Below are 50,931 nucleotides of genomic sequence, written 5' to 3'. Positions count from 1 at the left end.
CCTCTGAAGCTGTAATGGGCAGGAGGCTGCACTTATAGAAGTGGGAAATGAGGCTGTGCCCCATGCATGGCTTGCTCGTCTCCTTCACTTGACTGCAGCACTCACAGGTAGTGTGAGCACAACTGTATAATAACTTCTCATGTTTTTATTAACTATGTGAGCTTTCCCACACACTTTTCCTTTGGCTTTTCTTCATCTGTATGCTCTACCTTTTAACAACCAGCAGCCATGGCCTCACCAATTCAGGAGCTCTCCTTCCCGTCAGCACAGACTTCCTGCATGCAGGAACAGCAAGCAAAGACCCTTGGACAGGTTTGCTCTCAATCCAGCAACAATATAGCAAATGCTGGTGTGACATTCACCTCCCCTAAATAGTCCCACTGAGGTGAGTTCTTCATAATTACGTCTTCATAATTATTTCTTTCTCTGATGTAGCAGGAGGGAGGGAGGCATGTGCTGCCCCACACGCCACTGGAGGAGATGTGTACTACCTCCCACCATCATGTGCCTCAGGGAGAGGGAGGGCATGAAAAGGACCCAAAGGTGTGTTCCTTCAACACCTACTGCTTGACACTTGAGCCCTGGTTTTATGATGGTCAAGTGTCACAGGGGACCAAGTTACAGGGTGAATCAAATGCTATATTTAGGAAGAACAACTGGAAGCTATGACAGGAATTCTCTTTTACACTTTGCTTCTCAGCCGAGTTCCACTCCAGCCTGGAGCAGCTCTCGGTGCCGTCCAGGCTGAAAGCATCAGAGCTGTTTCAGACACATTTGGCGGATCACAGTCAATAATTCAGCCGGAAGAAGAAGGTACCTCTTTCACCATCGGAAGGTGTATGTACTCATTTGACGGTTTGGAACTTTTCTTATATAACTAGATAAGTAGGCTAATGTTGAAGGGGTCAATTAAAAAAAGACTTATGAAAACTATTTAATGGCTGGCTGCGAGTAGTACTGTTTTTATGCCTGTTTTAATGTCTTGTGCACAGTATTTAGAACAGATCATTATAGTTATTGCTCCATCTACTGCGAGGATCTTAAAAGATTTAAAACTGTCATTTAAATGCCTGCTGACTCATAAGAAGCACAACCGTATTAGCTTAAATGCTGTAGTCCATAGGTACATGCTTATTGTTTTCTATATGCTACATATAGTGAAATGTTATGGGAGGGGTTGATAATAAGAGAAGTAGTCTTTCACTGTTAGTTTAACAGGTAATAGTGATGGTGGGAACTGCATTACAGGAAATGCACCATTTTCTTACAGCATGTACTAACACTCAGGAAGCTGCAAAGTGGGGGTTTCTTTTCTTTCTTTGTGCTAGCTGGGTTCCATAATGATGTGGTTCCTGTCTAAGCCTTTTAATAAGATAATGCACTGTGGTTCTGTGTCCAAAATAGCCTTTGTGCTTGATGCTGTAAGTACAGCAGGGGGGAAAAGGACAGCATTCAGCTGGGGGGAGTCCCTCCTGGTGTGTGTAAGCTACTGTGCATCTCTTGTGCAGATTACAAAAGATGGCATTATGATACCTCATTGCATTTAAAGCAAATTGAATCAGTCAGCTCATTATCTTTCTGCAGCCCTGTCAGAAATTATTTTTAGCAGAGGGACAGTAGATAGGTCCTTTGTTTTTTAAAGGATCTTTTCACAACACAGATTTTTGTCAGCCTACAAAATGTAGTGGTTACTTTCACTGGGAAGTGAAGAAAGCACAGGAATTTGCAGGGGCTGCCTGGCATTAAACAGCTCCAAATTGAAATCTGTTGCTGCTGCTTCCTAAGTTTGGCTCAGCATGCAGACCATAAAAGGTAAGAGGTAAGGTATGGAGGGGCCCAAAAGGCACCAGGGCATAAAGGCTGTGTGCCTTTACTGCTTCTCTGAGCCTGCACATGGGAAATTTGGCTGTGGAAGTGACTGTGGAGAGTGACTTGTTTGAGTTTGCAGATTGGAGTGGAATGACAGAAAAAATCAGTCAATCAGTCAGTGCAGCACTCTTAACTTTCTGAGACACCTGGAAAAAAATATAGACATGTATACGAATACAATTATTACTTCAGTAGTAAATGCATCTGTAATGTGGGGTTTATTTTCCTATGGTTGATGGTCAGTACTGCTTGGGAGGAAATATCAGGTGAGGGAAAGGGCTGGGGAAGATTGTCTATTTTTACTCAGTGGTGTGCTGTTGTCCTGATTTCTCTAGCAGTAATGAGGACAGCATAAACTGGTAGGAAAATCACCTCCTCCGAAAGCAGTCCTACACAACTGTATCATACGTCTGTCTTTAGGAACAGGAGTCTGATTGCAATCATTGCAAGCTCAGAGGATCTAACTGAAGAACATGATTGCTTTTCTTTTAAAGTAGAAATTCCCTGTAAGTCCCTACCCATTTGTTTAAGGTAGCCACAGAAATGTGGGGCACTGTTTCTGCAATGCAGACACACAAGATGGAAGAGTTTACCTTAGCTTGAATTTTTTTGTGACTGTGTTTAGAAAGTAGACCCGCAGTGTTTTAAAATGTTCCTATTAATTTCCTGCCCTTTTGTTTCCATCTTTCCATTCTAATTTGAAAGTGGAAAAGATAAGAAAAAATAATTAAACTTTTCTGTATTATGAACCCTGTTTTCCAATAGCCTGGTGGGTTGTTCTGTATTTATTTTTGGAATAAAACTCCTGATTAACAGTACAATGCATCAGTGTAAGCTGTGTGGCAGTCATAAAAAAAAATGTTTATTTCTATGCATAGCAAGGACTTTTAAAAAGGAAAGAGAGTGCAATAAATCTATCAGTTGAAATTTTGGCTTCCTGAAATCTTTGCAAATGTTGCTATGAGCTTCAGTGACTAAGATCTCATCCCTCAAACTGAATTCTGAGCTTTTCTAAACTATCTCTGATTTCAATATAGTGCCACAATATATGGTTCACTTGAAGCATGCTGTTTGTATTTGTATGGATGGATTATTTTTTTACTGATTTACAAATGTCAGTTCATCTGTTTAAATCTGAAGCCTACATCCTCTGAGTTCAGGGTGAGCTACGACCCATACAGCTGAGTGTGCAATCAGAGAGAGACCTCTAATGGCAGATCACCTGCATTTTAAGTTCTCAGAATTAGGAACAGATTTAAAGCTGATAAGAGAGTATGCAAGAACAATCTTCCATGCAGCTTAAGGAATATGACTTCGGACTGATACTCTGGTCTGAAGGCAACCTACAACGATCGGTATTTAATTTGTTACTTGCCTCCATGGGAGAGTTATGGTCTTTGGAGTCACAAAGTCTTTGGCTCACTTGTGATTTCTTACTGTATTTCTACTATTCTCTCCTATACCATTTATTACTATTCTCAATATTTCATTTTCAATGTTAGGTAAAATACTGTAGTCAAAATATGTTACAGTTTGGTTGTTACCACTGAGTTCTCTGATGGATTTTCAAGTATTTACTGATCAACTTTTAGTATTACTATTCTTATTTTTCATTATAGTGAGATAGTGATGAAGGACTAGTCCAATTGAAGTAATAAACCTCAGTGAAATAGTAAAATGCTGAGACTGTTATTCAATTAAAGGGATAATAAATTTCTTTTTCATTCTTTTCTTCCCCTTTGCTTCCTTCACCTTCCCCTTTCCCTCTTCCCTCTCTCCCCTTCCCCCCTTCCCCTTTTCTTCCCTTCCCCCCTTCCCTCCTTCCCCCCTTCCCCCCTTCCACCCTCTCCCTTTGCCCTTCCCTTCCCTTCCCTTCCCTTCCCTTCCCTTCTTTCTTTCTTTTTCTTTTCATCTTTACAAATTCATTAGATCTTTGTTTTTGTTATTGAGTATTCTGTACCAGTCTGTATTTCTGTTTGCATGAAATTATATGAAAAATGTTTTTTAAATTTTTTTAAATTTTCTGATTGCTAAATAAAATTAATAAATCTAAATGATCTAAAACTTTGAAGAGATGCTGCTTAGTGCCCTAGCAATATTTAGAGAGAAAGTTGTAGTTTAACCATCTTGATTTTCAAGATGGTTTCATCATTTTCAGTCTGCACGTATGAAGAAATTACAACAATGTGTGAATTAAATGATTATATCTGCATTTATCAATGCTTTGTGACAAGTTATGCTTTATTTGAAAGAAGGTTTAAACTTAGAGTTCTAATAATTCCTACACACATACTGTGTCAGTGATAATCATGCATTGTTTATTCTCAAACACTTCCTTTAGCTCATGCTCATTTTACGATGCCATTAAGGTTTGAGAGATTGTTTATCTGTACTCACTATTGTTTTTAATGTGAAAGAGAGAACTCCATTTGTGGCTATAAAAGATTAATTGGAGAAGCTCAGGTGTTCTGTCTCCTTTTGATATTCAGAAGGAATACCTAAGCAACTCTGAAACTGAAACGGAAATAGGAGATGGGCAGGTGAAATGGATGCCTCTCAAAAGGCAGCATGGGTTAAGTTCTAGTTTATCTCCCCTAGGTATCAGAATGTCACAGCCTGTAACACTTTCCCATTTTGCTTGCAGGGATAAGACACTGTCTTAAAAATGTCAAAACAGCCAGCGTCACATGTCAAAGCCATTCAGGTAAGAGACAGTATTTATGTTTCTAATATAATAAATAATAAATCTCAACCTCTGTTGTCTGACAGATTGCACTGCTTTGCTCCTACAAAACCCTGCAGAAGTGCTAAATGGGGATTATTCTTTCAGAGTTAAAAGTTTGGTACTGAAAAATTTTGACCTGAACAAGATCTTACAATGTGAGCCGAAAAAAAAAGTGAATCAGATAGGCTGTTTGCTCACTTTCTTGCTGATGTGTCCTTTTCAACACTAGCTTATGTCTGTTGGACCAGCAAAGTAAAACATGGTGATATATCTACAAAAGTGATCAGCATTATGAGTAAAACTAATTATTGCAACTATTGTCTTTTCCATAAAGTTAATGTAATTTTGGGAAAACTTTAGTCTAAAAGGATAGCAGAACTATTAAGGTTTTTAAATGCCTGAATGTCCTCAATAAAAAAAAAAAAAAAAAAGGTAATATTTGATTAAGAAAACATTTTGTTTAAAGCATAAATAGATTGTGAGAAAAGTTTACATTTTCATTAGAAAAGCCCTATGTGTCATATACTTCCTCAAATGGGTTATTGTCATAAGAATGAAGTTGGTTGTTATACTGTTGTAAAAGAAACACTTGGAGAATTTGCCCATTGTCATCATGAAATAGTTAAGCTGTACTTAATTCACGCTATCATTGATTCTTGTAAAAACAATTCCTGAGCTGCAGAATTTTACAGTGTTCTTGTATTTTGTAAAATGCACTTGCAACCAAATTTTTGCCACAAGTTCAGGTTCCCTTTAAAATATGTAAGAGTCATAAAATGGATTTTCTAAAGTCTGACCTACCCTCTGTTTTGCCAAGGTAATACTAACTTAGTGGACTAAATTATCAAGAGGATTAGTTATCTGGTGGCTAGACAGCATACTAAAGTGGAAAGAGACTAAAATGCTAATTTTGGTCATCATCACATGTACTGGAAAAGAGATGCAAGTTAATTCAGTTGAAATCATCAGAAGCCACTGATTTCATGTAATTCAGATTTTTATCCCTCAGATACAGATAATGGAAATATTTATGTGATTAATGAAAAAATGTAGATAATTCATAGATTAAAATGTTTTACATTTTACTTTTAAACTTCATGAGCATGTACAAGTGTTTTTAAGGAATGAATTTAGTTTGTCCATTAAAAATGGATTAAGTTTAAGCAATGAGTTTCATATATTATGAAACTTTAATTTTTACAATGGTAATTTGCACTAGGAAAATTACTGTACAAACTTTAAAATAAATCTATTAAATATTGTATCAAAGGTTACTCCAGCAGGGAGACTTGCTCTTGAGTTGATGCTTGTTGCCCTTGGAGCACTCTGAGAACCACAACTCAAAACGTCACATTACTTTCATACATTGTGATTCATATATGATGTATGATCCTTTGCTGTTAGATGTTATTGCAGTAGGACTGACATCCTGTAGAAAATATACGTAGTGCTGTAACAACAGAAATGTAATGTCACCTCACTGACTGAATTATCTGGTGATGCTGCATGTCAGGAGTAGCTTCTTTCTGACTGTACAAGATGTACACTGAAGTCATCACATGCCAAGGGCCACTAAATACAGACATGTTAAGAGTAACATCTTGTTCCTAAGAGTAGTTTGGGATCACAGGGGACCAAAGATGTATTAACTTCTGGTAACTTTCGTTGCTTGTTTCCCTTTACTCTCCCCCTCAGTGCATAAAAGGATGTTTATAGATCTCGCTGACAATTATTCTCCCCACAAACACTACTCTTTTTTTTTTTCTAGTTCTTTCTTTTCTTTTTTTTTAGTTATATTCAGTTTTTTTCCCTCCCCTCTTTTTGTTTTGTTTTGTTTTTTGACTTGAACATGTTTATGTTCAAGGAGCTTTCCAGCTTATTTAGTAATGCTTCTGGACAAGTAGGAATTGGTATGATACTGTGAAGAATTTATCTAAGGTCATGTGCCAACATAATAATACAGGAAGCATTACTTTCGGAGAAGCCCTCATTCTCACAGAATCATTTAAGTTGAAAGGGGCCTTTAAAGGCCATCTAGTCCAACTCCCCTGCAATGAACAGGGACATCTACAGCTATATCAAGGTGCTCAGAGCCCCATCCAGCCACACTTTGGATGTGTACAGTGACAGGGCAGCCACCACCACTCTGGGCAACCTGTGCCAGTGCTTCACTGGTTCCAGTTTGCTTCACTAACTGTTTCAAAGCCCTTTGTTCCTGAATACCTGAACATGATCCCAGCCAATTTTGGTTAAAATACAAGCAAGGCTTTGGCTTTTGATTACTACTGAATGAGCAACAACCATTACCAACAAATACAAGGGACACACAATGTTTACCAAACTAATTTACACATACTCCACATTCATTCATAGCTCATAAACTTGTTATTAGTTGCAGCAGAACTTAGAAGGTGGCCTTGAGAAAGACAAAGATTGGATGTAGCTTCTCAGAAAGAAGCCACATACTTTTAGATGTGTTCCCTTCAGAGTGTTCAGGAAGACCTCAGTAGAGTGCATTAAGACAAATTTCTACTCATTATGAGAACTGCAATGACATCCAAACTGTGATAAGCACTTTCCAGAAACAAAGAAAGATGTAAGCCCAATAAGAATCAGTATTATTAAAAATAAGTAATGCACATACAGAGGTCTGTCTACAGCAATTATAATTTACAGCTTCAAGAGTTTGGAATGAAAAATGTTCCATTTAGCATTCCACTGGATGGGGTCAGAGAAGAAAGAAGTCACCAAGACTTGTGTCTCCATCCCAGCAGCCAGGTAGCAAAAGCCCTGAGGAGGATTTTTAAAAGTGCAGTTATACACTTGTGTTGATTGCAATACAAACAGTCCTTCCAGAGTCCTTCCATTTCGTGTCTGCATACATCTTGTCTAAACTCTGAAGTGAATGCATTTATTGCAGGAAAAATGGTTCAAACCACAGCAGTGTGACACAGATCAGTCTGAAAATGCTGAAGTGGACCAAAGAATCGCTTCTTTAATTTGATTAGCAGTCTGGCACTTACCGATTTGCTTTTGTTTCCTGAACCATTTTTAGTCACCGTTGTCATCTGTCCCCCACAGGAAGAAATACAAAGATTTACAGTTTTGTGGTCAGCCTTGTAGGAGGCTGTTTTATGCTTTTATTGTCCAAGAAGAATAGATGCCCCAAAAAAATGAGGAGGACAGATCCATCCTGGGAATAGTTCTGGTGATTCAGTTCTGCAAACCTGTGTGGCCACACTCTCTGTAAAGTGCTGTTTCCTATTCCAAAAAAAGCATCTGGCTGGAGGTACCAGAGACTGTCTGGGGAGATGCATAAAATTATAAATAGCAAAGCTGTTTTTTTCCACTGCTAAATGAAATAATGGGTTAAGTACTGTGAGGCTGAAAATGCCCTGTCTCCTGGGAACTTAATGAGTGCAGACGAAAGGTTTCACAATATCTAAACTAATGCTCAGCAAAAAAGCATGTGAAATGAATCCCTATTTGTCTCTAAAATACATGGCTCTACAGATCTTTGCAAGCCCCACTGAAATGGAATCAGCAACTTGCATAAATAGAAGTGTAAAAAAATGGAAAAAGAGAAAGCTGCTTATTTCATATCAATTGGATTCTTAATTCATCAGGTGCTGAATTATGGCTAGAACATTTGTGGGCTGTGTTCCTGTGGTTATCCAACCTGGGCGCAATCTGCAGTACCATGATTTGAGCAGAAGGATGGTATTGTTCATCCTCATTTTGTGCAAATCAGTCAGATGGTAAATGACAATAAAGCAGCTCACTGTGTGAAGGTTCTCTGCTTCAGCTCAGTGGCATTACCAATTCACCCGCTGGTTTTCGAAGTGGGAGTCATGATATTTTGATGACATTTCCTATGAGCAGCTTCTTTTCAGAGATCGTGAGATAAGAATAGGCTTAATTTGTGCACTTAGTTGATCACGCCATTCGACTTTTAAAATGATCCTGTCTGGGTCACACAAGGACAGATACATTTTAGCCATTCTTTCCTAAGCTGTCCTTCCAGGAGGCTTTATTTTTAAAAATGTATTGCAAACCGCATTATTATTATGGCTACTAGCTTATCTCACAGATGAAAAAACAGATTTCTTTAGTCATACAGGTAATATTTGGAGGAAGGCTGTTGAAGCCAGGGGCTAAAGCTCTGTCATGTGTTTGACCAGGATTGGGCTGATTTGAGAAGTGGGCCACTTTGGGGCTCCTCCTACCCCGGTCTGGGTAGCTTTGTTTTTTCCATCTTCAAAATAGAATCATGGAATCGTAGAGATGGAAGTGTTTCTCTTTCCCACGAAAGTGTTGTTACAAATGTCTGTACAATAATGTCTATGCTCCTGTTGCACCCTTTTAGAGTTCTGCCATTAACCATGTCTATATATCAGTCATTATTATAAGTGTTATGATTTCGTCCTGACAGGCTAATATTAACATCCCCATGGGAGCTTTTAGACCTGGTGCAGGACACCCTCATAAAAGAAAAGAAGTAACACCTGAAGAAGTGGAGGAGGTAAGAAGAAGTGAGCTTTTTGGTATCTTCTTTTTTTCAAGGGAGTCCCTGACACTGATGTAAGAAAGCATTTAAATCAATCTTACAGCACTACCTACCAATCATAGGTACCACAGCTGATGTATGAAAATGACTCATGCTAGTAACTGATCACCTATGAAACACCTTGTAAAAATGTAGCTTTTGCTGCCAAGGTATCTGTAGGAACTCAAAGTATTTTGAGGGTCTGTAGCACTACTTCAACAACAGGATGAAATCTGCTATCAGGACCTCGTTAAAAGTATTTATCTAGGCTGAAGCTGGTGGAATACAGCAAGTAAAGTTATAGCAAGGCTTTGGAAGAGTCCATTGGTACCTGCTGCCCTGCGGTGAACTTTATTGTTACACCTTAACAATATTGGACAGGAGTTCAAACCTGACATTTGGAAAGCTTTTTGGATTATTTATCAACAAATAAAAATGGAGTGTAAAGACTAAATGTTTGCAAATTAAAACCAGAAACTGTAAACCCATTTACCTGCAGATGGAAGAAAGTACTCCTTGCCAGACTGAATTCTGTGTTTTGACACCTGTAATTTACAGGGAGCATTTAACACTGGATTTATAACAGGAAGTGTAATTTATACCTTAGCCAACAAGGGTCACAGATGCCATATTTCTGGGTGATATTAGAGCATTTTATTTACCATGAACTTTTAAGCATCTAAAACCAACTGTGGAGAGATAGAGATGCTCCAAATATGAAAAATACATTAGTTAGGATGGCTGCCTATTGCTCCTTGGCCAGTTGGCATAGTCTGGCTGTGTAATCCCCATCTCAGAACTGGTCCTTCTGTGCCAGAACTAATGATGTTCTGTGGAGCCATGGACAGCAGGGCTCAGATTGACCCATGCAGCCAGGCCAGCTTGGGCAGGACTTAGTGCTCACACTGGCTGAAGCAGAGCTGCTGTTGTTGGAAAGAGCGTTCCCCATTCAACAGCCTGGTTCACTTTGGACAAATCCTCAGCTGCTTATGACTCGGTACAAGCACACACAGTGGGAAATTTTGGTTAAGAAATGCTTAATTCCTTTTCAGCCTAAATGAGACAAGTTTTCTTTTCTGAATTTCAACATACTCGATATAAATATTGCTCTGTTTATACAAAATTATTCTTACCAAATTGAGCCTGATTTAACTCTTTTTAAGAAGATTTAAAACAAAAGAATACAAAACAGAGAAAGTGACCTTAAGCACATACTGATCCTGTAAGGAAATAAAAACACATTGCTCTACAGTAATTAAATTGGTGAGGAATTAATATTTTTAAGCAGAAACTGATGTAGTATGAGTGAATTATGGTAGTATGTGAGAAATAAAATAAATGACAGGTACTGAAAATTAATTTTTGTTGGATAATTCTGTATTGCTTTACTTTACAGAATTACATAAATACTGTACACCAGACAGACATTACAAAATGAAAGTTCTTGGACCTGATTTTATATTCATCCAAACTAATGGAAGTAGAGACTACAGAAACAGCTTTTGTCATGGGAATAAAATAAAAATGCTACCAGTTAACTTGTCTTTTTGCATTCTCCCCTGGTTAATCTTCGCAGTCAATATAGCTCATGAGTCTTTAGAGCAGCCTTAGACAAATATATCTTTTGCTAATAGTCTTTTGCTAATAGCATTTTTCACTGCATTTTAAAACCTTGGCAAAGGACATGAGAGAAGTCTGGCTCTTACTCAAAGGGTTGTTATAGTCCAAAGGAAATGCATATTTGTGAAGGTCAAAGGAAAGACCTTAGTGACATGCAAAAAAACAACAACAACAACAAAAAAAAAGGTGGGGATTTCAAGAAACAACTTTTCTTCACTCAGAACAATCCCATGCATGTATCTGTTAACTCTTGTCATACATCTAAATCATTTTACAGTGTGCACCATTTTTACTAATGGAAAGAAGAATTTTGCAGAGATGACTTGAAATGGTCTCTATAGTATATCTGCTATGAACTAGTAAGAACTGTGGTTTTCAGGACAGTAGCTAGTAGCTAGTAGCTACTGTCTTATGAGTTTTTTCAAATTAGCAAGCTGTGCAGTATAGCTGTGAAAGGAAGCAAAACAAGCTCATGGCACCTTTAACTGATACAATTTTGTGCATCTCTCCCAACAATTTCTGTGTCAATTTAATTATTCTCCTGCTGAGTTTTTTTCCCAGATGTTAGATCATAAGCAAGATACTAAACAGTTCATGTAGTATCTGGGGCTGGACTACTGACTGGGATCTTAAATGACCAAAACAAAAAATGGTAGCTTGCAATAACTAATACCACATTAACTAAAAAAATGGGAAAAGATAGTAAAAATCTACTAAGCCAAGCAATATAATTGCTCCAGTTTTCTTTTATATGGTGATCTCTAAGAGGCTCAGATAAAAAAAAAATGAACAAAAAAACAAAACCAAACAAAAAAAAAAAAAAACAAAAAAAAACACAACCACAACAGAATAGAGGATACCACATAAAAAGAAACCTGGTTTTCTAAAATTCCTTTTATTTGCTTATTTGCTTTTAATTTGTTTATTTGCTACTTAACATTGTAGAATTGTGCTTCCTAATTGGTATGTAGTCCCTTAATCATAAATGGATTTTACTGGCCAATAATAATTAACAAATAACTCTGAAATTTTAAAAATGAAATTACATGTTAGGAATTGACTGATCACGGGCTAATAAATATAAATACTGAATTAATTTCAAAGTCCAAAAAGCCCATCCAAGAGTAATTTAAAAAGAAAAAATGATTTGTGAAATTATTTGCAGTAAAGTATTCATTCACCTCTGATTCTACCTGATTCCCTCTATGTGTTCAGTCTATAAAATATAGAACAGGCTGGATAAACCTTAAACTCCCTACTGGAAAGCTACACCTTCAAAAAATTGCTCAGTATAGAATAGAAATTGTCTGAAATACATGCTCTACCTCACTGAGGAACAATAGTACAGTGGAAGAACCACTGAGGGGTGAAATGCTATCAGGTCCATCAGGAATATTTGCTCTATTTGCTATTGCGTTAATGCTGCTATTTAGCCTGTATTTTTGCAGTGTCAGCAAAATAGCCGTTAGGCGCGACTCCATTTCAAACATAAAGTGGCAAAAAACCCTTCAGAAAAATTAAACATCAACTCAAGCTGAGACTGGACAGAGCTTTTGGGGATAGCTTACTGTTGATATAGTTGATTTCCAAATCTGAGGAAACGTATGATGTTTTTCCTATCCAGGAGGCCAGCAACTATGAGACTGTAAGAAAATGGATAATAAAAATGATTCCTTATCCTTTTTTTCCCCCCAAAATCAAAGATCTGCAGTTGCTTTTAATATTCTTTTGCTTTTATGCTAACAAGCTGACAGTGTAAATTCCTGTCCATTTACAGAAAGATCCACATTCCTCTGCACTGACCATTTTTTCCAAAATGCATTTGGAAATTCAAAACAACAACCAACAAAATAATCCATCTCTTCCCACCCTCCTCCCCTTCTAGTATTTTCATTGTGATTGCAGTTAGTATAATATCATCCTTTACTGTTTCCCAAATAACTGACCTGTGCTTAAGCTCAAGAGCTTTCTATTGCAGCAGCAAGGTGACTGATATCCTTTTGTGCAGAGTGTACCTGCTACAGAAGAGGAGAAAGACAAGAAGCATCTCCCAGGAGCTGTAAAACTTCCAGGTCCTGCTGTCAACTTGTCAGAGATTCAGAACATAAAGAGTGAGCTGAAATTTGTCCCCAAAGCTGAGCAGTAATTGGAAGAAGCAGGTGAGTAAGAGAGGTTCTTTCCATGGCTCTAGGAAAAGCAGGGTGATCTAGACACATTTTTATGCCAAAAGATGGCTTTCCAATTATTTCAAAAATCCTGGAATCACACCCTATATTTCAAAGATAAAATACAGTTTGTAGAAGAAGAGGTCAAATAATCCTTGGAATTCTGCTTTATTTCAAACATGCAGCATGCAGGAGACTGTATCTGATAATACATGATGTACTTCAACCTGCCTTACAAAGAGTGTGTTTTGCTATTAGGAATATTTTGAAGCCAGCTAAAGAATACCATCTTGTTCCACAAGCACAAGTTCCAATTTTATGGAGTACAAGATCTGTACACTCTAACTACAAATAAATGTATTATAATGCAAATAAATATGTTAAAATGATGGAGAAGTAGGTCAGTATTTTTAAAAAGCTCCTTCAGAACACTAGAGATTGGATATAATTTTATTTACGTAATTCAAAACTAATGTACTAGTGCCTCCAATCATTTTGTCACACAAATGCACCCAGTGCCATTTATGGCATCCAAGATCATGCAACATAGCTATCTGGTGCTCAGAAATATGATGTGGGACCTCAAGAAGATCTTTGCTCCTCTGGAGTGACAGCTGGAGACCAAAGAGGGACTCTCAGTTACTACAGACAGCACCAGATACTACGGATTGAGGTGCTAATCTGATCAGCATCACAACTCATAATTCATCTTGGTTATATTCATCACTTTAGAATCATAGAATAGAATTGCAGTAGAATGGTTTGGTTTGGAAAATACCTGAAAATCATCCTGTTCCAACCCCTCTGCCATGAACAGGGACACACACTTTCACTACACCAGATTGCCCAAAGCTCTATCTAACCTGGTCTTGAATAGGGAATCCACGGCTTCTCTGGGCAACTTGTTCTGATGCATCACAATCCTCTGAGTTAGTAATTTCTTCTTAGCATTTAATCTAAATCAACATTCTTTTAGTTAAAAGCCATCACTCCTTATCCTATCACAATACTCCTCAATGAAGAGTCCCTCCCCGTCTTTTCCCGTAGGCCTTCTTTAGGTACTGGAAACTACCTGAAGGTGTACCTTGGCCTTCTCTACTATAGGTCGAATAACCCAAATCCTCTCAGCATGTCTTCATAGAAGAGATGTTCCAGTCCTCTGATCATATCTGTGGATGCACTCACTCCCCAGGGCTGAACATAGTACTGCAGGTGGAGTCTCATGGAAGTGGAGCAGAGGGGGAGAATCACCTTCTTTGCCCTGCTAGCTATACTTCTATTGGTAAGGTTTGCTCTCTGGTCTTCAGGCATACATTGCCAGTTCGTGTTGAACATTTTGTCCATCTGTAACTCCATGTACAGCTCTGCAGTGTTACTCTTTCACTTATTGCCCAGCCTGTATTCATATTTGGGGTTACCCTAACCTTGCGCATTAACACAGATTTCTGAATTATTTGCACCTGATTTCAAATAAAGCCAATAAATCTCTGTTCTACGTTCTGAGCCACAGGAAGAAAAAAAAAAAAAAGAAAAGAAAAGGTCATTTCCATCCCTGAAGTCATCATCTGATTTTCTTTGACAAGCCTTAGTCAATAAAGATATATCAGGCAGTTATGATGAATGTTCCGCTTTACAGAGGAGTTTCAATCAAAAATAACTGAAGACGGTAAGATACTTGTGTCAGATTGTAGTCATCTGAATTGCCAGCTGTGGCTATTGACACAAGTCCTTTTTATCATGAAGAGAAACAAAAGAGCTAAGCTGAGTAAAAGAACATCATCTGGAATTTACTGCACATAAACATTAAAACAAAACAAAACAAAAAGCAATGCAGAAAGATTTTGTGAACGCAGAAGTGCTACGGTCCAGTGATCTTAAAGGAAATGGCTTATAATCTGAGTGAATTGTCTCAACATGCTCTGCAGCATTAATATACTTTTTTAATGTACACTATAAATATGCCATTTAAAAGGAAAATGTGTTTAGTTTTTTTCTTGCTTTTACCCTGCTGTGTCACAACGTGCCTGTTATTTTAAAAGAAATAACAGCCTTTCTCTTTGGGAAACCTGGGAAAAGGAAAACTAACATTTTGTAAAATGTAACATTGTAGTCATCACACTAAAGGAGTGCCCAGAGAAATATGAATTTTTAATGCCAGGCTTTAAAGATTTTTTCTCTCTATAAGAGGTATTTATATAGAAATGTGACTCCATGTTTTGTCTAAGACAATTGTTGTTTTCAGTATTTAAAATTGTAATTTTATTACTAGCTTACGGAGCATCTGAAAGTAACAATTAGAGCATGCATAGACATTTCCTATACAGAAAAGATTTTGACAGGAAGGTCAGTAAAGTAGAATAATAGAATCATAGAATTACCAAAGTTGGAAAAGACCTACAAGATCACCCACAGTTCAACCGTTCACTTAAAAGTAAAACAAGTAAAAGGCATCCAGAAAGCTGTGAGGTCATTATGAAGTCATTTCCTTCTCCATGCTTCTTTTGATGTTGCATTGCTTACCACGTTCTGATGGTAACACAAATGGGAAGGCAGATCACATTGCTTGTGGGGAGGGCAGAAAGGAGTAAAGGGTAAAGGGGGCCCTGAAGTACAGAAGGATTTCAAGAGGGAATGGCTGTGTGAAATGACATAGTCCTGTTGGTAGCAGGAGGTGATCAGAAGTTACACATGTCCAGCCATTAACTATTTACCTTTGCAAGGGGAAGCAGTTGATTAAAGGTATCTCTCCCAAGAGAGAAACTGCTGGTTGTTTTTGATTCCAGATACTACTGCAGTGATGCTAAATATGATCGCCATTTACGTATTTATCTGACTACTGTGAAAAATACCACTTTCTAGAGTATGGATAGTAAAGTCACAGATCATTTCTAAAATGATAACTTCTAGAAGACTTTCAGGCACAGCACTCACTGAAGATTAGGAGTTTGGTTTTGATTGCAGTGCTGAACTAAGTGTATGCATGAATTCTACATGATATTGAAATGCAAATCAACTGTATGCCACATCCAGTGGCCTGGAAAGGTACTAAATCTAAGGATAATGCCCCATATAAGATATTCATATGTTCAGTTGTTTTAGTCATGTCCTGCAATCTCATATAAAATATGAGGCAATCACTGAATTGTTTTATGGCTGACTATTTCAAGCTAGTGAAGATTATCTGTATTTGTGAGAAGTTCACATTCACATCTGCCTCATACTTTGCTTCATGGCCAAGAAGAGGTTACTGACCATCATTTGGATGTGGTGCTCTCTACAGAATGGTACACTGATTGGTCAAAAGAATATGTCTGTTCAGAGTGCATAGTGATAAATGGGTACACTGCTTGGCTTTCATAGTTTGGAAATGAATTATCTCTCACATTAGTACAATAAACTCTTCAGATATTCACAGTTGAGGGATTTTCCTTAATTAGTATTTTTATGTTTCTCATGGTACTCTGTAGATAACCACTGAAGCTAGTATAATAATTCCAAATTCTCTAGATAGTTTCCATTACATTGTAATTATATAATGCAATATCATAAAAGTATCAAAAACATACAGAAATGTATCAAAAATACCAGAAGTTTCATAACTACAACAATTATTTCTAACACTTCCTTCTAATACTGTCATTTCCCAAGGCATAGTTTCAGTAAATGGTGAGTCAGTATAATTGATTTTGTTTAAATTTTGATCCATGTTGTGCTCAGTTTTATACTGCAAACTCATCAACAAAAATAAAGAACTAAAGAACAGTAGGTTGGTCCATTATTTACAAATTTAATCCTGCAAAATTTGTACTTTAAAGTAACTTCAGTTAAATATCTTTGGTTTTACTCTTTCACCAAACTTGGAAATATGGAGAAATTGCAATCATAGCTGTGAGTCTTAACAGTTTGTGGGATGGATATAATTAGTAAGGTGTCATAAAGCTGGATCCAGTGAAGGTCACAGAGTGCTTATTAGTTAAGATATTCCTGTAGTCATCTCTTACTGCTGATCTATCACCTATAAATAGCCCATTAGAATACTCTGCTTTGTTATAATATTTTTTTTTCCACAGAACTGTAAATGTTGTTTGATGCGACTAGTTTTATTATACAAATATGATTCACTTTCCTTTTCTCACCTGCAATTTTTTTTGCTGTTCCCCTTCCACATACCCATTTTTACATGCACAAGAATGAAACATACACAGAATAGAATCACAGCATAATAACACACACTAATCAGCTAAGTATATGTCTTGCTGAGTTAAGCCATGCTACGAAGCATTTAATTTCTAATAAATGGAGCCTGCTATGGCTGTGATTCGTTACTGATTGTGGTTATACCTCATAAGGTAACTAGCATAGTGATTGCAAATGGAAATATGACAGCACAAATTGTCATTTCTCCTAAATAGAGTGTATATTACTTGAAGGCATAGAATATAGAATATTTGGGTTCTTTCTACATTCTATTCTGCTTTGTGTTTTGTGTCCTAAAAAGTGGATGTTTATGTAACAAGCACTTGTATGAGTACCTTGAAGAACCATGGAGTCTGAATGCTGGGCTGTAGTTTCAAAGGGCCCAAGCCATCAGCTAATGTGGTCCAGTCTTTTCTCTTGAAGTAGATTTTTATACAGCTACTGAATCAATTTCTCAAAAGGGAAAAAAGGGAAATTTACTGCCTTGAAGTTACAAAACAAAATAATAAATAAAATAAAAAATTCCTTGTCATGGACATACAGGCAGCACTGCTGGCATTCCTTTCTGGACATGTTTGGGGAAAGCTCTCACTGCAATCCCAATCACATCCCTACTCAGAGTCTGGTCAGACACGGTTGCTAAGCCATGTCAGGGCTGTTTCTAACAGGGTGCCTGTCTTATTTGAGGTGTGAGAAGCACACAGCTGGTACTCGTAGATTATCCCTTGTCTGGAATTCTGGGAGAGTGGCTTAACTGCCAAATGAGCACTAGTTCTATTGTCAGGTACAGAAGCAAGTGAGTTCTCAAGGAACAAACAGCAAGCAAGAACTTCCCAGGGTAGCTTAGACTTTGCAATCCTTGCAACATATCAGAATAATTTGCCTCACAAAAAAATGAGGACTCTTGTCAGCAGAGCAGCTATGCAGATTGGCATCACTTAAAGAAGAAAGAGAGAGGAAGGGAAAAAAAAACAGAAGTCCCTTAGAGGATAGAGCTCTTATATCCATACTTAAAAGACTTTCCTTGGTGTTGCTATTAATTATTTACAAAAAAAGTCAATTACTCTGAGCTAAAATTACACATTATAATTTTTCCCACTGAGTACTATGGATGTTAATTACAGCTTCATGCTACATACTACATTTAGGATGCATCTCAGCTGAAAGCTGTTATGTACTTCTCTTTATGTCACTGTTTTGATACACTTTTCAGTGATTGTGTCTTACTTCTGTGCTCAGGTAGACCAAAAGAACATGGTTAAACTACTACAAGTCTATTTATTTCATTCTTTCAAACTTTAAAATAGAAGACCTATAGATTTCTTTTAAGAGAGAAAACTGGGATCCCAGGAAACAATTCCATTTTAGAGGAGCTGTATTAAAAAAAAAAAAGAAAAAAAGTTACTCACGTTTTGTTTCCCAGTGTTTCTGGGTTTTAAAGTAAAAATTGAGTTAATCCCTTCAGCTGTCCATTGGAAACCAAGTCTGTTCGCTACCACTGCTGAAATGCTGCAAGCCTCAGCATGATATTCTTCAGGCCTTTGCAAATCAACTAGAGGTTGCCTTCATGTTCACTTATTAAATGGTGGAAGTGAGCAGGAAAACTGGCTGGAGAGACTCTGCTTTCTAAATGCCTTGGATAGCTTAAAGGTCTGTATTTGTAGAGCAAAGAACAAGACACGCTCTAAAGAACAACAAATACTTCCATATGAAGTTGTTACACAGAAAATTATTGTGTTTTGTAGTTTTGAAAACTAACAGCTTCAAAGCAAACACTGTTAAATCAAAAAGCATTTTGCTCCAAAGGAAACTACAAGAATGGATACTTGAATTTTTTTTCAGAGCATAAAATATGCAAAACATTTCTGTGCCAAGTTGTGTCTTCAAGCAGAGTGTTTTATTACTGGAAGAGACAAGCACAAAGTAGTAACCCAAAGAGCTCTCATTTTTCCCATGGGTCTGAGTGTGGCAGGAAGTCTCTATTAATTTTTAGAATGTGACCATATTATTTACTACTCTGCCATTGCTGTGTTCAGGGCTCCCTCTGAGAGTCTGCAGACATGTGGAGGTCAACAGACCTCAACTAATATACAGAAGAAATTTCTTTGTTGAATCTCTTGCATCGACCCATTAATGACTTTGAAGTAAGAAAGTACCTCTCACATTAGCAAGGTGGTCCTGAAAATCTCTGCTCCTTTCACAGATGAGAGCCATTAGTCTTCAAAATGAGAGAAAGGCACCAGAGGGCTGCTCTAAAAGTAACGCCTTCTATTTTGTTATGTTGCTCCACTATGCCAGAGGTGAGTGTTCATGGTATGGCAGCAGAGGCTGAACCTTCCCACCAATATCCCATTGCATTTTGTTGCCATGCAACAGATGGCAGTAGAGGGACAGTTTGACAAAATGGAGTCTGATGTGGAAGTGCATATGAAGCAAAGGTGTGTCACTGAATTCCTCTATGCAGAAAAAATGGCACCCACTGACATTCATCAGCACTTGCTGAATGTTTCTGGAGACCAACCAGTGGACATGAGCACAGTGAGACAATGGGTGGTGTGTTTCACCAGTGGCAACAGCAATGCAAAAGAAAGGCAAGCCATGCTCCAGATGGCCACACACAGCTGACACACTACAAAATGAAGAGCATCTCAAACAGCTGATCTATATGAATTGGATCCGGGTGGTGACTATGTTGAAAATTTGTGTTTTGTAGCTGAAAATTTGATCTTTCAAACAGTGTTATTATGCTCTTTGGATGTGTTTTAGTTCCCATGGAAATAAATAGGAGGCATTACTTTCAGAGAGACCTATGTATTTGCTTAGCAATCTGAACCTATTTCGTATAACCTATGTTATTACTAGATGCCTTCCTATAATCACTCTGTTGATTAGTTAGCCCTGTACTTTCATCGTCAGACTCTTTAACAGAGAACCCCCTGCACTTCCACCAGTGCTGCTCTTGACAGATTTTGTAAGAACTAAACTTCTCAGTGAATTTCTCAGTTGGACACTGTCGTTGGGTCCACACTTCTTAAATTAAGCTTCTAAAGGCAAGAAGCTTCCTAAAGATGTTGAATGTGAAGGAATCAGTGAAGCCTGAAGATGGGATACAGTTAGCAGGCTTTTTCTTGTTTATCATGGCTATATGTAGTAAAAGGTATTATGAATGAATTGCAGAATTTAAAAGTACAACTGGAATGCATTCCTCCCAGAAATCCCAGATAGGAAGTCAGAAATCCCTAAAACTCCCTATGACTCAAATGGCATCTTCTTTGAGGCATGCATGCAGGAGGCAGTACAGGGCTAGTTGGGATCTATGTGCGTTAGAAACCATTTGGACAGCAGGAAAGAGATGGTACCAAGCACTATGAAAGATTTACAAATGAGATGAAGGAAATACAAGTGGAAACTCTCCTGTCAGCTTTCGGTATGTGTTGAGTCCTCAGACATTGTGATGACAGGCATCATCAGGAACCCAAAATAACAAATAATTCCAGTTACTAATCTTACACAGTTCACAATGTGTTCAGCACAAGGGTTTTCAAGTTTCTCTGTCAGAGCAAAAAGGCTAACTGCTTTCGAATACATGAAGCACAACTTCCTACATTATTAACAGCTCAGCTGGTTTTATCAAACCTACATAAATTGTAGCCAATTAAGCTGACAGTATGATCTGAAATATCGTGGCTCTGATGTGATAATCAAATGAATTTTCTTCTAAATTTAGTGCCTCATCATTTTGTTTTATAGTTTTTATTCATTTCATTTGATAAGAGACTACCTAATTACATTTTCATAGCCTTGTGCTCAAGAACTGCATAAATTACTATATCAACGTGCTTTGGAGTTTCTGTCATCTTACACAGGATTTTGGCTCGATATTGTGTGAGCCTTGTCATCCATATCTGGGAGCAGACCAACCACAAGTGTCATGGGCCATTTTTTATACTTAAGATTGGGCTTGCTTCAGTCACTAAATTGCTCTTCATGTGCCTTGTTTTGAAAAGGGAGCTTTTTAGTACCAAATCTACATCTTTTCTACATTTGGTTGAAAATTCCTTCTTGGAAAAAAAAAAAAAGCATCATGTGATGGCAGCTATAGGTAGAGATCACCATGACAGTGATTCCAACATCTGTTGGCCATTGGGCAGCACTACTGAGGAAATATTATTCTGTAAATGTCTGTTGTGATTTTGGTGGGGCTTTTTTTGACACTATATGTCTCAATTTTGAACTCCTAATTCCCATTTGATCAGCAACAACAGTCTCAATACAATGTATTTCCACGCACTAGAAAAACAAACTACACAGCATAAATAAGGATTTCCTATGAGTCATATGTATTTCTCACATTTGATTTGCAGCAGCTTGGAGCTACTTGAAAGGAAACTCAGCTGAACTAACCTTTACTTAAACGTGAAAATGAGTATAAACTTTGGTTTTCTTGTTATTCTATTTTGTGGTTTAATTATTGAGCCTGTGTTTTGTTTCTTACCACAAATGGTTGAGCTCCATATACAGACATGTATTCAATAGAAGCAGAATAAAACCCTCTGACATGGTGCTCAGACCTCACACCCCCACTTTGGCAAAATTGCCATAGCACTGCTTTTAATTTAATAACACAGTTATTCAATTGATTAAAAAATAAATTGAGTCCTTCAGCTTTTCATTCTCCCAGGTCTCTGTTCCTGTTTGCTGCCTTGGAGTGAACCTTGTCTAGAAATTGCTGTTACCCCTATGTGGCCTTCCAGAGCCTTTCACAGCACAGCAATGTAATAACAGTGTGAACAATAGCCACAATTGGGAATGCACTTACAGAAGAAGTGGGTAATAACCACACTTGCCCAGTTTGCTTGCAAATGAGCCCAGGGAGCGATGGGCTAATTGACCTGTGTCAGCAGTTGCATGAGCACATTTTGACAGCAGAGACAGCAGTGGTGTACACAGGCAGAGAGCAGGTAGGCAACATTGCTTTTGCTGAGGAAACATCACAGCATCATAGCCAAAACATACCTGTTCTAAAGGAAAAATATGATGATAGTAGCTAGATGGTGTTATTTCAAGGCTTTGAAAGATGCAGCTTTTATAGAGATACAATTTGCATACTGAAATGGAATAAAATACAAGTATGAAGAGTTCAAACAAAATTTTTGAGCTTAAATAGGCAGAATGGAAGAAAAAGCAAGACTCCAGTTGTTTCTGTATTTACAAATCACACCGTTCTTAAGTGCAACAGCCTTCTAATTGTTGTCAAAGACCAGGATAGAGAATAACCTCTGCTTACAGAGCATTTAACTAAGGATTTTTAATCTTATACATTTGAATTTCTAAGTCTTGTATAATCAATGGATATCAAGATGTTACAACCATGATATAATCAAGAGAGCTAGGCAAAGTGGACCATGACAACAAAAGAGAATAAAATGGAAGGCTTACCCTTCAGCTGGGCTCACCACAAAACACCAACTGAGGCAATCTCCAAAAGAGATCCTTCCCCATGGGTAGCCAGCTCTTAAATAGGTCTTGGAGGGGTGCAGCCAGGCTCCACCCCTTCCGGCAGCACAGGTGAATTGCCTTCACCTGTGCTCCTCTGGCTGACTCATGGCTCGCCTCAGGTGATCAGTCAGAGGTTCAGGCTGTGACTCAGTAGTTCCCATACACTTGTTTTGTCTGAAAATAGTTAAATTGATCTCTTCAGGGTTTGAATGGAAGCTTTTATGTTTGAAAAAAAACAAAACCAAAAACTTTTTCTGCTTTTCTTAAGAAATGCTCTCTCTGTGAAGACAAGAGGCATGTTCACTTTTTTCAGGCCCATTTGCTGACAATAAAGTTAATTCAGATGAACGTATGTGACACTCTTAAAAAAAAAAAAAAAAAAAAAAAAAAAAAAAAAAGTTTAAGCCCATAATGCAAAAAGTATCAAATTAGACATAGAATTTCAGTGTCTTCCACTCTGCATATGCTTTTCTCATTTTTCTTCTATGCTTAACTGCATGTCTTGGATTTGCTATTAGTTGTTTGAAAAATTACTTCTGGAGCAAATCACTTGTCTGTCAACTTAGTTAAACACACCAGTAGTCAACACCTGAGTGTCATTGATGAGCATGTGCATGTTTCTCAGTCTTTGACAAATCAGTAGAAACCTCTGTGAAGATGTACATGCTTTGCTTTTCTTTTGAAGTGAATAAGAGGCTGATCCTGGCAAAAAAACACAACTCAGCTGCTTGTCAGCTTGCTGAGCCACAGGATAACATGAACAAGTATCCAGATGTGAAGTTACTTGGTTGAAATTAAAGAAATGTATTTCCCTCCTGCAGGATGGGAAATAGACCAACTAGCTCTCCAACTTCTTAAATGCCTTAACTTAATACGTACTGTGAAGGTGGCTGGAGAATGGGTCTCAGTGAAGCTCGATCTGAGCCTGAAAGTCTCATCCTTGAGCTGAAGCTTCATTGTCCTTCAGCAATGGAAAGTTCTCAGCAGTGAAAGTTTTGGCACCTAAACTATTCTATGAAAGCAAGCCTCTGGTATGGAAATCATGTGCAGTGGCATTAGTGTGTCATGAACCCGTGCAGCTTTCCTTGATGTCCCTCACCAGCATTTAGAATTTTCCTAACAGCACAGAGATTGGAGACACGTTGGGCAGGATGGTGTAGGCGGCTGTTTCTGGAAGCCATGGAGAATGGCATAGCTATATACCATATAGCTCATTTGCCATTGTGGTGTCCTAAATTCCTTTGTCATGGACAAGTAGATGGCCCAGAGCTGTTTAGATACAGATATTAGAAAAATAATTGAAAATAATCATATTGCCTTCTTCTGTAGGGCTTCAGCAATGTCTTCAGTACAGCCAGAAGCCATTTCTCCTCACATTGGATGTACAGTGTGAGCCATCAACTCCAGGTTTGCAATTGACTACCTTCTTTATAATAAACAGAAAAGCCATTTGAAAGCACACCAAGAGAAGGAACATTGTGGTGGCCCCTCCTGCATTGGCTCGGTGATTATCACACACATCCAGGATGTATGAATAAAGTATTTCAATCTCTTCTTTTCTTCAAAAGGATTAAAGCCCGCATTTCTTGTCTCCTTGGACACTGAAGACTACTTTGGCAGGGGAACCTTCTCTAGACTTTGAGTTAAAGCAAGGCTGATTGCAAAAATGAATTAATCTGTAGACTGTGCTTGACTGCAGCTTAACAATGCAGTGCTCAGCTGGCAATAGAGAAACCTACTTGGCTGTGCCTTAGCCTGAAGATCTCTGTGTGCTTTGTCTCAAGGTTACTTCGTGTAGCAACAGTTTCCTTAAACTCTACTTTGAAAGAAACCAGGATGACTGTCCCTGCATTTTGTGCAAATCCTGATGCAATTAGATAGCTGCTGAAGAGGAAAGTCTCTGTGGAAACCCAGCAAGTTTCTGGGTGCTGCTCAGTGTTACATGTCTCCAAGGTACTCAGCAGGTTTATCCAAACTCAGGTATTTGTAGATGGGTGTGATCACAACTTGAGGCTATGGTGTAGTTAGATTACAGTTTTGAGAATCAAAATTTCAGAGGTAAACACCTAAGCCCTTTTTGTATCCTGGACATTCAAATCATTGGGGTTCTAACCCTCATAAGTGGGAGCAAAATCCCATTGCCACTCAGCAGGAACTGTACTCATAATTCACAGAATCATAGAATCATTTAGGTTGGAAAAGACATCTAAGATCAAGTCCTACCATTAACCTAGCACTTGAATGTTTACCACTAAATGATATTCCTAAACACCAGTGCTTCTCAAAACGCCACTCCAGATTTGCATGTGCAAATTGCATATTGTTCATTGTTAAGAATGAATGAGCCTCTGTGTCTTTCTGCAATCAGAGCCAGGATACTAACTGATACAGCTGTGTGAGCACTCTGAAAGGAACTGTTTTACTTAAATCCAAGAAAAGCCTGTAGAGCTAAATGAGCAGAATAAGTCTTTTCCATAAAAACTGTAGATCATGTATGTAGAAATTCAAAACAAACATACAAAAGTGATCCTGGAGGCATGTCTTTCTATTTATCAGTAGAAAGCTTTTTTATTTGTTATTTTATTTTATTTTTTTTAGTAAAAAATCAATTTCATATTGTGAAACACAAACATAGAAAAGTTTGGTTTTCCTATGTAATTTCCAATAAATCCTTATATCACATTTCCTAATGTTTTTAAGAAATCTGCAAAATCAATTAAATGTATTGACAGTATATAGACAACATGAAATTATAGAATCATTTGAGCTAGAAGGGACCCTTAAAGTTCCTCTAGTTCAACTCCCCTGCACAGAACAGGGACACCTACAGCTAGATAATGGTTCTCAGAGCCCTGTCCAGCCAGACCTTGAATGTCTCCAGAGGCAGAGTATCCACCACCTCTCTAGGCAACCTGTTTCAGCACTTCACTTATTATAAATTACTTCTTCCTTACATTCAATCTGAATTTCCCCTCTTTTAGTTTGAAACCATTTTCCTTGTCCTGTCACCAAAGACCCTGCTAAAGAGTCTGTCCCTTTCTTTCTTACAGTCCTCTTTTAGATACTGAAAGGCTGCTCTCAGGTCTCACTGGAGCCTTCCAGGCTGAACAGCCCCAGCTCTCTCAGTCTGTCCTTGTAGGAGAGGTGTTCCATTTCTCGGATCACTTTTATGGCCCTCTTCTGGATTCACTTCAACAGGTCCACATCTCTCCTGTACTGAGAACTACATATCTGGATGCAGTACTCCAGGTCTGGCCTCACCAGTGCAGAATAGAGAGGCAAGATCACCTCTCTCACCCTGCTGGCCATGCTTCTTTTGATGCAGCCCATGATACAGTTGGCTTTATGGGCTGCAAAGGCACATCACTAACTCATGTCCAACTTCCCATGCACCAGTATCCCCAGGTCCCAGGGCTGTGCTCCATGCTTATATCCCTCACCCTTTACTGATAGTGTGGGTTGCCACGACCCAGATGCAAGACCCTGCATTTGATTTTGTTGAAATTTGTGAAATTCACCTGACCCACTGTTTGAGCCTGTCTGGGAATCTCTGGATGACATCCCATCCCTCAGGTATGTCGACCGTATCTCACAGCTTGGTGTCATCTGCAAACTTGGTGAGGTTACTCTTCATCCTTCTGTCAATGTCACTGACAAAAATATTAAGGAGCTTCCATCCCAGCACTGACCCCTGAGGGACACCATTTGTCACCAATTTCCAACTGGAAATTGAGCCACACCACCACATTCTGAGTATGGTCTTGTAACCAGTCCCTTATCCATTGAACAGTCCACCCATCAAATCCATATCTTTCCAATTGGGAGAGATGTTGTGAGGGACTGTGTCAAAGGCCCTACTGATGTCCAGACAGATGATATCAGTGGTTCTTCCCTTGTCCATTGATGTAGTGGCAATATCAGAAAAAGTGACGAAGTGGTCAGGCAAGACCTGTCTTTGGTGAAATCATGCTGGTTATCCCCTATCACCTTCCTTTCTTCCATGTGCCTTAGCATAGCTTTCAGGAGGATCTGTTCCATGATCTTCCCCGGCACTGAGGTGAGGTGATAGGTCAGTAGTTCCTGGGTCAATAGGAACTGACCCTTCTACCCTTCTAAAAATGAGTTTGACATTGCCTTTTTTCCAGTCATCGAAGACTTCACCTGATTGCCTTGACTTTTCAACTATCGTCAAGAGTGTCTTGGTGACTACATTAGCCGATTCCCTCAGGACTCTGAAATACATATCCTTGGGACCCATAGACTTACGGTTGTTCAGGTGCTTCAGGTGGTTGTGAACCTGATCTTTCCTTACGGTGGGGCATTGTTCCCCCAGTTCCCACCTTCTTCTGAACCACCCACTTGAGGGCTGTGTATAGAGCAGTTGCTAGTGAAGACTGTGGCAAAAGTATTCAGCCTTCTCCTTGTTCATTGTTACTTGCCTGCCTGTATTCCCCACTGAGGAAGGTGGAGGGGGGTACGCCCTCCTGGACTTTCCATTTCTGGTTGATGTACCTATAGAAGACTTTCTTATTCTTCTTTGCACACATTGCCAAGCCCAATTCCAGTTGGGCCTCATTCCACCAGTTTTTGGTAATGGCAGCTACATCATGGTTTTACAGTAACACGATGGTTTCCAGCTTCTGTTTATTTCTCAAGCTGCATGCATTGGTGTAAAGGTACTTCAGCTGGGCTGCGAGTCTTTTCAACTTACTGGAGGATAATTCCTTAATTCTTTTGAAATATTTATCTTTAGTCTCCCTGCTGCCTTCATTAGCATGAAACGAAGCAGGTCTATAGCCCCCACTAGAACCTTATCTCTCTAATTTAGCTATACTATCCTCCACCTTGTCTTGGGCAGGCTTGTCACCGCTTTCCTCCTTCAAACCTAGTTTAAAGCTCTGTCAATGAGCACTCCACGGACAGAATTATTTTGCCACTTTGACCTAGGTGGAACCCATCAGCAGCCATAAGGCCAGGTGTCAACTAAACAGTCCTATGGTTGAAGAAGCAGACTCCTATAGTGGCACCCGTCTCTTAGCCATAGTGCAATGTTTTCATTTACATTTTGAAGAAGTGGATTAGAAAACAAGACTTAGACAAGAAAAAATAGACTTCTACTGGAAGCTGTAATATATATGATAAAAATATGATAAAAATCTATAAACACAGCATATGTATATAGACAATGTACTGTTGTGAAAGAGCTTAATGTGTAGTAAGCTATACATATAGAATATTACCTTAACAATATTTCCAGAGAAGAGACAATTATCACGTGACCTTCAGTAGCTTTAAAGAAATGGGATAATGCAAGGAATTAAACATATCCTGCATAGACCAGATGTCAGAATACACAGTTTTGTAATTCAATCAATTATATGTCAAGTTAAATCAATACTGTGAATATCATATCTTGTCTTCGTGCTCATTCATCTCTAAAGAGACCCAAGGTAGCTGTCAAAGTTAAGACCTGTTAAGATCTCTTTGTTCTTCATGACAAGGAGGCCATGAAATCCAGAACAAGAGTTTAATGTATTCAGAAGAAGATGCAGAGAATGTGGGTTAAAGAAAGACTGAGCTGGTTTTGACAGCTAGTAGTCACTTTCTTACCACACATTCTTATCCTTCTGTTTGTCCTACTTCTGAATTGTGTTTTTCTTCCTATTAATTGCTGAGCATTTCAGAAAATAAAGTATTTTCTGTGTACAGAGTGTACAGAGACTTCCCAATCCAGATTTTAGTATTTTGAAAATATTATAGCCAACTTCCACCTCTTCTGTAACTACATTTGCAAGAATATGACTGTTTTCTCAGGCCCCCATTTTTATTGCACATATTGAAATAAAACAAGTGGATGAATAGTACCAAGATTACTCACAGTTCAGTCGTGCTGTGTTATTATCTGTAGGCATATCAGATGTGCACAACACTCACTCACACATAATGAATCCTGTTGAGCAGAAGCCATATGAACAGGAGAAAGCAGCATTTTTAGAAACTGTAAGTAGATGTCAAATGTGGGCTATTTGCATTTGGATAAAGTGGCAGAAGAGGCAGAATTCATTATGAATAAATTAGATGTTGCTGCCCAGAGATAGAGAAGGCTGAGCTTTATATTTCCTTTCTTGGAAAGGAGACACTGAGAAGGGGCATGAACTTGTTCTTCGTGCATTAATAGCAACAAAACCAAGCTGAGAGAGCTTCAAGATGGATATTGCTTCAGGAGTGGCAGTGTTTGCCCTTGCCCAGTTCCATCACCCCTCATTCCCCATCCTCATTCCCCAGCACAGATGTATGATGTGACCAAATATATGGTCCAGCAACAGCATCCCAGTTGAGGAGAAATGCCCTGCCCTGACACTTCAAGGAGAACCCCTGGAAGAACTTTAGCTGACCCTGTGCATGCAGGACACATGTTCTCCTTTAGCTGATGAGCAGCGTGGTGCACTCAGTTGTGTCTTGTGGGGTTTTAAACTGTCCAAGAGCTAGCTAAATCCCTAAAAATCCACAAACAGCCAAAACTACAGCAGAGCCGTGTACTATAAACAAGCCTTTAAAATAAAACTGGATTTTGGCAGAGTCTGCTCACCTGGTCTGTGTCTGACACAAAGCAACTCAGCAGCAAAGGCTGCCCCTCTGTACCTGTCAAAGAATCACAGAATAATTAAGGCTGGAAAAGACCACTAAGATCACCTAGTCCAACCACCAACTCATCACACCATGCCCACTAACCATGTTCCTCAGAGCCTTAAACACCTCCAGGGGCAGTGACTCCACCGCCCCCCTGGGCAGCCTGTGCCACTGCCTCATCACTCTTTTGGAGAAGAAAGTTTTTCTAATATCCAACCTGTCCTTATGGCCTGGCTGGCAGGATGACCACGCTGCCTGAAGGGAGGCAGGGCCTGTAGGCCCATGGGCTTTCTATGGGCACTATGTTGGTTCCATACAGAATTATAGTAATAACTGTTATTACTATTTTGCCTATCATTTTTTGTTCTCACTGACAAAGGCACCTGGGTATGTCTTGCCATGACTCTTTCTCTTTCTAGAAAATCTGCAGGAGCTAAAATGTTATTTCTGTCCCCTCTTCAATAGTAATGCACATGAGCAGTGTGTCCTGCTGCTTCTTCAGCAATGAGAAGTGCTATAATTCCCTTCCCTTCCCTTCCCTTCCCTTCCCTTCCCTTCCCTTCCCTTCCCTTCCCTTCCTTCTTCCCTTTTTGGTAAAGAAAGGGAAAGTATTGTTGCTGAGAGACTGATTGCAGTCAAAATAGTTACGTAAATAACTCGTTGTGACCATTAACTCCTACCGGCAACTAGAGGGCAGACTTCTAAAACAGTTCAAGCTCTGTGAGATGCAGATAGGTACCTCATGAGCTTCCCAAAAATATTAATTGCGTGACTCATACAGATTTTGCATCTTGAACTGGCTAAATACTTTCAAAATACTGTACTGATATGGCTCAGCCTATTACATAAAAATAATATTCCTTGCTATTTGTCAGCAGCCAAGCTGTTGGTATTCTAAAACTGCTAATTATTAAACCCAGTATAACTAAGTTCCCATTTCCTTATCCTTCCTTTTGTCTCAGAGCGGTTGTGTTCATTAATTGTGTCTTATTGTATGCAATGAATCACCCCAGACTGAAGAGGGCATTTTTATTACCGGGCCAGTATAGTTTAGCACCTGAATAGGGCTTTGCTTCTGACCCATTCACTGTAGGATGTTTAAAGGGACCTTTGCAATGGCAGAGAAAAACGAAGAAAAGCAAACCCTCACAGCCAAATCACCAAGAAGCAAATGAAATGCTGAGGAAACCTCTCTCTCTCTCTCGCTCTCTCTATTTTTATCTGGTCTCACAGTCTGACAGAAGTGGGACATACCATATGATTATTAGAGTTTGAAACTGTCAGAATGTACCTTGAAGGACAGACAGTATTTATATGTTTGGCATGAGATGCCTGAATGGCAGCTGGAGATCAATAGAGCAAGAGACTGAGATGAGGTGGGGACTGTGGGGCCGGTATGGAAATGCCAGTTTTATGTTATACTGCAAAGCTGGGCCCTGTCCTCAGCTGTACAAGAGTACAAGAACAGCTGTGGTTAAACCATACAATAGAGTTTAAAAGGAAAGTACTTCTCCCTTGACTAGCAAGACTGTCTCCTGCAAGTTCTCAATGATGGGAATGCTGAGCAGGAATTAAGGTTGGGAGTTTCACAGGCCTGAAAATGTTGGCCCTTAGAAGCCCATTACAAGGAGCAGCACCATCATCCAGGCAGGCTGCCAGGCAGCCAGTGTGGGGGATGATAAGAAACTGCCCAGATCAGTCATGCTCAATGTTCCATACTGCACCAAGAGAATTGCTGGAAGCAAGATGTTTCCATAAAACGTTACACTTCCAAAGCATAAACCTTTCGCAGCAGAGAAATGGTCCACCAGAAAATACTGGACCAGTTTGATGCTTGGCATAATCTAAGGTATAAATGCTCATTGCTTTTAAATAAACTTTTGCAGCTTCAGCCCATGTCAGTGCTCAAATAACAAATCAAGCAAACTCCAGTTTTTCTCCCATAATTATCCAACATAATAATTCTCTTGTCATCTTCCCCTTTCTCTTCACTGAAAGAAGAAAGTCTATGTTTGCAGTACACAAAGATGCTGTTCGTGTCTAGTTTCATTGCTTGGAATTTGAAATTCACAAACAGTCATGATACAAATACATATAGCTTTAATCCCAAATTACATATGTACAAATGGCATTAAAATTCAATTACCTTCAGGATACACATGATCAGACTTCACTTTACAAAAACATTTTTTTAAAGCATTCCTTTCTAGAATCTATCTTTCCATCTAATGCGTACTTTCTTCAGTGACAAATGAAAGACAAAATCTGTCTTGCCAAGGTCTTTGAAAATCTAATGAGTTAACTTCTAATTCTTAGACCTTTTCCCTCAAACACTAAAGTTCCATGGGAGGTGGAAAGTGTTTGTGATCAAATATGAATGGCAGGATACATGGATTCTGGAGAATAGTGAAATAAAAACTTTCAGAGAAGGTGCAAGTGTGGTAGGAACTGAAAAGTCAGGAAGTATGGAAGCTGTGGGTGACTGTTTATGGGTTCACTGGTGTAGATGAATTAATCCTGACTGTACACTTGAAGTACACCTGAAAGAGAATTTGATACCTATGTCTACAAATAAGCGCGATTAGGCTTCGTGTTCAGTCTTACCTAATTAACTGATACTTACAAGAGTCATTTATTGCCTTAATATTGTTTTAGTATGCAGGCTTTATCATATAGTTCCTCATATAGTTTTTGAAAAATCAGCTCCACAGATGTAATCAGGCATCAGTGGCATTCAGATGTGTCATTAATGAAGACATCTGCTTGTGGGCTTGACAAGCATCTCCCCTGCAACTCTACTACTCCCACAGTACAAAAATTTACAATCTCTTGCTTACAAATTTTTATTTTAAAAATACAAGCGAGTTGTTGCTTCTGGAGTAATGAGAAAGATTTGTACATAATTTAAAGCAAGAGTGTAAAGGAAGTCTGAGGCAAGTTCCTCCCTCTAGAAATTCTGTAGCATATTAATACAACTTATTCAAAAGTCATTTTTCATCATTTAATTACATAGCACAATTATGCATCTTAGTGTGTTTAGAGTTTAGACAGTTCATGTAACAGCATGATCTTGAAGCTAATAGCTCATCCCAACAAATACTTATATTGCAGTGCTTGACTATGTTAAGACTGCTGAAAAGATTTAACTGTAAGAATCATTACTATAGCATAAAAGTGTCTGTAAAACTAAAGTCACATTTCTTCAAATTTCACTCTCCCCCAGATCAACCATTTTTCTAAAAAACAAACCAAAATGGAGTGGCTTGAATTTTCAAAGCACAGAACATCTGAGGATTTTCAATTTCCTGAGAAAGAATCAAAGTTTTTAAGCTATATCAAGCACTTTCCATGAGAAGCTTTGTTTAACTCACTGGACTTCTAGTTTCCTGCCCACTCTGAAATAGCAGAATAATTACATTTGGAATAAGTATTTCTACAACTTTCCATGCCAGTAAGTGAGCAGCATGGTCTTCATGTTGTTCTGAAAATGGCACTGGACATGCAGTGACTTCAAGCCAATGATGCTGCAGGCTTGGTGCAAACAAGGGCTGTTAAGATTTTTGCAAAATTTTACAGACCGAGCTAACAACTGAGGATTTCCAAGGCTGCAAGATGTCCTCCTTCAGTGGCTGGCCTGCGTAACTGTTCATGGCTCACTCTGAGATGTGAGCCTGGCCCTGTCACCTATTTTCATCCACTGGCTATGACTGAAGTAAATGGGGCTGCCATGAAAGCAGGCAGCAAGGTTTTACAAAATGCTCTTGGACCCACAGCTTATTCTGCCTTTTGTGACATGAGAGGGTTTTTTCCCTAGGTACTGTAGTGCTTGTAGTGGGATATCTCATGACCTTCCTGGAATCCTAGGAATTCTGTATTTTAGCTTTATATTTTCCCATGTTAAACCAAGGTTACAGAGAGCAATACCAGTCACCATGTCCTTGCCTCTTGTACTTCAGCCTCAGACACCTGTGAGACATTTACCCCCTCTTATCTCTGTAGTTGGTGACCAAGAGCTGACTGTAGGGAGTCTTTGCAGTGAGAGCACTCACCACTATATACATTTTTTTCTAGCTGGAAAGTTTGATTTCAGAGACACATGCTAGTTGTCAAACTCCAGTAATGCAATTAACTCTCAGTAGGTGCATTTCATATTACAACAGTGAGTGCCTCTTTACAGAGCCTTCATCATTTTCAGTGCATACACACACATACACAAAAAGTCCTACTGTTTCAGATAGCACTGCTTTTCTTTTAACATTTTCTTATGAAATTTGTCTCTTATTACTGCTTTTTATATCTTACCAATCATTATTTTATTTCTTATCATGCTTAGCCTGTCCCCTGCTGTACATATGTTCATCCCGTAAACATCATGATTACCAGCCTAATTATTTTTTTTTCCTCATTGGGACGTAGCAACATCTTTTTTATTTTCACAGTGCACCTCCACCCAGGTACATTTCTACTGTCTAATTTTCACCCTATGCCTGAAAGCTGATAAGTGGTTTTGGCTATCATGGGGGAAATCAATAGGATTTGTAGCATCTCAGAGGAGGTAATAAGTACTTTGCAGGATTGGCTCTTAGGCCTTCACTTCCTTACTGATGAATTTTCTGTACAACAGTTGCTGAACTTTCATTCTCTTTGTAAGGCTTTATCTTGAGAATCTAAGTTACTATTATGTGGAATGAAACTAAATTAAAACTGGACTGTCCTGGAAATCCCTTTCTAATCTCAGTGCCATATTTTTACTGTTGAAGACATGTAAGTCATGTGGTTTATTAACAGACTATTCGGGCATACTTGCTAATACAGTCAGGTTGATACCTTAAAAAGGAAACCAAGTCCTTGAGCAATCCCACAAGGAGAATTCAAATGATTTTTAAAGAGAAGGTGGTTTAGGCGGATGAGAGCAGCTTTATATAAACTCAGAAAAGAATTTCCTCCCTATATTGATTAGTAATTACAAAGGATAATAATTATAGACACACACCTGCATAAGCATAACAGGACTTAGTAAAGTACCCCAGAGGAGAAGCTGTATTTTCCCTTCAGAAGGTAATAATTACATAGGTAGTAAGTACCACAACATAGTTCTCATTAACAGATAGAAAGAACTATTGTAGTTTCTCATCAGTAGTTTTAAACAGTATTTATTATATACTGTTTGATCTTTGCTTCCCATTAAAAATCATAATGACCTCAATAGACTCCCAAAGCAATTGAAGATGAGTCTGCAAAATCTTTTCATAGGGATGACACTTTGAGAGTAAGCATTAATGAAAAGCAGAAAATTAAAATGGAAACCTGAATTTAATGTGAGATAAACTTACATATGCCACAACCAGTGTGCTTCCAGACGTGTAAACTATGAAGAGAAAGTGTGAATGGTAACATGAATGGTAACTTTGGAGAAAGTCACAGAATCAGTAGTAAAATAACAGAAAGTGTTTCAGAATTTGTATGTTCTCTTTGTACTATCTTTTTGGAAACAATCTGTAAGGACTCCATTTCTATGAGCTTTTTGGATATGAGACACTGCAAGATATGCTTTCCCAGTTTTAAGAAACTTGTTTTTCATCCCTAAAACCAGCACATTTGTAGCAATAAATACAGCGTAATGAATCAATAAGCTAAAAAAAAATCTGCTTCTTCATCTAAATAATAATAACTAGCGGGCCATAATGTACTGTTATAGATGAGTTTCTGACCTGAGCCAAGAGATTAAACAGAAGAAAAAAAAAGAGAGACTGATAAGACTGAGTAGAAGGGAGAAAATTTCCAAATACATTTCCATTGTCCATGGAGTATAATGTTTGTCACAGATGACAAATCCAAAACTTTCTGAAGTAGTATTAATCAGGAAGAAGGGGCATTTGTTATTAGGAAGTTGTCCTTTCTTTTTCACTGGAAATGCTGAAATCTTATTTGTTTGTTTGTTTTCTTCACTTTTGAAAGTGATACTAGTTGCAACACATTGGTCTGTTAGGAACAATATGTAATATCATTTGTGCCATCTGCATCTCGTTTTTGATTATCAAGAAAAACAGAAAAACAATATAACTCATGTCAAGAATCATGGCTTTATGGGCATCAGGTCTTTTCAGAGATCCAAAATTTTGAATTATTATATTTTCAGGAAAAAAACAGAAATATTTCAGTTTCCCTTTTTTTTTTTTTTTCCCAAGGAAACAATCAGCATTTGTTCTTGGGATCTCCCCTAGGAATATCCTGAGAGGTGAGGGCAACCTGGTGATTTCCAGGTGTGGGGGTGGGTTGACTACCCCAAAGATTCTCAGCCTGGACATGGAATCAAGGAGTGCTGAGGGCTCTACTTACAGATTGCGGAGCTGCTTGACTCTGTACTGCAAACCTGTAGTAGGGAGCTTGGACATACCAGATGCCTGTATGAGCCCAGGATTTCTAGGTGCTTGTAAGAGCACTGAAGTCCTTAGACAGAGTTCCTAAATGTGGGACCCTGCCCTGCAAAACTTGGCTTGGATCCGCTGAGAGCTGCCACCTCTGTTTGTCTCTCCAGTTCCTTGCAGGGAGGAAGGCTTAAGGAAAACATAACATGAGAAAAACTTCAAGATATTATATTCTAAGCAGCAACTAGACTTCTTTACATTCTATACAACAGATATTTTTTTAACTTTCCAAAACAAATGATCAGGTATTTAGTAAGCACAGAAATCTATGAAGTCTACTGGTCTCTGGAAGACCAATTTGCCATTAGTTGTCAGTGAATTAATTTGTGATTGGAAGTAATGATCAATGCTGGAAGTAGATGATCTTTAAGGTCCCTTCTAATGCAAGCCATTCCATGCCTCTATAATCATGTAACAATAGCAAAATCTGTAATTTTTGTTGAAACCTACAATCTCTCACGTTATGTTATTCATACACATGGAAAGATTGGCTCATCTCTAAGAACAGATGTTATTCAAGAGGAAAAAAATCATAATACGTTTTTCAGGTGTGAGATCTGTTCCTCACTTATCCAGCTGCAGGCATTTTCTCATCTTGAGAAGGCAAGAGTGCAGCTGGTTACCTCGAAGCTGCTTCAACTGGCTTCAACCAGGAGTCCATGCACAAACCTCACCATGAATAATACATCTATGAGTGTTCACATGTACTCTTTTTCATGCATATTAACTCACCGTGAACCACTTGCTTAATTCAAGTGCTGCTGTGCCCAAGTAGTTACAGTTTCCAAATAACTAAGAGGACAGCCTAGCAACCATGCACAGTTTCATGCAACTATGCAGAGCCAAAAATCTTCCAAAGAGCTTCCAACATATGCTGGTATCTAATCTTTTTTACCACTCAAACTATTACAGCAGTCATTATTTCAGTGCAATGCCATTCTTCTTAATTATGTAACATCAGCTGAGTGTCCAATTCATACATTTCAAAATTGTCACAGTTATGTTCTATATTTGGCAGGAGGTAAACTTGCTGCCATAACGTATTGATCTGAAAGACCTCCATTTGGTAGCTGTCATTTCAGAGCCACCACGTTGAATTGCCTCTCCTTTGCAAGCTTCTTTGCTGACTAAGCTTTGTGTTAGTGTAGGGAGCAAGATGTTATACGCTATAGCAGCATATAGGGAGTAAATTGGGTCAGAACCCTCCTTAGTTCCCCATGTCATACTGCCTAAAGATAGATGTAAGCTAGTTTGAAGAACAACATATGCATGAGAAAACCACACATGTCTTTCAGCAAATGCCATGATAAAGATAAGAAAAAGTTGTCATAAAAATGACGATTTTTGTATTTCAGCACTTGTTTCTGACATTATTTGTCAGATAAACCTCAAAAAAAAAAAAAAAAAAAAAAAATTGACCTTTTTTTTGTACTGAAACTCTGTGTGTATTTGTGTGAATCTGTTTTTCATGCAGATTCCTATGCATTTCAATTTAGTATAGGTAAGAAGCCAAAACATAAGAGAAGGAACCAAAAAACTACTTAATCTTTTCAATATTTCATAGAATAATAGGCTCACAGGATGACTGGTGTTAGAAGAGACCTCTTAGTCCATCTAGTCCAACACCAGCTCAAGCAGGGACACCCAGAGCAGGCTTTCCAGGGCCACGTCCAGAAAAGATATGTGAGAGGAAATGTATTCGAGAAGTTTTAGGAGATGTGTTCAATTATGTGAGAGCTGCTGTTTTTTCCTGACCAGAAACATAAGAAATATGCTGAAATAATTTGAAAAAAATAAATAAAATCCAAACACAGAAGAAGTAAAACATGGTTTAATTTAAAGTAGATATTTTAATTTTAATAAAGTCAATCAGCTATCACTGGGGGGAATTCAAAGGATGAAGCTCTCTTTGCTACTTGAATGGTCTTATCGCCATCACAGTTCTAGTATGTTCACTTTGAGCACATTTAACTTCCTACTGCTTCTTCCTCTGCTTGTGCAGACAGTAATTCCAGACAAGATATCAATGTTAAAGCAGTGGAACAGGAGAAGATGATCTCAGCCAGTGGTGCCCACTAACGGGAAGTGAGAGCAGTTGAATTAAAGCAGATCTCTTTGAACTTCAGATTACTATCTCAGGAAGGACATGGCTTTCACCAGTAGGGAAATAGAACTAGGGAGCCAAAGGAGACAGTCCACTTCTATTTCACATTCCACACACCTTTTTGCAGAAGCTTTTCCTTCTGAAGATCAGTGTGTTGGAATTCTAGGTTAAATCTGCTCCAGACTAAGAAAAGTTCATGACCTCTTCCCCTTCTTACCTTACTGAAATTGATACCCAGAGTGCTTGTTCACCGGGTATGCCCAGATGTCACTTAAAAGCTGTGGGAGCAAAAGTCTCTCCTGGGTCTCCTAACTCTGTAGGAAGTCATCATCATTTTGCACTTGAAGAGACACTTTTTACCTTTTTAACCAAAGTTTTCCTGTGCAAAATTTTCTCAAGCATCCATGCCTGTTGTCAATCTCTGTATAGCCAGGGTATGTAATTAATGTTTTCCGATGATTATAGACTTCAAAGTTTGCATGTTTTAAACCACGTGTCACTGCCTGGTGAAACATTATTCTAAAGAAAAGACGCAGTTCTCCCACTGTAACCACCCCGTCCCCTCCCAAATGGAGGAGACTTTTTGCTGCCTTCTTAAACGTTGCATGTACGACTGTGACAGTGGTGAGTAAGAGATCTATAAATGGGTTCTGGTGAGGAGTAAACATCATGTGGTCGTTCATTTTGGAAGCTTGCTGAGTGGGAGGCATTTACTGAACCTTTGTGCACTTGCTGTAATCACTGATTTTCTATGAAGTGCTAATGTTATATGCCTGTTTTCTCCTTTGTGAGGGCACTTATTACAAAGCCAGCTGCCTTATCAGAATTTTAGGGTTAAATATATAGGGCTGTATGCTGTTTGGATAAAGAGAAATTTTACTTAGCCATCTGGTGATTCGTGTACAGTCTTTAATTATATAATATTAGCACTGAACGTGGTGATTTTGTTGTATGTATGGAGGTACAGACAACATTTAGATTTGTTTCTTATTTCTTCTACCTTCAACTAATATGCTGTAGAAGAATAGAAAATACTGACAGTTTGAGATTACTGTTTCTTTTTTTTTTTTTTTTTAAATAAATCTTTACCTCTTTGGGCACATTTACAGCAGGGAAAAAAAAAATAAAGGAGATGCAACATTAAAAACTGTGGTTTTTTTTTTTAAAGTGAGGTTTTGAAACTCATGGATTTATGTAGATTTATTTTAAAAGTTTCATCTATGTTGAACAAACACATAAGCTAAATAATCTCTTACATTAAATATAATAATCTCTTACACTAAAATAGCCATCTTTTTTTTTTCCTTTGTTTAAAAAACTCAGGAACCTAGCCTTTTTTTTTGCTACAGAAGCTAACTGTGGCATCTCATTGACTGTAATCAGGGCCCTGCAGATTCTCAAAATGGGAAAGAAGAAAGGCTTGAGGACTGGAAAAAAAGCTAATTCCGTGATTCAAGAAAGCTTCTAAGCTTGTGCTTAAATCTGTATTTAATCATGACAACATTTAAGCTTGCATTTTCTGTCAAGTACATACCTTTCTGTTTTCTTTAAAACGCAGTGTTGTTCAACAGAATAAGGTTGATTGAGGTGGCAAAAGAGGCACTAGTAGATAAGCTGCAGCAGCTGAAAGAATAACCAGAGAACATGATTGTAAGGATTTTTAATGTACCATAAGCAACCTATTTTTGAGTTTATGGACTCCCGTTGATCTCTGGAGGAGTTTGAGCTCTAAAAATAACGTGCCTTTGGGAGCTGGGAGAGAGAACTGTAGCTGGCCAGAAGGTGGTCTGAGTGGATTGAAGCATCATGGGGAGATAATAGAGGGTCCACTAACTGCAATTATAAGCAACCAGAGAGCGGGAAGTACACTTGAGAGAAAGATAATATTATTAGCAGGTGTTAAAATAGCACTACTTGCAAACAGTGTGCTTTATACAAAATTCAAGAACAAGAATTGGCCTTTATTTTCCTCTGCATCTGAGTTCTGTGGTAAGGCTTACCATGAGACTTTTGTTGGTCCTGCATTTAGATTGTAAGTAACAGATTCCTGTTGGCTGTATTAATTTTTTGTTCATCTTGTTTATTAATGAGTCTTCAAAGAATCATGGAATGGCTTAGGTTGCAGGACTGCCACCCAGCAGATGAGGCTGCCCAGGGCTCTATCTAACCTAGTCTTGAATGTCTCCAGGGATGGTTCCTTCTGATATATGGCCCCTAGACAACTGGCTTTCTCTGGATTAAGTCTGCTATATCTCTGTTGTGACTGGGAGGACTGGAGATAACAGACTTTTTGGTGGATGTTCTGCCTAATGAGAGTCCTGTGCCATTGGGGAAGAAGAGAAACATGTGTTCAGTTCTATGTGATATGATGCCAGCTGGGACACTTAAGCCTTGAGGTTGTCAAAGTATTAAGTGATATTAACATAGATTTAGCAAGAGATAGGTATCAAACATCTGGGAGCAATGAGGGGAAAAATGATTGAAAATTGGGGAAGGACAAGGGAGTACTTGAAGAAATTGAGCATGCAGCTGAAAATAACCCAAGCAGCTGATTATTTGGAGTTTTAGTCACACAATAATATGGCAAATTACACTTTGTTGTTTTAGTTTGTAATTACACTGACATACCCACAGAGAAGCAGGGGCAAATAAGGATCTTTCACCTCATCCACAAAACCACCCTGACCCTCACAACAGAGGGACAAGCTCTCCTGGGACGATAAGCCATGCCCAAACCTACTGGCTGGCTGAAGCTGAAGGGCACCTCTAGACATCACCTGTATTGACCCCTGCTTGGAGCACAGGCAGCCCCTGCAGGTCTCTGAGGGCTGGATGCACTGAAGGTGGACACTCAGGCCTGTCCACTCCAAGACTACATAGCCTCTATGGGCAATCTGCTCCAGTGTTAGATAGCTGTTACATTAAAAAGGTTCATTTTCCTGTCTACATGAAATTCCATGTATTCCAATTTCTGACAGTTACTTCCTATCCTGTCACTGGGCACTACTAATGAAGGTTTGGCTCTATTTTTTTTCATACCCGCATCAAGATCCCTGAAGGCTGGGTGTACATAGCACAGAACGGTTGCTATAATGGGCTCAGGAAACAAGGAAAGGCTAAACTACTTGGTGACTAAGGTAGGGAAAGATGAGCGTGGAGTTCCTACACAGGGCAATGTCTCCTACAGGATGGCACTTGAAGGAAGTACAACCTTAACCACGAATCTGCTAGAAAGGTACATAAAAAAAGGCACATAACCTATAAAAGAGGATGCTGAGTTACAGCTGTCACTCACTCTGTGAACTCGCCCTTAAAATATTTAGAAACAGCCTGACACTGTCCTCTTTAAGTGGAAGGATCTGAAAACATTTGTGCCACCAAGTGCTGAATTATATTTCTTTGTGCCCACTGTGCTGAGCACACCGGTGCTAATAGATACCCACTATTCTGAGCCCAGGCATGAGCATTTGCATTTAATCATAGCTAGAAATGTTTTATCCACCCACCACTGCAAAACAGTCACCTTGTGATATTCAGGAACAAGCACAGAACAGTTTGAAAGAGAATACTCAACTGAAACATAAGAGAGTGTGTGTAGGCAGGCAGTAATTATACAGGACAGGATTACACGTGCATGCGTATCCTGGGGAGCCATCAAATACAGCTTCAAGGTTTGATTTTGTTTTTGAGATCAGAAGTACATAAAATTACCTGATTGTGGGGAAGTTTTAGCTGAAGCAGACTAGTACACTGCAGTCAGTTTAAGACTTGATTAAGCTTGGATGCTAATGGGCAAAGATCATGCTAGTAGCACTGGTTTTTGTTGTCGTTGTTTGTTTATCTCTTCCCTTTGGACAGTAACTCCTTCTCCCTTTTTCAACTCCAGTTCTTTTTCTTTAGACTTCTTTATTCGAAAGATACCAACACTTCCAAGCAGTTCATATTAGGGTTTTCTGAACAGCACCTCTTTTCTCCACCAGTGTCTTCTCAAAGCTAAGTAGTTTGAGTCTTTTGAATGTCCCTCCAATATTTGTTCAAATGTGTACAGCCCCAACACAAAGTGTAGCAAACCCTGTTTAAATGACGTATTGTGAAATACAGAAGGTTGCCATTTTTTCCACCATCCTGTGGCTTTTTCTCTACTTTCTGAGCATTCAATACAGGTTCACTAATTTAAGAAAATTTAAAAAAAGATAGAGAGATATTCCTTCACCCCAAATACTTAAATCCTATTTCATTAAACACCTGCTCTAAGAAAGTTCATGCCTTGAAAAACTGGAAGATATTTTCAAACCCCTTTCCTCAGTATTGAGACTGTCTGGAACCGCTGATGTAATGGCAACCTCCAATGCCCCTTAACTTCAAAGGGAACAGGATTAGACCCTATGCTGTTTCAAATTAGCTGTGACAATGCAGGAAAGAATCACCGCAGATGGGTCAATGGAAATTGCTTATCATTCCACAGACAGCAGCTAATACCCCCTTATACTGCTTAACATAATAAATAAATTAACACTGATGGGATCTATACAACAGACACTACTGTGCTACTGCATCGAGTGTACTGTATCAAGAGTTTTATCCACAGAATGGATAAAACACAGAGCACAGGAGGCACAGAATGCCTCTCCTATGAGGAAAGGCTGTTCAGTCTGGAGAAGAGAAGGCTGCAAGGTAACCTGACAGCTGCCTTTCAGTATCCAAAGGGGAGCTACAAGAAAGAAGGGGACAGATTCTTTAGCAGGGTCTGTGCTGTTAGAACAAGGGGAAATGGCTTCAGCCTCAGAGGGTAGATTTAGGCTGGATATAAGGAAAAAAAATCTTATACAGTGAGGTAGGTGAGGCACTGGAACAGACTGTCTAGTTGATGTGGTTGATGTCCCATCCCTTGAGACTTTCAAGGTGACGCTGGGTGAGGCCCTGATCTTGCTGTGCATCTTCCTGTTCATTGCAGGGGAGTTGGACTAGATGGCCTTCAAAGGTCCCTTTCAACTCTAAGGATTCTATGATTCTACTGTGTTCCAGTGCTAGTTGATCCCGAAAACTGAAGCAGAAATGGGATCTGTGCCACAGTCCTGCTGCTGTCTTGTGCCACAGGACTTGCAGTTTGTGCCTGCTGGAATAACACTGGGACTTCCCCGAGACAAGTTGTAGTGCTGGGGCAACTGGAGAGGGACAAGTGAAGCAAATATCCTTGCTGAGGGCAAAACTCAACGTTTGAAGAGTTCATGGGCTTTTTAGAGAGTCATGAAGTTTCATCAGATGGATTCTTCGACAGTGGGTGGAAAAAGCTGCGGATCAAGATTTGTTTCACACCCACTCTCTATTCTCTGAGCTCAGGTGTAAACAAGTACTGCAGATGCTGGAAATATACTCCCCTTTACAACTTGCAGGTATTTCTCTGCGTTCTCTTGAAACAGCTGTTAGATCACTGACAAATTATTAATTTCTGGTCTTGTATTTGTTATGCAGGTCTGACAAGAAACCAAACGGATTCCATGAATGGATATCATCCAAAATATTTTATATATTTGTATGAAGACTGAACTTCCTAATTCTGCAACTCTCCATGGGAAACATCTTCTTTGTACATTTATATCAGCATTTCTTCTTGTCTATTTTGCTTAACACAGAAAAGTACTGATGAAATAAAAGAGCACAGAAACTAATGAGAAATATGTATATATTCAGGAATGATTTAATCTGAGATCAGGGAATATAATATTTAGAAGTTTGAGGAAAAGTGGTATAAATGCTTTATTAAAGAAAAAGTAATTATTTACAATTAATTTGGTTTCTTTTTTAAAAAGAATGAATATAGACAAAAGAGTTTAAAAAAGACTTCACCAAATTCAGAATGAATGAAGAATGTAATATCTAATTTCCTGTTCTGTATTCCTGGTTATGGAGCAGGAATAGTGGATTATGTGTAATAAAGGAAGACAATATTAAAAGGGGTGGTCTTTATGGTGAGTTTAGCTAAATTCTTTTCTTACTGCAGAGCCAAAGTATTTCTTTTTCATGGGAATATAAACATGCACCAGTGTTCTGATGTTTATGCTTCACCTTAACCTAGTACAGTGAGAATACAAGGTGTGTGAGCCTTCAATCTTCATGTGTAAGCTGTTCTGAAAGTAATACCTTGCATTTATTTCCATGGAACTACAACAGATACAAAGAGCACAATAACACTATTTGATAGAACAAATTCTCAGCTACAAAACGCTATTTTTTAAACAGTCATCACCACTAGCTATGCTTTTTCATCAGTGATGAACAAGAGCCTGCATGCTGTGCTTGTAAAAACCTGCACCAGCTGAGGTGACCCATTGTCACTGTTGCCACCACTGAAAGGCACCATCCACTGCTTCACTATGCTCACATCCACTGGTTGGTCTCCAGAAACATAAGCATTGATAAATGTCAGTGGCTGCCATTTTTTCTGCATGGAGGAACTCAGTGCATATCTTTGCTTCATTTGCACTTCCATGTCAGAGTGACCCTCTGCTGCCATCTGTCACACAGCAACAAAATGCAATGGGATATTGGTGGGAAGGTTCAACCTCTGCTGTCATACATCTGCCTCTGTCATCATGAATCAACATAATGAAATAGGAGGTGTTACTTTCAGAGCATCTGTCTTACAAATAGACAGGTCAAACAGCCTTGTAAGAACATGCTCCTGAAATGCAGGCTGAAGGATCCCTGTCTTCAAAAGCCCAAATAAAGGAGAGATGTAGAAATACTGATGCTGAGCAAAAATGTATGAACACACCAACACATGATTAATCCCTAACACTTGTTTTATACAGACTGTACATAAATGAAGACTGTTCAATGCAGATTCTATTTTTTGAAATTAAATTTTATTGTTAGAGAAATTTAATACACTGTATGCTGTTAGTCTTTGTGTCATTTACTATGAAGGGGTAAGAGAGCTGTTTTGAACTAATATTCATCTACCATTGATAGAAACTCTTCATCATCTGAAATTCTGCCTGGCTCTTGTTTATTCAGTTAAAATAAAGATGATTTTTCTGGTTAGAAAACAAGCTTCAAGTTGAATGTTACTAACAATTACATCCATTTAATTCTAATTGGCTACATGACACAATACAAAACCTAAATAGCAATATTTTTATATTTCACGTTATTACAAGCATATACTTGAGTGGCCGTGTACAGTAAATTCAAAGGGAACTGTACTTGCTCAATTCAGTTCTTGTATTTTTTACTTTAAATATGTAATACCAACATTGTTTAGTATCCTGCTCCATCCTTATATATCCTTACAGCTGATTTCTTTTAAAGCAATCCTTGGAGGTGAACATCCTCAAAAGACAGGCTGAAATGAAAGCTTCAAGAAGCAGAATGCCTCAGGAGCACCTTTCATTTACATACCAATGAGATTAACATCATGTCTATTCAATCAAAAAAGAGTTATTTCCCTACACACTGCATTACCAGTCACTGATGCCGGAGTGCATTATTTCTGTCAATATGCAGGTGATCAAAAAAGGAGAAAACACAACCTTTTGAACCAGAAGCATGTTAAAGACAAGGTGAGTCAGGGACTCAGCTTTTATTATTCCTTACTCACTTTAAAAACACTTCAGAGAATTGCAGAAAACTAAGGCTATGTTTTTTCCCCCTCATTTCATAGCTAAGAAAATTCCTAGTTGAAATTGCAGGTGATGAGGAGAGCTGGGAGCAATGGGAAAGCCTCTTCCAATGGAAAACTGAGGAACTGCTTAGTCCTACTGGCTCAGGCTACTCTGAATTTTCTTTCCCACACAAAAAGTCTTATACATAAATTTTCCCCATGCTGTCCTTTAGTTGGCAGATACCTATTACTTCCTTCTGTCTGTCAGCAATGCAGTACACAAGCATGTGAGGAAGAAGTTCCATTAGCTTGGTACTCTCCACAGCTTGAAGGGTGGATTCACATCACATGTGGTTGAAGACCACAGCAAGGGAAATTCCATTCAGGAATGGACCTAGCCTGTTTCACAGTTGTTTTGATGGAGGATGGTCTTTCAACCTATAAAACATACAGAGCTCTTAAGATTCAGAGAATTCTGTGTAACGGTCATCACATCTGAATGAGTAAGTGTGCTTGTTTCATCATATTTCAACTCCTTCCTCCATAGTGAATGGATACCACCACTGACCACTGAAACATAATAGCAGGGAAAGGGTAGGCAGAAGCAAAGACAATTTTTATTTAGCTTTATTTCCAATGAAATTTCATAATATATGTATAATTTTAATCTTTCTCAAGGCTGACAACTATGCGGCAGAGAGGATCAGCAAGTTGCTCACATTAAGACCCCTCATTTCTTAGCAGTACAATGAATTTCTACTAAAGCATAGGCTCAGCAACTTAGCACCAGGAAAGAAAAAAATAGTAATAATAATAAAAGAGGTTGTGAAGGATCTCTCTGTTTCAGCTACCAAATTTATAATAACTGGTCCAAACTGGCATGTCTTAGTCCTATTACTTTTCATCTGAATATTATGTAAGGGTCTGACTGGGGCATGGACAAATCAGTGAAAGTTGTCCCATTAACTTTGTAGTTATTACTTCTGGAATGTAAAATTTTACACCCAAGATATTACATTTTTGAACAGATTTAAAGAAAACATTGAGGTGTTACGATGAAGTACATGACAACAGATCATGCTAAAATTATACCTATTTCATCTAGTTACACGTCAGCCTTTGTGCGTATGAACCAAACTCATTAACAGCTACCTACTGACATCTCACTAATGAGATAGTAAGTGACTGTCTCTAGGCAGTGAAGCTAAAGGAAGGGTTCCAGCAAAATAGATATTTATCATAAACAAGCCACAGAGACATAAACTCCCCTCCAGCCCCATATCCCTAACCTGCTTAATGAGGGACCTATGAAATATAGCAAAATAAGTGGATTTCAATACCATTTATCTACACTGTTCTCTGCATAGTGCTGGCGTGACAGTACATCAAAGGGACTTTATTGCTGTGATGTCACTAAGCTCAGTGCATGTATAGTGAAGAAAAAGCTTACATTTCTATCTTTCTATCTGGTTCTCCGCATTTTTATCTCTTTATTAGCCAGTTTTGGAAAAGACAAAATGTATCTTTTTTCTGAAAAACTACTCAACAGCATGGTAGAGATATGTTCTGTTAGAAAAACAGAAGTCCTTATTACTGTGTCTCTCCTTCCAGCAAAGGATTTAGTCTTACGAGACACCACTATCTCAGCATATTGTGCAGGAGAATTTTAATTGTGGTTCACTAGGCAAAAACAGGATCTAATGATTTCTCTGATCACCTGCACAGAAAAGAAACAAACGAACAAACATTTAACTTAGAGGTAAAGAAAAAGTAATGAATACTGTTACTCGAAAAATTTCATATATTTGAATATAATTCAAGTGACGACTCTGGTTTAATGATTTCCAATTAAAAGTTTATAACACTTCTGAATTTCTAATACAATCAGTGCTGCTTGCTTTAACACTCAGGAGGCTCTACTTTATGCATTCCTGAATTATAGAATGTTTTTTTTATTTCTCTGGTGGCATAAGCTATTATATTTAGTAGCAAAAGGAAGGCCCCACTGCACTAATCCACTTTTAAGCACATGACAGGGAGCAGGCAGAAGCACCTACTGATGAAGGATAAAAGGCCACACCTGGACAACATACGGCACTGGAGAGGACCATCTAAATGCTGAGAGGATATTCTCACAAGGCGACCTTCCAGTAAAACATCTGTAGTTACAGGCAATTGTATTTATGGAAGTGAATTCCCAAAATCAAAGCCTTGAAGCACAGTTCACTGAGTTCAGTAGCATCCTACCAGGACTGTGGTCACTGTGATCACATCAGTGATAAAGATGCCTCTTTTACATCTCTCATTCCATGTTATCAGTAAATTATTTATGAGACTATGTAATAAAAATCCTGCACTTTGGCAGGATTTTGTATTGTAAAAAATTGATGGTGTTGAGAGAAGAGAACCAGAGAGGGCTGTCTGAGGAAAGTAGTTGTATTTTTCTTGATAATAGCTCTAGGGCCAAAACATTGAAACAAACTCCTTTTGCCTATTTGACTAAATCCTGGTTTCCCTAATGTGTGCGCATGTAATTTGAATAAGTTTTGGCTTTTTAAGCGAAGCAGATTAAGTTAGGGATTTCTGGGGACAAAAAACCATATTTCAGTATACGAGCTGCCTAGTACTACTGGTTCATGAATAACTATGAAGAAAACTCCCTCTAATATCACTTTTTCAGCCCTCAAAAAGTACACCTTAGTTCATGCCCCTTTTTTCTAGGGGCAAATAAAAGGTAATGGTTGCTTGTAAGATAAGTCAAATCTGGTAAAATTCATTGTTTCTGAGTTCTTGGAAGCAGACTAAAATAATTTGTAAAATGAACAGACCTCTTCAGTTGTCATATTCACTTCTCACTAGGCTACTCTGAACTAATTGTGAAGCAAATATTTTCAATAATACTCTACAGAAGACTTGTGTTACTCCTGGAAAGATAATAACAAAACAGCAATATTCTGCTACTGATATGAGCGATGGACTTCACATGTATATGGAGCCTGCAATATTTGATCTGAGCCAAAATGCATAACTCAATATATAGCTGAACGGGGCGTTATAACAATGCAGAACATAGCATTTTCTGTCTTGAGCACATAGATTCTGACCATGTGGGTTGAATTTGGACACAAAGGGCAAGATTCACATGCTTGTTGAAAATGAGGACCCACCATATGAACAAATGGACTCACCAGGTACAGAGGGATAACTCACAGAGGGATGGGTTCCAAGAGATTGAGATGGAAAAGGCAGAGCATGAGAGGCAGAAGAGGGCATAGGTGTGGGTTTTTGTCTTGAGAAGCAGGACAAGGAGCAAAAGTGATTTCAGAGCTACCAAGATCTCTGTGGCCATACCATTTATTTGCTTCTGTTCCAATTTTCTAACTGGAAGCTCAGCAGGAACACCAGTCTGAAGAAAGGTATGCGCTGGTCTGACACATGACAAGAATAATTAGAAGAAGGCCACAGATTTGAGAAGACATCTCACGACCCTTTGGAACCTTATTAATACTGAACTCAGGAAAATTGCCTTGCTCCTTGTCCCCCACCAAGAGTGTGGTCTGAAATGGGATGCTGATTTGGACATACAGGGTGCGCAATGAAAGGAATTGAAGGACCTGAATAATTCAGCTTTTCTGGTTGGCCTCACAGTTGTTCCCAAGGTTGACCTTGGACTACTGGCCATATTTAGAATTCAGAAGGTCAGAAGGATGCCCAAATTCACAGTTTTCTACAAAAATCAGGCAAGGAGCACAACTTTTTTAAAAAACCTCTGCTGCACAGTCAAGTAGTAAACGCACAAGAAAAGGCTTGAAATAAAACACTCTCCCTTGGGAAACAAATTGTGTCCTCCTCTCTCTTTCCATGACATCCATGTGTCACTGGAGCTGGGGTATGGTTTATCAGCCTTCTGGCTTTCACAATGTTCTCAGCGCTTCTCACATACTTCCTGCATGCACATCCGTGCACTCATCCTCCTTTTTTATGGCTGAAGGTTAGTGAGGATAAATGAAAGCTTCCAATACCGCCATCTATGGTCAGTTTAGATCTCTTAGATAATCTCCCGTGAGGTCACCCACCTCTTCTAAATGTCATGCACACATGTGATCTGAAAGGCTTCACAGGCTGTCCCAGCGCCCGAATGACATCCCAGTGACTCAGGCACTAATGTCTCTGCATGAGGCTGTGCCTTAATTCCCTGCTTTGACTCTTTCTCCTATAAAGTGCTGCTGACTCTTCTATCACTGAGAGCTGTCAAGCAGGGTAGCGTAAGGGGGGGAATAACTTCACAGAGGTCAGGGAAATGACACTACACAGTACTACACAGTTGAGAAAATTCAATTGGCGTGAATTCGTATAGCTATGACACAAATGGGACACCTGTGCTCTTCTCTAGCTCTTGAGAAGAGAGGAAAGTGCTTTGCCTACATTGCTTGTCCAGCAAGGCAAGCAAAAAACATGCCAACATCACAATGACTAAAACCAAGGGCCAGGTCTCATACCAATATAGCACGGTATCACAACATACTGCAGTCACAGCAGTTTGCAGCAGCAGTTGCTTCTGCGTGCAGACTTTGAGAATTCAGAGCAAAATAAATGCTCAGAAGAGAATACGCTGTAAACACTATCTCTAGAAAGGGAAAGCAAAAAACAGCATCTTACAGTCCTCCCTCTCTCTCTAGCCTGATATTTCATCTATGAAGCACATGGCTCACCATAGCTCATTATTGTTGTGGAGGAGCCCTGGGAAAAGCATGATTCAGAAAGGCATCAGGTGGCACTTCAGACCCTATCCCAGTGGAGTGGCAGCGAGCAGGGGGCCCAAGCCTCACTGGGCATGGTTGCATGGCCTCCTACAAAGAGCTGAGATGCTATATGATGCATGCCTGAGTTCTAATCAAGCAGCACCAAGAAACACGATTCATTCGGGACAGCACCAACCTCTGCCAGACATGACATCTCAGCTCTGAGTCAAGATGCAGCTAAAACTAATAGCAGTTCTTTGGCTCAGTGGAACCCGTGTCTTGGCCCACATGGACAAACAGGGCACTCTGAGGATCATCTGAGGCTGCTTTTCTTTAGTGTTTCTCTCATGCTTGAATTCTTGCTTTGCTGTCCCATAGGAGCAAGGCTCTGCCAGCACAGCATCTCTCACCATGGCCCCATGGTAGCCTGGCATCCTGAAGGATGCTCCTCATGCCCACAGAAAAGCTTCTTCCTTCAGCTTTCCACTCTAAGGTCATTCTGGCCTGCCTGAGAAACAAGGGAACTAGCACACTGGTGTATAATTTTGCATTCCAGGATGGCATTATTTCAGGAAACACACTTGTATATTAGTGTGGAGGCACTATTCCTCAAGAATTTGGCTTGTTCTGTATTCATTTTATCTTAGAATGCATGCTGGTGTTGCACTATGCAGAAAATATTTAAGAGCAAATTCCAGCTGAGTTTCTCTCCTGAACCTGTATCTATTGGGACAGGATGAGTCAGAGGTAATGGCCATTGTGGAGTTTTGGTGTTTTTTTTTTTTTTTTTGGGCTTTTTTTTT

General features: G+C 38.8%; 1 protein-coding gene across 1 annotated transcript; it reads left to right on the top strand.

The window, feature by feature from the left end:
• Positions 1-4,507: 4,507 nt before the first annotated feature.
• On the top strand, positions 4,508-43,756 carry SMPX (small muscle protein X-linked). The gene is made up of 4 exons (XM_052673783.1): positions 4,508-4,573; positions 9,027-9,116; positions 12,769-12,919; positions 43,256-43,756. The coding sequence occupies exons 1-3, from the start codon at positions 4,535-4,537 to the stop codon at positions 12,904-12,906; spliced, it is 267 nt and encodes an 88-aa protein (XP_052529743.1). The 5' UTR covers positions 4,508-4,534; the 3' UTR covers positions 12,907-12,919; positions 43,256-43,756.
• The last annotated feature ends 7,175 nt before the right edge of the window (positions 43,757-50,931 follow it).

This window comes from Tympanuchus pallidicinctus, unplaced genomic scaffold, assembly GCF_026119805.1.
Source record: "Tympanuchus pallidicinctus isolate F22 unplaced genomic scaffold, pur_lepc_1.0 scaffold14, whole genome shotgun sequence".
Taxonomy (NCBI): domain Eukaryota; kingdom Metazoa; phylum Chordata; class Aves; order Galliformes; family Phasianidae; genus Tympanuchus; species Tympanuchus pallidicinctus.
This window is presented reverse-complemented; position numbering and strand designations above follow the sequence as displayed.

Bases quoted from the DNA above. Each gene is read 5' to 3' on its own strand.
- SMPX (XM_052673783.1), top strand. From the start codon at position 4,535: ATGTCAAAACAGCCAGCGTCACATGTCAAAGCCATTCAG. The intron at 4,574-9,026 runs GTAAGAGACAGT...TCGTCCTGACAG, and splicing joins CACATGTCAAAGCCATTCAG to GCTAATATTAACATCCCCAT. The intron at 9,117-12,768 runs GTAAGAAGAAGT...CCTTTTGTGCAG, and splicing joins CACCTGAAGAAGTGGAGGAG to AGTGTACCTGCTACAGAAGA.